Genomic DNA, 72089 nt, shown 5'->3' with positions numbered 1-72089 from the left:
GAGTCAACTCCAGAGTTTTGTTGAGCTTTTGGATCCGGAGTACAACTTTATCCAACTCTTCCTCCTTCGTCTCGAACACAAATTTAGTACTGTAGAGCGCTTGTCTGAACTTTTCTCTCCTTGCCTCAGACTCCCTGGCCCTTTTGTTGAAAATTTCAAGTTCTTTGTCCTTCTTCTGGTGACTAACTTACAAATTTCCACTCTCTACTGAGACGGCCGAGCTTAATCCTTAAGTCAGGAACCAACGGATAGATAGAAGGATCAAATAGAAAAGGGAGTTTAACCATTTGAACCCTCTCTCCCACCCAACAACTATAAGGCTCTCGAGTGATGATATTTCTCTTACCCAATTCCTTACCCTTTTTGATAATCGCTTGCCATGACCTCTTGATCTTCTTCACCATGGGGTGATCTGCTTCAGTGTTGTGCAAGACGAAGGGCTCTAAAGCTTCAGCTTTTGGAGGGCCATTCATAGGGTAACCATGTTGCCTTAAAGATAACACGGGGTTGTAGTTGATGCAACCCTTGGTTCCTATCAAAGGTACATTAGGGAAGTCTCCAATGCTGACAATGACATCCTCGATTTCCCAACCCTAATATACCACTTAACATGATTGGAGGTGAGAGAAGCTAACTTCTGAGAGGGATTGAGTTCCTTTAAGACAAAAGGGCCTTCTTCAAGCATATGAGATCTAAACCAGGCATGCAACAGTTGCGCACGATGTAACACCCTTCTAAAATACCCCAATAATTAATTAAAACAACAAAATATGAATCAGAGTAGATATGCAATTTCAGGGTGTCACACTTGTCACTTCACACCATTCACCAAAATAACTTGTCATGCTCATTTATTAATCACAATAAAACATTGCACAATTCGCAGCGGATAGAAATCTAACAACATGCAAACCATGTAACACATTTCATGTAAAATTGTTCAACAACCAAAATTGAAAACAAAGTAAAACATCCCGTCCCGATGTTACATATACCAGAGCATGACCCACTAAGGAACTACACTAGACTCCAAGCACTAGCTTCTACTCAATCACTGCTCGTTACCTGAAACATAGTTGTAAGGGTGAGTTCCTCAATCGATATAATAAGCATTATAAAATATCATGTAATGCTAAGTAAATTAACACATTCATCACCCTAATCATATCACACATTCAGCAACGGCAACATCAACTCATAATCATACTCAACACAAACACAAAACACACGTATAATATTGGAATACATCCATTCATATTATACGCCATACATACATCATGAAATGAGACTCCATGCATGCGGTACCGACTATTCGTGAACACATAGTTCAACCTCACAGATCAAACCCAGATACGGCTACCAAGCTCACTAGTCCCACTCATTTGAGACCTAGTGACTCCCTCACTAATTCCTCACCATGGGAATTAGCTACCACCATAAAGGCTATGCTATGCACGCTAAATCACCTAGCATGCAAACATCAACAACAATCCACAATGGACATATGCTCACACTCTAAGCCATAAACAGTCCATCCACAATTGCATACATAATAGATATATTCACAGCATTATGCATACCATCATACATCATCAGCATATTTATCACAGAATCATATCATGTCATGCCAAATAATAAATCACAGTATTAGCACACTCTACTAATACCTATACTGCTCAAAACAACGGGAAATGATCCCTACTATATCATACATCAGCTAAATTACATCACTCAGCTGAAACGACCAAAACTGCACAACAACAGCTCAGAAAAATCAAACTTCTGCCCATACACGTATGCCTCATGCCCATACGCGGATGGCACATTTCCTAGCCAAGCCCATACAATATGTACACATAATTCCATTCCAAACGTACACAATATTTAAATATCAATTTTTCACTTTTCAAACAGTGTTAACCTGTTAACGCAATTGGTTAACCTGTTAACGCAAGACAGAATACAAATTTTACAGTATTTCAACAGTGTTAACCGGTTAACGCTCTGGGTTAACCTGTTAACGCAAGACAGAATGCAATTCTAACAGTATTTCAATAGTGTTAACCGGTTAACGCCCTGGGTTAACCTGTTAACGCAAGACAGAATGCAATTCTAACAGTATTTCAACAGTGTTAACCGGTTAACGCCCTGGGTTAACCTGTTAACGCAAGACAGAATGCAATTCTAACAGTATTTCAACAGTGTTAACCGGTTAACGCCCTGGGTTAACCTGTTAACGCAAGACAGAATGCAGAATTACCCGCATTTTTCGCCGTTGGAGGACTTCCGGACCTCCGATTTCGATTCCGTAAAAAGCTACACGTCCAGAAAATTACGACTCATCCAAATATAGATTCATTCACAGTTTTAACGTAATTTATTCATCACAATTCAAGGGTATTTATCAAAACCTAATAATTCCAATTCAAGCCAATTAAGGATTTCAACCTAAAACATGTTCCTACCCATTGACCCAATCATACTAACCCATAATAATAAGGATTTCCCCCCTTACCTGAGTTAATCCGGCAAATCCTTTAACTTCAAGCTTTTCCCTTCCTCAACCCTTTTTCTCTTGCTCTTCCTTTTTTCCCTTTTTCCACTTTTTAGTCGCTTCTCTGTTTTCACGTGTAAAAACCTTTTTACTAAATGGGACTCTTTACTGATTCCAAAAATCGTTCCAATTCCAACTTTATTATTCCAATAATAATAATAATCCAATAATATTCCAATTATTTAATTAAATTAATAAATATACTAATAATAATATATATGAATGGTTTATCTTTTATTTTGAAAAATAATACCCTCTCATTCATATTATCATCATAATATACTATTAAACTTAAATTAAATAATTATCATATTTTATCGGGGTGTTACAACTCTCCCCCACTAAAAGAGTTTTCGTCCTCGAAAACATACCTCAAGCGAATAACTCTGGATAAGACTCCTTCATCTGACTCTCAAGTTCCCAAGTCACATTGCCACCTGCTGGTCCTCCCCAAGCTACCTTTACCAAAGCAATCTCTTTACCCCGCAACTACTTCAACTCTCGATCCTCGATCCTCATAGGTGATGTTTCAACAATCAGGTTATCTCTCACCTGTACATCATCTACTTGGACCACATGCGACGGATCAGGAATGTACCTCCTCAACTGAGACACATGAAAAACCTCATGCAAATTCGCAAGTGACGGCGGTAAAGCGATACGATAGGCTACCTCCCCTATCCTCTCCAAAATCTGATAAGGACCAATAAATCGAGGTGTCAACTTCTTCGACTTCAAAACTCGACCAACCCCAGTTATCGGAGTAACACGAAGAAACACATGATCTCCCTCTTGAAACTCAAGTGACTTCCTCCTCTTGTCGTGATAACTCTTCTGACGACTCTGAGCAATCCTCATCTTCTCCTGAATCATCTTAATCTTTTCCGTAGTTTGTTGAACAATCTCCGGTCCAACCACAGCACTCTCACCGGACTCATACCAACATAAAGGTGTCTGACATCTCCTACCATACAAAGCTTCAAACGGTGCCATACCAATGCTCGAATGAAAACTATTGTTGTAGGTAAACTCAATCAAAGGTAAATAACAATCCCAAGCACCTCCCTTTTCCAAAACACAAGCCCTCAAAAGATCCTCCAGTGACTGAATCGTCCTCTCAGTCTGACCATCAGTCTGCGGATGATATGCAGAACTCAATCTCAGCTTAGTTCCCAAAGCCCTCTGCAAACCTTCCCAGAACTTCGATGTAAATCTAGGATCTCTGTCCGAAACAATACTCGACGGAATTCCATGCAAACTTACAATTTTCTCAATATACAACTCAGCTAATCTCTCTAACGGATAATCCATTCTGATCGAAATGAAATGAGCCGATTTTGTCAATCTGTCAACAATCACCCAAATAGCTTCAAAATTCTTAATTGTCCTCGGTAAACCAGAAACAAAATCCATACTGATACTATCCCACTTCCACTCTGGAATAGCCAACGGTTGCATTAGCCCAGACGGCTTCTGATGCTCAATCTTTGACTTCTGACAAGTCAAACAAGAATAAACAAAACTCGCAATTTCTCTTTTCATTCCCGGCCACCAAAATAACTTTTTCAAATCATGATACATCTTCGTAGCCCCAGGATGAATACTCAGGCCACTACGATGTCCTTCCTCAAGAATACTCTTCTTAAGTTCGGTAACATCCGGAATACACACCCGATTACCAAATTTCAAAACACCATTCTCATCAACTCTGAATTCACCACCTTGACCTTGATTCACTAGAGTCAACTTATTAACCAAAAGCACATCGGATTTCTGACCCTCTCTAATCTCATCCAGAATACCACTCGTTAACTTCAACATTCCCAATTTAACACTATTGTGAGTACTCTCACACACCAAACTCAAGTCTTTAAACTGCTCAATTAAATCCAATTCCTTAACCATTAACATAGACATATGCAATGATTTCCGACTCAATGCATCAGCCACTACGTTTGCTTTACCCGGATGGTAATTCAAACCAAAGTCATAATCCTTCAGAAACTCTAACCATCTCCTCTTTCTCATATTCAGCTCTTTCTGATCAAACAAAGACTTTAAACTTTTATGGTCACTGAAAACCTCAAATCTTGACCCGTACAAGTAATGCCTCCATAACTTCAGAACAAATACCACAGCTGCCAACTCTAAATCGTGTGTCGGATAGTTCCTCTCATGAACCTTCAGTTGTCTCGAAGCATAAGCTACAACCTGCTTATTCTGCATCAAAACACCACCCAAACCCAACAATGAAGCATCACAGTAAACCTCAAATGGTTCCGACGGACTTGGTAATATCAGAATAGGAGCAGTAGTTAACCTTCTCTTTAACTCTTGGAAACCTTCTTCACATTTTAAGTCCCAAACAAACGCTTGCCCCTTTCTAGTCAACATCGTCAACGGTAACGCCAACTTAGAAAATCCCTCAATGAATTTCCTATAATAACCTGCAAGTCCAAGAAAACTCCTTATCTCAGAAACTGACTTCGGAGCTTCCCACTTAGATACCGCTTCTATCTTAGAAGGATCAACAGCAACACCACCTCTTGAAACCACATGACCAAGAAAACTAACCTCTTCTAACCAAAATTCACACTTGGACAGTTTAGCAAATAACTTCTTTTCTCGTAGAACTCCTAAACCCACTCTCAAATGTTCAGCATGCTCTTCTTCAGATTTCGAATACACCAAAATATCGTCAATAAACACCACAACAAACTTGTCTAGGTACGGATGGAAAATCCTATTCATATACTCCATAAATACCCCAGGCGCATTAGTCACACCAAAAGGCATTACAGAATACTCATAATGTCCATACCTTGTTCTGAAAGCAGTCTTCTGAATATCCTCAGTTTTCACACGTATCTGATGATACCCCGATCTCAAATCTATTTTGCTGAACACACTCGCACCAACCAACTGATCCATCAAATCATCAATCCTCGGCAAAGGATACCGATTCTTGATCGTCACTTTATTTAGTTGCCTGTAGTCCACACACAACCTCATAGTACCTTCTTTCTTCTTAACCAATAACACTGGTGCGCCCCACGGTGACACACTCGGACGAATAAATTTCTTATCCAACAGATCTTCCAGCTGACTCTTCAATTCAGTTAACTCAACAGCAGACATACGGTACGGAGCCATCGATATCGGCCTAGTACCAGGTACCAAATCAATCGAGAACTCAACTTCACGCTCTGGCGGTAATTCATTCACTTCTTCAGGAAACACATCAGGAAAATCACACACCACGGCTAGATCGCAAATCACCAGTTTATCTTTAGCCTCCAAAGTCGCTAACAACATAAACAACTCTGCCCCATCTGCTACTGCCTCATTCACCTGCCTTGCTGATAGAAACAAACTCTTTCCTTCCTCAATCTCAGGAAAGATCACAGTCTTATCAAAATAGTTGATATAAACTCGGTTAAACACCAACCAGTTCATACCCAGGATAACATCAATCTGCACTAGTGGAAGACACACGAGGTCCATCCCAAAGTCTTTACCAAAAATACTCAAAGGGCAATTTAAACAAACTGAAGTAGTAGTCACTGAACCCTTCGCAGGAGTATCAATCACCATACTCCCATGCATCTCAGATATCTCTAATTTAAGTTTCACAGCACAATCCAAAGATATAAAGGAATGAGTCGCACCTGTGTCAATAATAGCTACAAGAGGAAAGCCATTAATATAACAGGTACCTCGGATCAAACGATCATCTGCAGAAGTCTCAGAACCCGATAAAGCAAAGACCTTGCCTCCCGACTGGTTCTCTTTCTTCGGCTTAGGACACTTTGGACTGATATGACCCACCTCTCCACAGTTGAAACAAGTCATAGTCTTCAACCGGCACTCTGCAGCCAAGTGACCACCTTTGCCACACTTGAAACACTTCTTCTCAGTACTGGTACACTCATGGATACGATGTCCAGCCTGACCACATCTGTAACACTTAGCAGGGGCACCGGAGTCTCCCCCACTAGGTCTCTTCATCCCACTCTGTCTCTGGAAACCTTTGCCAGTTGCATACGGCTTCCCACGATCATTCTGATTCTTGCCTTTCCTATCAATCCTCTGCTGATAGCTCTCCGCTCTGGCCTTGGTATCCTGTTCAAAAATCCTGCAACAGTCAACCAAGTCAGAAAACACTCTAATCCGCTGATACCCAATAGCCTGCTTGATCTCGGGACGTAACCCGTTCTCAAACTTCACACATTTTGAAAATTCCCCAGTAGCCTCATCATAGGGAGTGTAATACTTCGACAGCTCTGTGAACTTAGCAGCATACTCAGTAACAGACCGGTTGCCCTGCTTCAATTCTAAGAACTCTATCTCTTTCTTTCCTCTGACATCCTCTGGAAAGTACTTCCTCAGGAATCTCTCTCTGAACACCGCCCAAGTGATCTCAGCACTCCCAGCAGCTTCCAACTCAGTGCGGGAAGCAACCCACCAATCATCTGCTTCCTCTGACAGCATATGCGTACCGAACCTGACCTTCTGGTTATCGGCACACTCAGTCACTCGGAAGATCCTCTCGATCTCCTTCAACCACTTCTGAGCACCATCTGGATCGTATGCTCCCTTGAACATTGGAGGATTGTTCTTCTGGAACTCACTCAGTTGACGAGCAGCTCCCAATCCCACAACATTCGGATTCCCTCCAAGTACTCCAGCTAGCATACCCAGAGCCTCAGCAATCGCAACATCGTCTCTACCTCTTCCAGCCATCTCTATTCTGAGTTAATCCAACAAGCTAAAACAATAAGTACTGATAGGGTTACACAACACCTATCACATACAGGGAAACAGAATAATTACGACTCGACTCGACCGACTATGCTCTGATACCACTAATGTAACACCCTTCTAAAATACCCCAATAATTAATTAAAACAACAAAATATGAATCAGAGTAGATATGCAATTTCAGGGTGTCACACTTGTCACTTCACACCATTCACCAAAATAACTTGTCATGCTAATTTATTAATCACAATAAAACATTGCACAATTCGCAGCGGATAGAAATCTAACAACATGCAAACCATGTAATACATTTCATGTAAAATTGTTCAACAACCAAAATTGAAAACAAAGTAAAACATCCCGTCCCGATGTTACATATACCAGAGCATGACCCACTAAGGAACTACACTAGACTCCAAGCACTAGCTTCTACTCAATCACTGCTCGTTACCTGAAACATAGTTGTAAGGGTGAGTTCCTCAATCGATATAATAAGCATTATAAAATATCATGTAATGCTAAGTAAATTAACACATTCATCACCCTAATCATATCACACATTCAGCAACGGCAACATCAACTCATAATCATACTCAACACAAACACAAAACACACGTATAATATTGGAATACATCCATTCATATTATACGCCATACATACATTATGAAATGAGACTCCATGCATGCGGTACCGACTATTCGTGAACACATAGTTCAACCTCACCGATCAAACCCAGATACGGCTACCAAGCTCACTAGTCCCACTCATTTGAGACCTAGTGACTCCCTCACTAATTCCTCACCATGGGAATTAGCTACACCATAAAGGCTATGCTATGCACGCTAAATCACCTAGCATGCAAACATCAACAACAATCCACAATGGACATATGCTCACACTCTAAGCCATAAACAGTCCATCCATAATTGCATACATAATAGATATATTCACAGCATTATGCATACCATCATACATCATCAGCATATTTATCACAGAATCATATCATGTCATGCCAAATAATAAATCACAGTATTAGCACACTCTACTAATACCTATACTGCTCAAAACAACGGGAAATGATCCCTACTATATCATACATCAGCTAAATTACATCACTCAACTGAAACGACCAAAACTGCACAACAACAGCTCAGAAAAATCAAACTTCTGCCCATACACGTATGCCTCATGCCCATACGCGGATGGCATATTTCCTAGCCAAGCCCATACAATATGTACACATAATTCCATTCCAAAACGTACACAATATTTAAATATCAATTTTTCACTTTTCAAACAGTCTTAACCTGTTAACGCAATTGGTTAACCTGTTAACGCAAGACAGAATACAAATTTTACAGTATTTCAACAGTGTTAACCGGTTAACGCCCTGGGTTAACCTGTCAACGCAAGATACAATGCAATTCTAACAGTATTTCAACAGTGTTAACCGGTTAACGCCCTGGGTTAACCTGTTAACGCAAGACAGAATGCAATTCTAACAGTATTTCAACAGTGTTAACCGGTTAACGCCCTGGGTTAACCTGTTAACGCAAGACACAATGCAATTCTAACAGTATTTCAACAGTGTTAACCGGTTAACGCCCTGGGTTAACCTGTTAACGCAAGACAGAATGCATAATTACCCGCATTATTCGCCGTTGGAGGACTTCCGGACCTCCGATTTCGATTCCGTACAAAGCTACACGTCCAGAAAATTACGACTCATCCAAATATAGATTCATTCACAGTATTCATCACAATTCAAGGGTATTTATCAAAACCTAATAATTCCAATTCAAGCCAATTAAGGATTTCAACCTAAAACATGTTCCTACCCATTGACCCAATCATACTAACCCATAATAATAAGGATTTCCCCCCTTACCTGAGTTAATCCGGCAAATCCTTTAACTTCAAGCTTTTCCCTTCTTCAACCCTTTTTCTCTTGCTCTTCCTTTTTGCCCTTTTTCCACTTTTTAGTCGCTTCTCTGTTTTCACGTGTAAAAACCTTTTTACTAAATGGGGCTCTTTACTGATTCCAAAAATCGTTCCAATTCCAACTTTATTATTCCAATAATAATAATCCAATAATATTCCAATTATTTAATTAAATTAATAAATATACTAATAATAATATATATGAATGGTTTATCTTTTATTTTGAAAAATAATACCCTCTCATTCATATTATCATCATAATATACTATTAAACTTAAATTAAATAATTATCATATTTTATCGGGGTGTTACACACGACATAAAATGGTTCCTCCTTTCTTCTCATGACGCTCATGGAGAGCATAATGAAGGTCTGCTAGGAGGAACAATACAGGGTTGCCAGAGAGAAAGATCATCACAAGAAGATGGTCCACAAAATGGTCAATATTTGGGAAGATAACTATCCCATATACCAACATAGCTAACACAACATAGAAAGCTTTCCAATCCCCCTCCTTTTCCATCTTCTTAACTTGATCTCCCAAGAACTTCCTAGAAAACCCATTGAAAGCTCCATTCACATCCCAATTGTCCACGACTTCAAAAACCTTCAAACCCAAAGCTAAAGTTATCCTTTTAGGAGGAATACCTTCATCAAACTTAGGAAATGGATTATGATCCTTCAAATTCCGGCCTACAATCCTCTCAAAATCTTCTAAGGTAGGAGCCAACTGGAAATCAGAGAATGTGAAACAACGTAGAGATGGATCATAGAACTGAGCATTAGTCACCGCAGTAATCACGTCCATCTTCTCGTTTAAGATGTCCAGAATTCTTCCCTAGTCTTGCATAAAGTTGTTGAGTTTGATCGGTGTTACTTTGGAACTCAACTTCTGCAGGCAGACAAGGTTCACTTTCTTGTATTTGAACTGAAAAGTGCTTATTCTCTCAGGATTCATTTTGCTAACAAGTCTTGAATTCCTGAAACAATGTGAAACAAACTAAGAGTTTTGATTTTTATGCGTATGCAATGAATGGATGGATGCAATGTGTTTTCTTTGGTACAGGTTCAAAGGTCTGAGGTATGGATAAATTTGATTATTTTCCAAAACGGGGTTCTTACCGGGTATGATCTAGGGTTTTGTTACAAAGGACCCCCAGAGTCACTGATTCACAAGAATGTTTGCCGCTTACGGAAAATGCTCTCCGGTCATCAACTCCATCAAGGGAATCTATTATGGGTGAGGTTCTCGTACCTACTCTTACGAAGTATACACCTCGGGAGTCCGTACTATGCAACCATCCACTTGGTTCTAGACAGGGTACTTAGAGTCATGGATTCAAAAGAATTTTTGACGCTTACAGAAAATACTTTCTGATCTTCAACTCCATCTAGAGAATCTATTATGAGTGAGGTTCTCGTACTGATTCTTACGAAGTATTCACCTCGGGAATCAATACTACACAATCATCATTCCTAGTTGGCCAAAGGTTCAATGTTCTAAAAGGTCCTTAGAGTCATGGACCCATTTGAAATATTGAAGCTTACGAAGTATTCACCTCGGGCGACAATATTTGCAAAAGGATCTACTCCAAGTGAGGTTCTCATATCGACTCTTACGAAGTATTCACCTCGGGAGTCTGTACTACTCAACCATCATCCTATCTTATGTTTTTTTACTCTAGACTCGGGTATAGAGTCTTTCCCACATGGTTTGCAATCAAAACATCCAAATACCCACATCAAAATGGAACCAATATACAACAGATATATCAATATAAAAATAAAGATAATAGAAGCAATAAATAAAGAAAAGCCACACAACTAAACAAACAAAGGCACACAAATGTCATAACTAGGTCTGACTCACTTAGGGAAATATGGTCCCCAGCAAAGTCGCCATCTGTCATACCTCGGAAAAAATTAGAGAACGACCTAGCAAAGCGCAATCGCACGCTTGCAATGATGGACTGAACAGAGTCATCACAAAACTTTATTTATCCCTAAAAGGAAAGGGTAAATATCGATAAAACCCAAGAAAGGACGACAATGATTATGGTCGTCGCAACCAAATCAGGGTTCGGGAGTCGATTACGCAAGGGGAAGGAATTAGCACCCCTCACGTCCATTGTATTCAACAGGAACCGTTAGGTTAGTTGTGCACGTTAGTGTTAGTTTGAAATGTTAGGCTCTCTCAAGTTATTAGGTGGGAAAAAAAGAGTAGGAGAGAGAAGAATGTTTTTGGATTTTTGGTGAAGGGGACTAAACCTAAGTTTTTTATTAATGGGCCTGACAAGATTTACGAATCCTGCTCCTATGTATCTCCGGGTGCAATAGAGAACTCAAGGCTTACGTAGTTCTGTGTAGAAAAATGTTTGTTAGTTGGTCGATTTTAGCGAAAGCTACTTTGTGTCAATCGATGAAAATATTGTTGGACTACCCAAAACAAGTGGAGAAGGGGAGGTTCGCATCACGACCGAATGGATTTACAAATCAACATTCGTGGGCAACGTCACAAGCTTACTCACACGTTTAAGTGAACGAAACATTGAGTTGCATCTTGTTGAAACAAAATACATTTCGTTTGAGAAAGGGTTTAAGGGTCAATCACACAGCGACGAGAAAGGAGTTTGATTGGTTTGAATGTGTTTTAAGTAATGTCAAGAACTTGGATGAGCGAGATATCCATCTCGAATCCTAGTCTCAGGAGGACATGGCATCCAACACGTTCCATTTCCATTTTATTTGCAAAAAGGTTTGATATATTTAAGTGTTTTTGAGATTTGGTTGAGAAAGGGTTTGAAGAAACCGCATTGACAAATTTGGATGATGGCGAGAGCTAAGATAGGCGAGATATCCATCTCAAATCCTAGTCTCAGGAGTGCGTGGTATCCACCATGTTCCATTTCCATTTTTATTGAAAAGTGTTAAATATAAATGAAGTACTTTTTTAGTTTTATTATGAAAATGGCTTGACGTTGGATCAAGTGTTTTGTGGACGATTGAGAAAGATTTGAATGAAGTGGTTTGAATTAAATGGAATGGAAGGAAGAAATGGGTTGATTTTGCTTATTGGGAAAATACTCGACGTTGGATCGAGTTTTTATTTTTTGATATTTTTGAAAAGAAGTTGATTTTATTCTTGTTCTAGTAACTAGCTAAACAGTCAAGCAAATAAAGAAATAAAACAGCAAAATTATTACACATCATGGGATTCGGGGTACATTTTGCCGAATGGGGATTCAAGATAATGAAATAATTAAATCGGGTACAATCAACAAATAATGCATGAGTGTAGGTGCGAGAGGACGGTCTCATTGTAAGAAAGCCCAAGAGTAAGCTATGTGAGGTTGATGGCGATGCTAGAAGCGATCGACTTATAAAGGTATTTGAAAATGGGGGGTCGACATTGAACAAAGAATTGTGTGATTTTAATGGGTTAATCATGGTTTTGGATTGATGAGATTGAAATGATTTAGTTTAAGGAGATTGAAATGGTAGTGAAATAAATTGATCAATATTTAAATAACAAAAATTAATTGATTAAAATTTGGATAAATCGTCTAATTAAGGTAATTAAAATTAATTATCAAAATTGTTTGATTAAAAATTAATATAATCAAATAATTAAGTTAATTAAAATTAGTTAAACAAATTATCTAATATAATCCAAACTTTAATTAATTAATTTAAAGAGAAATAATGACAATATTGAATATAAAATACTTGGATTGAATCGGCCACCATGTGCTCATAAACCGGTTTGTACATAGCGACAACAAAGTTGAAATGTCGTATGCAAGGAGCGAAACACGGTGAAATATTCTATTAATTTATTGAAATTTGGGTGGCAATAACGTCATAGAATGTCCGGATACACATATTAAAATAAACCTGATTACGACAACTTAACGCAATGAAATAGAATCTAACAACCTCACATAATATTATTTATGGATTACATCGAAATCAAATATCAACACATCTCAAACAAAAACTCTAACACATATGCCAAAATAAATTCTCTGCAAACAATGTAATCGAGATAATCGCAACAACAACATAATTAAAGAAAGATGCTATAATCAAAACACATTAACTCTTACAAATAGGATTTCTAAAGATGAAAAATATATACATAAATCAAGCAGTATTATTCATATGGCATTTATTTGATGATTTAATTAAGAACTACCAATCTAAAAAGGATTAAAGGCATGCTAGGAAGCTACAAATAGCAAAGAAAATGGACAAGAACCCACTTGTTATTATAAGTTAGAAACAGATTAACATTTTAAGGATAAGAAACTTTTAATTAAAATAAAACCATCGTATCTAAACAATTTCTTATCCTTTTTAGGCTTAAAGAAAAATTAATTAGAAATAGAACATTAAAACCTACCATGCGTCTGTTTTTAGCAGTGAGAAAAAACATTAACTTTGAAAAACCTGTAACATTTAATTGCCACTTATTCAACAATATATCAACAAACTCAACCTAAATTCTACAAAAAGAAAAGCAATATTAAAAAAAGAAAAGAGAGAGAGAGAGAGAGAGAGAGAGAGAGAGATTCTTCAATCCTCTACAGTAAGAATAGAGTTAATGGAAGTGGAAGCTCGAAGATGGCGGCGAGGTTGTTTTTTTTAGGGTTGAGTGAAGGAAAGAGTGAGGTAACAAATGATTTGTGATGGTGATGGTGAGTATATGGTGTGAAGATAAATGGAGCTTCCATGGCGAACGACGACTATGGTGGAAATGTGCGTACAGAAGAAAATGACAAACTTCAACATTTTTTATGCTCAAAATAAAATGCTTGCGACAGTAACCAAATGAACCAAATGAAAAGAGTCTCCTTTTTTTCCTTCACCAAAAGTATTAAATCCTTTTATTTTCAACACATCCTGCTTGTTGTCATGAGAGAGACCGTTGGGATCCTCTCTAGTGGTCCCCTATTGCGTGATGCACATCCTTTTTTGAGGGGTCATCCGATTTTGGGTGTGTCTTTAGGTGAGTGGAGGGAATATTTCTGAATATGATAATAGTTTTTCTTAACTTTTTTAAAAGCCAGTTTCCCATGTGATAACTTAATTGGCAAAAGGAATCCAATGAAAATTCAAATTAATAACTTCTCCTTTATTTATGTATTTTAGCAACAGACTTTAATAAATAAATTTAAAAAGTTTAAAAAAAAAATACTCAACAAAATTAAACTAGATATCTAAATGATCCTAATTAAATACATTCTTTATTTTACTGAAAAACAAAAATAAAATGATTAAAAATGAAATAAAATTCGGATGCAAAAATGCTAAAAAAATTAAATGAATGCACCACAATGATCAGTGCGAAATAAACTTATTGGAAAAATATAGCTTTCTTTTAATTTTGAAATAAGTTTTGACCGGTTAAACAGGCTCGAGCGGATCAATAAGTGGCCGAAACATTAGCCGAAAAATAATTCGAGCATACCATATTAAACTACGTGAAACCTAGATTAATAAAACTGATGTCTGCAAGCTTGATTTTAAAAAAAAATTGTCTATTAATTTGACGAACATTTGGTGATTAATTCAACAGGTTCGCCTGTGATTCCATCAAATTATTTGGACTGATATTCTAGGCATCATGCGGTATGAATACATGTTATGCTATATAGAGATGCAATAGTTATGATAAATGTGTTGAATCGGCGATTCAGGGTCAAAATCGGGGTGTGACAGTTGACCCTATTTAAGTATCTTCAACTAGAGAATATGAAGAAGAACAATCTTCATATGATCATAGTGGGAGATAATTAAATACTAAGAAGACCCGGATTTTGATTCTAAAATGAAAATGATATGACATGATATGATATATGACTTTTTTGTGATTTTTATCTGGTAAGAAAATGGTGAATCCTAATAGGAGACATTATGTAAGACAGCCAAATATATGGGGAATGATGGACACCAAGGGAAACAGACAAATATGGTAAAACAACTCGCTTGGGATAACAATGTTATTGGAGAGTCAGACACACACTGGGGAGTATTTAAAGTGAAAGTTAACAAATGACACTTAAAATACAAGAGATTTTGTCAGCAGGTTCAAACACGACCTCAAGACAACTTGAATATTTTCTATGAAAATTCCCACAACAGGTTCATACATGACCTGACAACACTGGAATAATCAAAGAAAAAGGTTATTCAAAGAAGATTCAAACCTGACCTGGTAATACTGGAATAAAAAGTTCAGCAACAGGTTCATACATGACCTGACAACGTTGGGGAATATCAAGAAGTTCTGACAGCAGGTTCAGACATAACCTTACAACATTGGAAAGTTCAAAAGGAGTTTATCAACGGGTTCGTACATGACCTAATGACAACTTGAACATCTTTGATAAATCTGGATATTTCTCACAAGAAAATATCTGATCAAATTTTTTGGAAAATACTGTCACTGAAAGAGCCAAAATGATAACTTTCTAGGAAGCACTTGTAGCGGGGTATTCGTTACCATTAGAGATATTGACTAAATCTAAGGTAAATCACACAAGTCGAGTCGTCACCGCACTTCTATTTATCCAAAGGAATGGTTAGAAAGCGAACAAAAACCTAAAAGTTTTAACAAAAACTAGTAAAAGAGAACAGAGATCTGGGTAAGGGGGTTGGTTATGCAATGGGAAGGTGTTAGGCACCCCAAAACATCCTAGGTACTCCTAGGGAGCCCTTTTCATACTTGTTGTGAAGGTTGTTGTTTTTTTTGGAAAATTTTGTTTGTGCAAACATGATTGAAGAGATGAGGGGAGAATATACAAGTTATTTACATTTTGTGTTTGGATGGATAAACCCATTGCCTACGTACCATCTTATAAAAAGATTAGGATCAAAACCTCGTAGTTCGGGGTAAAAATCTCAAAACAAGTTGGTGAATTGATTGGTCCAAAAGCCTTAAGGTCTTTTGTTATCAAAGGGAGAAAACTCAACCAAACCACAAATCCACCATGTGAGGATAACTTCAACATGCTAGTGAGGGGTTAACCCTATAATAAGCATGGAAGACTCATTGTCCATCACTAAGGATATAGGTGAGTAGTACATCTACCACAAAGATAACTCAAACCTAATAGCTAAAGGTTATGAAAGATTTTTGATTAAGAAAGTGGTCATTGGAACCACAAAAGGCATTTGAATGGGTTATATTTACCAATTAGGAGTATATATAAAAATGGTCAAAGTTGACTTAAAGGTTCAATTCAAAATAAGTGTTATGAAAAGAAAGTTTGAAAATCAAAAGCATAAGACTTAGGTTTCTAATGTTTGAAAACAATGGTTAAGTGTTTGCACAAATTTTTTTGGCTTGGGTTAGAGTGGGAGAAGAAGAAGAAGGGCTAAGTCCTAAGTAAAACAAAAAGAGAAGGGATGAAGAAACAAAACCATAATGGAGTCCCTCTCTTGAGATCATATTGATGATCCAAGTAGCTCCCATCCTTTGGAATAAGCAACCACAAAGCATAAGCAATCAAACAAGTCTCTTAAAAGATCCTCAATGTATCTTGTATCTTCCACTTGGATGAACATGGCAATGGTCCTCCAATTAAGCTCAAATGGAAACTCCTAGCACAAAAGCACACTCATCAACAGTTCCATGAAGTAAAACAAGAATGGACAAGAGTGAGTTTAGAGATTTAGGTCTTCTAATCGATCTTTATCATTAAGATTCTTTTACTCCAATTTTGCATAAGGAAGGTCCTAGAATCTAAGTCCAATTCTCCATATCTTTGCATAGGGAAAGTCCTAGAAACTAAGTCCATTTCTTTGCATTTGGTCTACAACAATCAAAACAAAACACAAGCACAATAATATATACACAATTATGTGCTCAAGTGAGCAAACGGGAAATGGCATTAACATAAACATGTGCTCAAGTGAGCAAAGAGAAAAGAAAATGGATAATATGTGTAAGAATAGTAAATTGCGTAAAAGTAAATTGCATAAAGTAAATGTTAATTGTCAATAGTTAGTGTTAGTAGTTAGTGTGCCATAAGGCAAATTTAGCGCTATGTTAAGCAATCGTAATTGGACTTATGTAGAAGTCACAACTATCTGAGGCCGGTCAATAATAATATAGGAAATAACACAAGTTATAAGTCTTGATTAGAGAACCGAGTTCCAACAACTTGCCATGCCAAAAAGAAAATGAGAATTGATCTTGTATTGGTTTAAGCCTTTTGCATGATTTAGAAGACAACCTATCCTTAATGCAAAGCCATTCACTTGATCAATTGATCAAGATGAATTAGATTTGAATCAAGGAAGATTAAATCTCCCTAACCAATGCTAACTTATGAACCTTCAACTCATTGATCAAGAAGAAACGAAGTAGAAGAAGAAGAAGGAGAAGATGGATAAGAGAAATGGAAATGGCAAAATTAAAGTGCATTAAATGAAATACAATGTACCAATCCTCATATGTTGACCAATAACATTGAAAGTCAAGGTCAAACAATCAAAAACAGAAGTGAGATGAAGATTGGGAGTTAAGAGATGAATAAACTATTTTTGGCATTTTTTAATATTTAAAATTAAACTTGAATTAAAATAATGGAAAGGTCAAACTTCAAAATTACTTCAAATCAACCTTGAAAGGTCCAAGTAATTTATCCCAAGTTCAACAAGGTCAAACAAAGTTTGACAAAAAATTTCAGCATTTTTAAAAGTCAGAAACTATTTTTAATCAATTAAAAATGAATAAAAATAACCTAATTGAACTAAAATCTCAAATAAATCTCAAATCAATTTGAAAATTGATGAGAATATTTTTCATAGATCCATCATCATTCAAATAGGTTAGGAAAATATTTTTGTATTTTTTGAATATCAAAAACTATTTAAAATGAATTAAAAATAACCAGAAAAGAGAAAATTCACAAAAAATATCAAATGACAAAATAAAAAATACTAAAAATCAGAAATAGAAACTAGAAATTATTTGGGGACTAATGCAAGTGGTCCCATAATTTTTTGAATTAAAATGAGAGAGATATGATTTTTTGAAATAAAATGGAATTAAGAAAATAAAATGGATTAAATCAGAAAATAGAAAAAAGCACAAGCGTCGGATTCATTTCATTAAATGACTTGGCAAATCCAAGGGCTCTCAGCGCGCGTGTATCATATGCCTTAGTCAACTGAGACACACGAGGCAATATAAAAAGTCATAACGATGGAAGGTCCAGATTAGATATGGAAAAGAGATCACACGGCCAGGAATTGATCTGGCAATGATGAAGCCACCGGAGCCACCGTCTTCTCCGGTGAGCTTGGATTTTTCGGCGAAAATTGCAGAGATGCAAACCTTAATGAAAATGCACGATCTATACATCTTTAGAAAGATGGGATGATGTACATCATCCCTGTACCATCCATTTTCACTCTAGATTTCCATTGTGTGAGAAATTAGAGATGGAAAAATCTGGTGTTCATCATGAACTTAATGGATTTCAAAAATTGAATGCATAATCATGATGCCTCTATTGAGAGGACTTCAGCCAACACAAGATCCAAGAAAATAGGTCAATGGATGATGAGATTCGAAGAAAATACCAGTTGAAGTGTAAGCTTGAATTCTGGTAACTTGAGCTCGATTCCTTGCTTGCTTTACCAAAGCAGAAGTTCAATGAGATGAATGATGGAGGTTTAGAAGCATTAGATCTAAGAATTCAACTAGATGAAGTTGAATTTTAGATCTGAAAAATTTGAGAAAAATGTAATTGCTTCTTTTGTGTGAGGTTGAGTTTTGATTTCTGCAGCAATTCAGGTTGAATCAGGTCTATCATTTGAATGGCATAGGGTCTCTATTTATAGAGGGAAAGGCAAGGGAATGATGAAATGATTTGTGTGCATGAATTTGGATACCACTTGCATGGTCTTGCATGATCATGAACAAGGCCCAAAAACAATGCCAATTGCAAGCTGAACTCCAATGCCAAAGGTTTGGACGTGTAATTTGCTCTGAATTGGCTTGTGCAACAAGATTTCATGTGCATTCCATAATTTTGACCTAAACATTCACCTCTTTGAAAATACCATTTAGAAAATCCAAACATAGGCATGTGGGTAATGGTTGGAAAGGTTTTTGTATAAGGAACAAATGTTATGTTGGACAAAAACTCATTTGAAGTGTGGAAATTTATGAAATTTGAGTTTAAAGTGTGATGTGCAAAACATGTCAATGCAAAGTTTCTAAATTTGGCCAACTTTCAAACCCTTCTGTTTTGATGATGCAAGCCTCAAATGAAACAACCTCCAACATCAAAGTTGTAGATATTTTCAAGACAATCAAAATGGACTCAAGTTTTGCATCATTTGGATTTTTGATGAAGAAGTTATGGGCACTTGAAGTTGGACTTTTTTGACTTTCAATGCATTTGGTCAAAAAGGACCTATAATGTCTTACATTATCACATGTATTTCCTTTGATATTTTGAAATTTTTCTCAACATAACATTTTAGGTAGACATCTTAAGCTTTCCAATTCATTTGATCCCACCTCAAAATCATAAAAAATGAATGAGTTATATCCTTGGGAAGTTGACCCAAAATTAGGGTTTCAGTCAAAATGACCTATAATGTATTGGAATGACAGATGGCCTTACAAGCTTCAAATAAATTTTTGATGAACATTAAATTTGTTCATATTGTTCTTAAGAACACGTTTGCTTTTGTAACCATCTCCATTTGACCAACACATAAAAAGTTATATCTCAGTGCATTTCAAAACAGTCAGATGAATTGACTGATCAACTTCTCAAGTCCATGACTCACATCTTGATGAATTGATGATTGAGGACACTCAAATAAGTTCAAATATTCATGAAATGATGAATTAAAGAACTTCCCTTGATTGTATTTGATCATGGGCTGAGGTTGCTTCAGGAGTAAGGCATTGTTGTGCATAGATGAATTAGGGTTTCCTTGAAGAACAAGACCTCAAACCCTTTGACTTTCTTTGATCAAAATGATGCATTGAGGTACTAGGGAGGCATAATTGATGTATGAGAGCTTTGGGAACCATTACCATGCTTGTTTTCATCTCCTCTTGACCATGTCTTTGTACCAATGATCTCCTAGAAGCTTTGGACCTTGTGATTGCTCAAGCTACAAACAAAAGATGTTAGTGACATATTTTTGTGCTTTTGGTTAGTAAATAAAATGAGAAAAGCAATGATATACAATTCAAGCATGCTTGGTGATCTCAAACCACTCACAAGGAGTCTCACCCAAAGGCAAGGGGAACCAAGATGCTAATGATCCTTGAGGCAATGTCAAATGCAATGTTATGATGCCATGAGGGATCTTAAGGACAAAATTGGGGTCTTACAACACTAAGGCCAAAAGGACAGAAAACTCTCTGTAGGTGCCAACAAAAATTGGACTTATACCATAAACATAGATCACAACCATCCTTAAACAGATTAGGGCCAATTACAACGGGACTTCAAGGGTGATGGTGACGACCAGACTCAAAGATACCATTTACAGATGCATTTTAAAATAACGCCAGTTACAATTATGCTTGAGATACCAATTATAATTGGACTTGAGATGAGATGCTAGTGACAACCAAATTTTAAAGAGACACCAGTTACAACTGGATTTTAACATTTGAGCGCCAGTTACAACTGGACTTGATAGGTAATGCCAATAACAATTGGACTTATAAATAAATATTGGTTGCAACTAGACTTTAAAAAGATACCACTTACAACTCGACTTCAAAATTAGAGCGATAGGTACAACTGGAATTGACAGGTAATGCCAATAACAATTGGACTTATAAACAAATACTGGTTACAACCAGACTTTAAAAAGATACCAGTTACAACTGATTTGATCAAAGACGTTGGTGACAACCATACTTAACAAACGACGCCAGTAACAATTGGTCTTAGAGGTCAAGGGATAAAAATCAACAATGAGACATGCGATTATGCAAATGAGCACGAAGCATACTTCGGGCTATGCATGATTTTGATTTTGCTTATATGCATGATATATGAATGATCATGATATGCAAATGCTAACAATATACAGACTGGAAATTTAGAGAAAGCTTTATGGAGGTACTGAATCCTCAACACCAACAACTCAACCAAATGAGTGATGATAGATGCATCAAAGGGGGATCTATCAAGATGAACGGTTACAACTAGCCCGACATTCCTTTCGGAGAATGGTGAATTGTGCTCTCTGGAGACATATGTTGATTATTCCAGGACATGTCTCGCCACTTGAGACTTGCGGGGAAAGACGCAAGATTTTCTTTTAATATTTTCCACATGTCAAAGCAAAATTTATGTTTCTCAATATGTTGGAAAAAAAATCTTTTTAAGTTCAAAATTTCAGTATTAACGAATAAATGGCATTTTGCATAACAAAGAAAATCAGAGAAAAACAGCAAATGATAGAAACTGATAGGCAAACTTATATTAAGAATGGTAGCACACCAATGGTGGCCATACTAGATCTATGGGAATTAGGGGTATGCCTGATTGGCTCTAGTGTTGGTGGGAGATTGTTGGTGTAAGCCCTAGAGGCCAATACTTTTGGTAGTTGTATCGAATTATTTATTAATAATAAAAGGCTTTTTCTTTATTATGTTTGTCTAATAAAGTCCCTAGAATAGATAGTCCATTTAATGTATCAAATGTGAATTAATCATGAGATCACATTAAATATAAGGACACTATTATTAAAGTATCCATAGTCGAGCTTTATTGTGAAGTGGGATAACATTAAAGCATTACGACTATTATGTATATAGACTGATGATCACATCTCATGGATCATGGATAAGGAGTTATCAAGTCTTAAACATAGGTATGAATATTAAGAGTAATATTTATACTGGATTGACCCGCTATGAGAATACTATATAGAATGTTATGCAAAGTGTCATAAGTTATTCTCATGGTGATAATGGCATATGCCACCCTTCGACCTGAAACCGCTATGGACCCTAGATGTAGAGTCGGGTGCCTTATTGTTGATCAAACATTGACTGTAACTGAATGACCATAAAGACAGTTGATGAGTACTCCACGAAGCATGCTAAGGGACATGAGTGACCTAGATGGAATTTTCCCATCCTGCGTAACAGGATAAATGTCTATGGGCCCAATATTGAACTGGACAAGGATGACACGGTCTATGCCTTGTGTTCAATATAGACATAAGGGAAAAAGGGTAATTGTACATATAAGTATTATCACAAAAGGATTTGTCAGATCACATGACGTTTTCGTGTCTTGGGTAGAAGTGATGTGTTGCTAGAAACCGTTCATTGTTTATTATGTTAAATACGTGATTTAATATAATTGTCAATGTCGCGAAAACCTACAGGGTCATACCCAAAAGGAAGGATTGATGAGAGATAGAGTAACTAAGGAACACCGTAAGGTACGGTGCACTTAAGTGAATTGTAGAATATCGTAAGGTACGGTGTACTTAAATAGAATACGAAATATGGTAAGGTACCACGCGCTTAAGTGATTTCGGAATATTATAAGATATGGGCCACATACACTTAAGTGGGATTTTTAGCTTATAGCTGTAAGACCCTAATTTTGACCCTAAGATCCCTCGTGGCATCATGTTATTGCACAAGTGCATTGCCTCAAGGATCATAGCATGGTTGGCTCCTTGACCTTAGGGTTGGGACTTGTTTGAGTGTTTTGAGATCACCAAGCATGCTTGTATTGTATATTATTGCTTTTCTTATTTGATTACTAACCAAAAGCACAAAAATATGTCACTAACTCTTGTTGTTTTGAAGCTCAAGTGATCATGTGCTCCACAATGCTCCTAGGATGCTCCTAAGCCCAATGAAATGGTTAGATGAAGATGAGAAAAAGCATGACAATGGTCCACAAAGTTCCTAATCATCATATATGTATACCAAGTATATCAATTTTCAAATTTTATCAAAGATTACCCAAAGGGCTTGAAGGTCCTTTCCCAAGGAAACCCTAATTCCACTATGCTTTAACTGTGCCCTGTCCATGAAGAAATCTCAACCTATGATCAAATTTAATCAAGGTAAGTTATTTAATTCATCCTTTTATGCATATGTGAGCCTCTTTGAGGATCCTCAATCATTTATTCATCAAGGTTGGAAGTTTGGCCTTGAAAAGTTGACCAGTCAAGTCATCTGACTAACCTGAGCACCATTAAGATATAACTTTTGATGTGTTTGTCAAATGAAGATGTCCCCAAGAGAAACAATGTTCTTAATATCCATATGAACAACTTTTATGTTCATCAAAAATCCATTTGAAACTTTTAAGGTCATAATTCATTTCAAAACAGTATAGATCATTTTGACTGAAACCCTAATTTTAGGTCAACTTACCAAGGGCATAAGTTCCTTAACTTTTGTGATTTTGAGGTGAGACCAAATGAATTGGAAATATTGAGATGTCTAATTAAAATGTTATGTTGGACAAAGTTTCATAATCATAAAATAAATACATGTGATAATGCAAAACATTATAGGTCATCTTGGACCTAATTCATTCAATTTGAAAATGTACCCAACTTTAAATGCCCATAACTTTGACATAGAAAATCCAAATTATGCAAACTTTGAGTATAAATTGATCATCTCTAAGTGATATAAAACTTTTATGTTGAAGGTTTTTTCATTTGAAGCTTGCATCATGAAAACAGAGGGGTTTGATTAAGCTTGCTTTTGGTGAAATCTTTCAAAGTGTTTTGAATATGTTTTGTACTTGGATTTTCACAGCCAGTTTTCATCAATTTGCACATGCCAAATGAATTTTTTTCCCAACATTACTTTTGTTCCTTATTTCAAGGGCTTTCCAACCATTACTCACATTACTCTTTTGGATCTACCATTTGTGAGTTTCGCAATTATCTTCATTTAGGTTCATTTTGGATATTTCATGTTATAACTTGGTATGCAAGCTGTTTCCATTTCATGTACACGTCCAACTCTCTTCACATGAACTCAGCAATCTCTTTCAGCCATCATTGGGCCTTCCACACGCTTGTACAGGCCCATGCACATCAAAGTTCAAATTCCATGCACACGAGAGAAGTGTGTGATCAGCCATATTTAGCAATAAATAAAGGCTGCATCTTCCTCATTTCACAACCTTTTGGAGATCTGAATTGCTGCAGAGTTAAAACCATAGCCATACCAAAGGAATTATTCAAAAATTGTTCTTACTTTCGAGCTTGAAATTCAGCATCATTAGCTGAGCTTCAAAGCCTAACTCTTAGCCTTTCACTTCCATTACACTCAAGGATCAAAGAGGAGAAAGGATCTTGAAGGATTCGTGGCCAGAAGCTCATCCATTTGAAGGTATACATTCAAAAAAATTGGATCTAGAACTCTTAATACAATGTAGTATCCTTGTATTTCTGTGGATTTCTGAAGTCCTCACACTTGAGGCAAGCCATTGGTGCTTTCAATTCATTATTTCATGAACAAACAGTTTGAACACCATGATCTTCTCCTTCACATTTATCTCAATATATGAAGAGTGAGGAAGATCCATTGGTACAGTGATGATCTCCATTACACGAGCTTCATTTCTATGGCCTTGTTTTTAATTTTCATTAAAGTTCATTTTCCTGCAACTGGTGGCCGAACTTTGTTGTCTAGCCGGAGAAGATGGTGGTTTCCACCCCCCACCACCAAGTGTGCATCCTCCTGGCCCTTGGATTTGGTTTCCACGTTTTAATCTTGTTCATTCATTGTGTTTACTTCATTTAATGCATGTTGTTACGCGTTTGACTCAAGCACGCCGTGTTCCCTATGATTTGGACCATCCCTTGATGCCACGTCAATTAGTGAGTTGCATCATGTGGCTGCACTTTTTTCCATTTATTCCATTTTCTTTTATTTTCAGTTAATTCATTTGATTTTCAAAAATACATTTGAAGTCATAAAAATATGAGACAAACTCCAAAAAAATTCTTGAAAAATCTAGTTTCATATTATGATTTTTAATTATTCTTGTGACTTCATTTGATATTTTTCATGGATTATTTGATTTTTAATAGTTTTAATTCATTATAAAATACTTTCTGACTTTTGAAAAATCCAAAAATATTTTCATAGCATTTATGGATCATGGTAAATCAATGAAAAATAGTCTCAACAATTTCTTGATTGTTTTGAGATTATTTGAGATTTTAATTCATATTATGCTATTTTTAATTGTTTTTAATTGCTTTCTGATTTCAAAAATTTGTGAGAAAATTAGTCAAAGCTTATTTGACTATGTTGAACCTATGAGAATTTAATTGGATTCACTGAAGTTTTTTTGAATTGAATTTGAGGTTTGACCTTATTTGTTTATTTTTTATTTGCATTTTATTTTAATTCAAAAAATACCAAAAAAAATACCATTGACTCTTTGACTTGTTATCTTCATTTCTCTTCTGTTGGGTATTGATTGATGATGATTTGATTAATATTTGATCAATTGGATTTGGTTGTTGTCTTCCTTTCCCCTCTCTTTCATCTTCATCCCTTTCTTTCCATCAATGGCAAATGAGTAAAAGTCTTGAAGTTCGTCTTGACAAATGAGAAGTTTAGCCTTCCTTGATCCAAACCAAACTCAACTTGATCCATGATCAAGTGAGTTGTTAACTTGTGTTCTTTGCCTATATTTTTGTTGACTGGCCTCAGATAGGTGTGACTACTACATTAGTCCACTTACGATTGCTTTACATAGCGCTACATTGTCTTATGACAAGCTAACATAACCTCACTAACTATTAACTTTAATTTGAGCATTTAATTTCTTGCCATTTATTTTTAATGTCATTTATTTATTGCTCATTATTCATATTGATTTTCACTTTGCTCATTTGAGCACATATTTTATGTTATGTCATTTTTATTTCGCTCATTTGATCCCATTATTGTATATAAATATATTGTTATCTTGTGTTTGCTTTGTGTTTGTTTTGTGTGAACCAAATGCAAAAGGAGAAAGGACTTAGAATTAGGGCTTATCTATGCTTAAAGGAGTTCAAGAGCAACTAGGCCTCATGCCTTTAGAATGCTAAAATTCAATGTTGATCTCAAAGGACTTCTCCTCCAACTTATTCTTTGTCCATTCTCCTTATTGTGTTGTGAATTTTTTTGATGTTTTGCTTTTGTGTGATAGGGATCCCACCTTGAGATTGTGAAAAGAGGACCATTGTTATGAGTAGCCAAGTTAAGAGCCAAGCCAAATGGAGATCCTAGGAGCTTGAATTCAAATTATTGATTTCTTGTTTGTGTGCTACATCCAAAGGAAAGGAGCATCTTGAGTCATCTCTATGACTTCAAGAAAAGGAACTCCAAGGGTTTTATCTTTCCCCTCTTATCTTTGTATGCCTTAGGAATAGCCCTTTCTCTTCTTCTCCCTACTCTAACCAAGCCAAAAATCATTTTCAATACTTTGACTTTGTTTCAAATTAGAAATCTAGGCCTTACGCCTTTGACTTTTCAAAACTATTTTCATAAATACTCATTGTAAATAAATCTTAATCCAACTTTGACTTCATTTTTTGTAAATAAATTTAACTTGTAAATATAACCCATTTCAAGTTGTTTTGTGGTTCCAATGGCCACTTTGTTAAAACTTTTCAAAAACATTAGTCATAGGTTTGAGTTATCATAGTGGTTGATTTAAATCTCATCTCATCCTTAGTGTTGGATTGTAAGCCTTCCATGCTTATTATAGGATTAACCCCTCACTATCATGTTGAAGCCTTCCTCACATGGTGGATTGTTGGTTTAGGTTGAGTGCTCTCCCTTTGATGACAAAAGACCTTAAGACTTTTGATCAAATCAATTCACCAATCTTTGAGATTTTTACCTCGAACTACGAGGTTTTGATCCTCCTTTGTGATGGTACGTAGGCAATGGGTTCATCCATTCAAACAACAAAATTTGTAAATATAATCTATTCTTTTCTCATCTCTCCAATCTTTTGCACAAATCTTTTCACAAATACCAACCTACAACACATATTTGCAAAAAGGGTTTCCTTAGAGTACTAAGGATGTTTTGGATGCATAAAACCTTCCCATTTCATAACCAGCCCCCTTACCTAGATCTCTGACATTTTTATTAGTTTTTTATTTGAAAAACTTCTTACTTGGCTTTTGTTCGCTTTTTACCCTTTCCTTTGGACAAATAAAAGTGCGGCGGCGACTCGAATTGTATGTTGACTTTTGGTTTAGTCAATAAACCTAAAAGTAACGAAAACCCCACTATAGAAAAGTGGCGACTCCACTGGGTATCATCTCTCTAGTGGGTTTAGCCTACTTTTTGCTTGTATGTGTTATATGTTTATATTTATTTGTGACATATTTTTGTGCAAATATTGGATGAATGTATTATTTCTAATGTATGAATTGCTTGATATATTAATTGCTTGTATGCTTGGTGGTCTCTTGTGAGATGAGTTCTATACCCGAACTCGAGTGGACTTATGATAGGAGAATGGCATAGTCTTGTTGACTTGTGTGGAGTCATTCCTTAACAAGTTAACTTGCAAGCCCATTCACTTGGTGGAGGTTTGTATTGGGATCACTAATGTCACACGAGTAGTCGTGGTTAGGCATTACTCTTTCCAATATAGACCTTAGAAGCCAAGGACCTTAGATACCTAGCCCATCTTGTCCTATTTTAGGACGTAGTGTGATGGTCGTTCAAGTGTAAGACTTGAGGCGATTGTTACGCGACACTAAACTCATAAGAGTCCCTCTTGAGAATATTTTTGGAGGACGAGTAGTCGTTTTATCCGATAATATTCGAAAGATAAGATAATAACTATGGGAACCTTTTTAGAACATGATCGTCAGGTTTAACCATAGTACATTCCTGTTGGGTGGTTCTTAACCAAGACTTCGTGCTCGTGACTTACAATAAACCCATGATTCGCGGTCGATCCGTTCTCGTATATCCTCAATATCAATGGAACTTGGGTGTTGATAAGGTGTAAACCATAATCCACCAAAATGGATTATTGATATTGACGATGACTTAAGCCATCTTGTGACCTTTGTGTGGTGTGACTTGCTTGATCCTTGAGTGTGTTTGTTGCATCCATGCATTCATGCATTCATCCCCATTCATGTCATCAACAATAAAGATTTTACAAGGAACTTAAGAGGTCTATTTGCAAATTTTTAGACATGGATAAGCAAAGAAGGAATACGAAGAAGTACAGTTTCAGACAACCCGACTTGAAAGAGTTAAGGATTTTGGCATCTTATGTATTAGAGCCTTTGGAATTCAAAGCTCTCCATGGGAAGCTTCTGTCTATTCTTTCTACTAAGGTGGATGAGTGTGTTGGTGCAACTCTATGATCCTCTGTATCGGTGCTTCACTTTTTCGGATTTCCAGCTTTTGCCTACATTGGAGGAGTATGCTTATCATGTGGGTATACCTATTCTTGACCAGTTGTCGTTCAGTGGTTTGGAGAAGATTTCGTCTTCTCAAGAGATTGCTGACATGCTTCATGTGGATGTATCTGACATTGTGGCTAATATGACTACCAAAGGTGGAATTCAAGGTCACCCATCTGAGTTTCTGGTTGCCAAAGCTACCTTGTTGTGGAAGGCCATGAGTAAGGAAGCTTTTGAAGCCTTATTTGTACTCCTCATCTATGGGCTAGTGTTATTTCCCAACATCGACAACTTTGTGGATGTGAACGCTATTAGAATTTTCTCTTCTCTTAATCCCGTTCCGACTCTGTTGGGTGACACTTATTTCTCTTTGCATATGAGGAATGCAAAGGGTGGTGGTTCCATTGTATGATGTCTGCCTCTGTTGTACAAGTAGTTTATTTCGCACTTGCCTCAGACGCTTGCCTTCAAGGAGAACAAGGGATGTCTATGGTGGTCCACGAGACTTATGTCTCTTACTAATGATGATATCTCTTGGTATAATCGTATTTATGATGGCGTTCAGATTATTGACTCTTGTGGTGAATTCTCCAATGTACCTCTTCTTGGTACATGTGGTGGAATTAACTACAACCCTGCTTTGGCTCGTCGTCAGCTTGGGTTCCCCTTAAAGGACAAACCTAACAACATTTCGTTGGAAGGATTATTCTTTCAAGAGGGTAAAGATCCCCAAAACTTGAAGGATAGGATGATCTGCGCCTGGTCCAAGGTTCATAGGAAATGGAGGAATGAGCTTGGTCCGAAGAATTGTGTTGCTTTGGAACCTTACACCTCTTGGGTAAGGAAGAGAGCTCTTGAGTACCGCATGTCGTACGAGTATCCGAGACCTACCCCTATGGTTATGGTTGGGCCTTCAACCCTCCCAAATCAAGGAGTAGAGGAGTTGAGAGACGAAGATCGTTCGCGTGCTTGGGTTCATGAGCGTGAGGAGCTTCTTCAGCAGCTCAAAGATAAGGATGTAGTGATTGAGTTTCTAGAGCATCAGGTTATTGATGAGCCCGATGATGTGGTTACTTCTCTCCTTCCTCACTCGTCTAGGTTTTGGAAGAAGAGATATGATCAGCTCGACAAGGAGAAGGTCGACATGGAAGCAGCTTATGAGAGGCTTCGTGCTACGTATCTTCCGATCTCGAAGGCTTTGGATGATTGTTTCTAAGGCTCTATAGGATGTTTATTCTCCTTTTCTCTTGTATTGTATTTGGTTACCGAGATCGTACTACTTCTTTGGTGTAAAGAGTTTCCAAATATTATATTGCTATGAGTATTCCACATATGTCTTAAAAGGTTCAATACTTTCAAAATATTTGCAGATAGATCTTTATAAAATTCCTCTGATAAAAAACAAATCATATGCACGAGCATTGGATGCATCATATGCATAAGCAGGTTTTGGTTTCGAGCTCTGATACAGTGGTCTAACTCTTTGCTCTTCATTTATTTTGAAGACAAGTTGACGCACCGGTACAACACATGAGCAAATCATCAGAAGATCATGGAACACCTTAAACAAGAAAATAGTGATCTGGAAGAGGAAATTTCCAATTTGACTGCCATGATGGAGTCAGTCCTTGCTGCGCAAAGTCAAGCTTCTCCAACTCCTGCAACTCCTCCCACGAGAATTGTCGTCTCCGAAGTGGTTACCTCAATAGTGTCTGCCTCCACCGCCCACTTCGCTCCTAATATTCCAGCTGGATTCACTTGGGGAATGCCATCTAACTTTGTACTAGAGGGTTTCGCTCCCACCTTTGCTTCTTTGCCAGCATCTAGCCCGGTCCTGTCTGTGCCACCTCCCGTTGTGCACACCTTACCTCGTGTGGAAGACACCATTTATCATTCCGAGCCATCTGAGGGCCCGGACGTATATGAGAAAATGGATGAGATGAAAGATCAATTTCTTGAGCTGCGCAAGGAGTTGAAAACTTTGAGAGGTAAGGACCTTTTTGGGAAGAGTGCTACTGAATTGTGCTTGGTGTCCAACATAAAAATACCAGTTAAATTGAAAGTGCCTGACTTTGAGAAGTACAATGGAAATACATGTCTACTCAGCCATCTTGTGATGTATGCTCGCAAGATGTCGACCCAAACAGATAATGATCAACTGCTGATTCACTACTTTCAGGATAGCCTGACAGGTGCTGCGCTCCGGTGGTATATGGGGCTGGAGAGTGCAAGCATCCGCACTTTCAATGACCTTGCAGAGGCGTTTGTGAAACAATACAAGTACAATGTGGATATGGCTCTAGACAGAGATCAGCAGAGGGCGATGTCCCAGAAGGATAAGGAGACCTTCAAGGAATATGCCCAGAGGTGGAGGGAATTGGCAGCTGAGATAGTGCTACCCTTGGAGGAGAAGGAGATGACAAAGATCTTCTTAAAGACTTTGAGCTCTTTCTATTATGAGCGCATGATTGCTAGTGCTCCCTCGGACTTTACCGAAATGGTAAATATGGGGATGAGGCTAGAAGAGGGAGTTCGTGAAGGACGATTGTCCCGTGATGACCATTCGGCAAAGAAATATGGAGGATTTGCTAGGAAGAAAAAAGGGGAGACTCATGATGTTTCTTACCATGTTAAGAGAAGGCCCTCTGTGAGGAGGAAAGAGGTACGACCCGCTGTTAATCAACACCAGGTGGCTCATATAGCACCTGCTTTTAGAGAAACTCAACAACCACAATAACAACATCGTCAATCACAACAGGCTTACCAGCCTTGTAACAATAACAACACCAACACCAGCTACTATGAGAGGAAGAGGGTGACCTTTGACCCGATTCCTATGACCTATGCTAAACTTTATCCTTCCTTAATTGATAAGAAGTTGATAACTCCTCGTGATCGTCCTGATGTGCCAGCCAATCCCCAATGGTGGTATAAGCCTGAACTTCACCGTGTGTATCATTCTGGTGAGTGCAAGACGATGTGAGGAGTGGGATACTATTCTTCGAGGATGTAGGCCCAAATGTGAAGAAGAACCCATTTCCCGAGCATGGGAAGGAAGCTATCAATATGGTTCAGGAGTGCCCTGGTAAATACAAAGTCCTTTATGTGAATGACATAAGGCAGTCCTTAGTAGAGATGCATAAGTTGTTGTGTGAGCACAACCATTATGAGCATGATCATGATAGGTGCCAGGTGTGCACTATCAATGAAAGAGGATGTCGCAAGGTGAGGAAGGACATCCAAGAGATGTTAGACCAAGGGATGATTGAGATACTTCAGAATCGTAATGAGGATGAAGTTGATGTTATCACTCTAGTGTTCAAGATTCCTGATCCTGTTGTCATCAAGTATGATGGCAGCAAAAAGAAAGCAGTGCCAACTCTTGTGACCAAGCCAGCGGGCCCTGTCCCGTATGTATCAGATAGAGCGGTTCTGTACCGTTATAATGATGTTATGCTAGAAGATGGAAAGGAGGTGCCGTTACCCTCAACCTCTGTCGTAAGCATTTCCGACGTTAGTGGAGTGACCCGTAGTGGTCGTGTTTTCTCGGCTCAGCCGAAATCCCATGAAGACGTCGTGAAGAGAGTTATTGTCAATCCTGCCAGTCCCGTAGGGACTTCTTCTTCAAATCATTCTACTCTTGTTGTGAAGGGTGTTGACCCTATTGTTGACAAATCTGTTAAAGCTCCTATCCTGGTTGGCCAGTCTGGCCTTTTGAAATAGGATGGTGATGAGATGCTGAGGCTCATCAAGAGGAGTGAGTACAATATTGTGTAGCAGTTGCTTCAAACTCCATCAAAGATATCTGTCTTATCTTTGTTGATGAATTCAGAGCCACACCGTGAAGCGTTGCAAAGGGTGTTGGACGTGGCATACGTGGATCACGATGTCACGATTGAGCAGTTTGACAGCATTGTTGCAAATATAACCGCCTGCAACAATTTGAGCTTCTGTGATGATGATCTTCTCGAGGAGGGAAAATACCACAATTTGGCTTTACATATCTCCGTGAACTGTAAAGACGATGCCCTATCGAATGTGTTGGTGGACACAGGGTCATCACTTAATGTATTGCCAAAGTCCACTCTCGCTAAACTTTCATATCAAAGGCCTCCCATGAGGCAGAGTGAAGTGGTAGTGAAAGCTTTTGATGGATCGCGTAAAACTGTGATTGGTGAATTAGACCTCCCAATCAAGATTGGACCTAGTGATTTCCATATCACTTTCCAGGTCATGGATATACATCCGTCATATAGTTGTTTGCTTGGTAGACCATGGATTCACGAGGCAGGCGCCGTGACATCCACCCTGCACCAAAAGTAGAAGTTCGTTAAGAACAAGAAGTTGGTGGTGATAGGGGGAGAGAAGGCTCTCTTGGTCAGCCATTTATCTTCCTTTTCCTACATTGATGCTGAGGATGAGGTTGGAACTCCGTTCCAAGCCTTATTTATTGTTGAGCCTTCTAGGAAAGGACTTTCTTCATTTGCCTCCTATAATGACACGAAGTTGGCCATCGAGCATGGTGCAACTACTGGTTTAGGGAAAATGATAGAGATGGAAGATAATAAATCCCGGGCTGGTGTAGGGTATTCTTCTGGTGTTTCCAATGATCTTGGGCTGTTTCAGAGTGGAGGTTTCATCCACACCGTTGAAGATTAGGAAGCTGCTGCCATCATTGAAGAAGATGAAGAGGAAGACCTTGGCAACTTTGTCATACCTGGAAGGATCTGCAATAATTGGGTCGCTGTTGATGTTCTAACAGTTATCCATAAGTCAACGTAATGTGTCCATTTTGTTTAAAAACCCTTCTCTCATGCCAAAAGGAGAAGTGAACACATTGTTGGCATAATTGATTAATATAATGATATTCATTCAATAATCGCATGTTAAATGTTTGTTTTTCAAATTACTTTTCATTTTTACTTTTCGCATGAAATCGGTGATCACCATAAAACCCTAAAAAGAGAATGAAATCAATTTTTCATCTACATAATGATTTGCCTTGTCTGAATTCTGAAATCTCTTTTATACTCAAAATCATTATGCAGGTTAATTAAACCCATTGAACATAATGATCCAACGTCATCTCCCAACTTTGAGTTCCCTGTATTTGAGGTAGAAGAAGATGATGTTGAAGAGATTTCTGATGAGATTACCCGTCTGCTTGAGCACGAGGAGAAGATCATTCAACCACATCTCGAGAATCTGGAAACAACCAACTTGGGGTCTAAAGACTGCATTCGTGAAGTAAAGATTGGGGCTCTCCTTGAAGAGTTTGCTAAGAAGGGGTTGATTGAGTTGCTACGAGAATATGTCGACGTCTTTTCCTGGTCGTATGAAGACATGTCTGGTCTAGATATTGATATCGTGCAACATTTCTTCCCGTTAAAGCCTGAGTGTGTGCCTGTGAAGTAGAAGCTCAGAAGAACTCATCCTGATATGGCAGTGAAGATTAAAGAAGAAGTTCAGAAGCAAATTAATGCGGGGTTTCTGGTGACTTCTACATATCCTCAATGGGTGGCCAATATTGTGCATGTGCCTAAGAAAGATGGAAAAGTCCGAATGTGTATGGATTACCGTGACTTGAATAAAGCTAGTCCGAAAGATGATTTTCCTCTACCACACATTGATATGTTGGTAGACAATACAGCTAAATTTAATGTCTTTTCATTTATGGACGGATTTTCCGGTTATAATCAGATTAAAATGGCACCCGAGGATATGGAGAAGACAACATTCATCACACCTTTGGGAACCGTCTGTTATCGAGTGATGCCTTTCGGTTTGAAGAACTCCGGAGCCACGTACCAACGTGTTATGACTACCTTGTTTCATGATATGATGCACAAGGAGATCGAGGTGTATGTTGATGATATGATTGCAAAGTCGAAAACGGAAATTGAACATGTAGAGCACTTGTTGAAGCTTTTCCAGCGCTTGAGGAAGTACAAACTCTGTTTGAATCCGAACAAGTGTACATTTGGAGTCCGTTCCGGCAAGTTATTGGGCTTTATTGTTAGTGAGAGAGGTATTAAAGTTGATCCTGCCAAGGTCAAAGCGATACAAGAGATGCCTGCGCCCAAAATTTAGAAGCAAGTCCGAGGTTTTCTTGGTCGCTTGAATTATATTTCGAGATTTATATCCCACATGACTGCCACATGTGCGCCTATATTCAAGCTCCTCCGGAAAGATCAGTGTCACGATTGGATCGAGGATTGCCAAAAGGCCTTTGACAGTATCAAAGAGTATCTGTCTGAGCCTCTGATTCTGTCTCCGCCTGTTGAAGGGAGACCATTGATCATGTATTTGACTGTGCTTGATGATTCCATGGGTTGTGTACTCGGTGAGCAAGATGAATCAGGAAAGAAAAAACACGCAATATTCTACTTGAGTAAGAAGTTCACCGACTATGAGTCTTGGTACTCAATGCTTGAGAAGACATGTTGTGCTTTGGCTTGGGCTGCTAAGCGTTTACGCCAGTATTGTTGAATCATACAATTTGGTTGATATCCAAAATGGATCCAATCAAGTATATCTTTGAGAAGCCTGCTTTAACTGGGAGGATTTTCCATTGGCATATGTTGTTGTCTGAGTATGATATTGAGTATAGAGCTCAAAAAGCTATTAAAGGTAGTATCTTGGCTGACCATTTAGCGCATCAACCAATTGAAGATTATCAATCCGTGCAATATAACTTCCCTGATGAGGAGATCCTGTATTTAAAGATGAAAGATTATGATTAGCCTACGCTCGATGAAGGGCCAGAGCCTGGTTCCCGATGGGGTATGGTGTTCGATGGCACTGTCAATCAGTATGGAAATGGTATTAGGGCAGTGATTATTACCCCTCAAGGCACACATTTTCGTTTTACAGCAAGGCTAATGTTCAAGTGCACGAATAATATGGCGGAGTATGAGGCTTGTATTATGGATTTGGAAGAATGTATTGATCTTAGGATCAAACATCTTGATGTTTATGGCGATTCGGCCCTTGTTGTTAATCAAATTAAGGGTGAATGGGAGACGAATCAGCCCGGCCTCATCCCATATAGAGGTTATGCGAGGAGGATTTCAACTTTCTTTACTAAAGTCGACTTCCATCATATTCCTCGAGATGAGAATCGGATGGCGGATGCTCTCGCTATGCTTGCTTCAATGATTGCTGTCAGTTATTGGAATGAAGTCCCAAATATTATCGTGATGAGCTTGGATAGACCAACTCACGTGTTTGCATTTGAGGAAGTGAAAGATGATAAGCCGTGGTATTATGATATCAAGTGTTTTCTCCAAAGTCAGACTTACCTGCCTGGGGCATCTGTTAAAGATAAGAAGACTTTGAGGAGATTATCTGGCAGTTTCTACATTAATGGCGATGTGCTTTACAAGAGGAATTTTGACATGGTTCTGCTCAGATGCGTGGATAGACACGAAGTAGAGTTGTTGATGACTGAAGTCCATGAGGGTTCATTTGGTACTCATTCCAATGGACATGCTATGGCTAAGAAGATGTTGAGAGCAGGCTACTATTGGCTGACAATGGAGTCTGACTGCTGCAAGTTTGTGAAGAAATGCCACAACTGTAAGATTTATGCGGATAAGATTCATATTCCACCGACACTTCTGAATGTTATTTCCTCACCATGGCCTTTCTCCATGTGGGGAATTGACATGATTGGTATGATTGAACCTAAGGCGTCGAACGGTCACCGTTTTATTCTCGTGGCCATTGATTACTTCACCAAGTGGGTTGAAGCGGCATCGTATGCAAATGTGACCAGGCAGGTGGTTGTGAAGTTTATCAAGAGCAAACTCATATGCCGATATGGTGTGCCAGATAAGATCATTATTGATAATGGATCCAACTTGAACAATAAGATGATGAAATAGCTGTGTAGCGAGTTCAAGATTGCACATCATATTTCTTCTCCCTATAGACCCAAGATGAATGGGGCTGTTGAAGCTGCTAACAAGAACATCAAGAAGATTATTCAGAAGATTGTTGTTACGTACAAAGATTGGCATGAGATGTTGCCATTTGCTTTGCATGGCTATCGTACATCTGTCCGCACTTCAACAGGGGAAACCCCTTTCTCTCTTGTATATGGCATAGAGGCTATGCTCCCCGTAGAGGTCGATATCCCATCAATGAGAGTCTTGATGGAAGCCAAGTTGACTGAGGCTGAATGGGCTCAGAGTCGTTACGACCAGTTGAATTTGATTAAAGAGAAGAGATTAACTGCCATGTGCCATGGTCAGTTGTATAAACAAATGATGAAGAAAGCTTTTGATAAGAAGGTCAAGCCTCATGTGTTCCGAGAAGGTGACCTCGTGCTAAAGAAAGTCTTGTCTTTCGCGCCCGATTCCAGGGGCAAGTGGACTCCAAACTACGAAGGTTCATACGTTGTTAAGAGAGCCTTTTCAGGCGGTGCTCTGTTGCTCACAACTATGGATGGGGAGGATTTCACTCGTCCTGTGAATTCAGATGCAGTCAAGAAATACTTCGCCTAAAATAAAAACAGAATAGCTCGCTAAGTTGAAAACCCGAAAGGGCGGCTTAGGGAAAAATGAGTGTCTCGGTGGATTGAAAACCTGAAAGGGCAGTCCAGGAAAAAGTTAGAGACATAAAATAATGATGAATATATATCCCGCTAGATTGAGTACCTCACCCTGGGGCAATCTAGGCAAAAATTAGGGATTTGGCAAGTAACTGCATCCTGACAAGACTTTGTTCTACAACTTTTGTCTGTCAAAGATTCTCGCTCAGTCATCATCAACTGAAGTTTCGAATACAATGGATTTAGAGTTGGTGGAGAAACGGTCATTATGTTCAGTGTAGCCCTTTTTCCATGTATATCACCAATTTCAAAATTTGTAAAGATCCATGGAGTCTCGCCATTTGCGGACTACCATTTTCTTAAATAAATTTGAGCTTTTATCCAACTCTTGGCACTCTTATTCGTTTCTGTTTAACAAATGTTTGCATGTTTTAATTGATAAATATCATTGTTTTAAACAAATAAAGTTTTCATAAATAAACTGTTTTAAACAAAATGAACATTCGCAATGACTGAAAAGATAAGTGGAATGTCCTCAGTGCTTTCCCAAGGATAGTATGATTACCAAAAGGTAAGACATCTGTTCATATTCTGGCATTCTTATATCCTTTTCATCAGCTTTCAAGTTGTCTCCCCAGCGAGCGCAAAAAGAATGATACATCATCAGCTTCCCAGAGAGTCTGATATGAGAAGTTCTCTTTGATGGCAGTGGATTGATCTTTCTTATTGGATTGCTTTCCCCTAGCAGGATTTGTGGATGTTCATCCAACGGATTCTCGATTAGTTTGTTTGTGCATACATGCTCGTTTCCCCCGTGGAGTCTTAGCAATCCATGATTTGTTGTATGGTTGATCTGTGGATGATCCCTTCTGTTCCAGTTCTTGCCTTGATCTTTTAGAGACATGTATCCCTCTATATCAGGCACTTGCATTTGTGTTTTATCAATTATATGGTTGTCATTCCTTTAGTGGATTGACCTAAAATCCCTTATAGATTGATAAAAGTTGGTATGCTTTGAGTTGAGAATTTTCCTTGCCTCACTGTTTACTCATGAGGAAGGTTGTCTTTCCCCAGCCTGAGTAGGAATCTCTAGGAGAGTGAGCATGTGATAATCATTTCCTCGGTGTGTCGCTTGTTGATGAAGGATTCGTTTCCAATTTCCCCAGCCAGGGTAGTTCCCTCGAGAGCATTTACAGCTTCTCCCCGGTAGGGTTGCCATATTAGAGTTTGATGTTTGTATCTCCTCTGAGTCTGAAGATTTCTTCTAGCATTGAGAGCTGGTGTAGCAGATGTTTATTTCCTTCCCTAGTAAAGCAAAATGCTATTTTTCCCCTTTGTAGAGTTTCCTTTCCAGCAGTTAGAAGGGAGTGTTTTAATTGATGTACATCTGTTTGGTGGTTGTTCCCCACAGAGTTTCACATTGTTCCTTGATAAGCCTCCCCAATAGAGTTTCTTCTCCGACAGATCTTATTGTTTTAACCACCTATCTCCGAGAGAGTTGATGGAAACTCCCCGACAGGTTCTTTTGCATCTTCCTTTTGCCAGAATTGTTTGCTCCTGGAAGATTTCTCCTGTGCAGAATGTTATTTCTTGCTGTTGGAAGCTTTTTACTTTGCCTATCCCCAGCTATGGTTAAAGTCTTCCCATGTTCATTCTTGTCCCAGAGTTGATCCTCCATCAGAGTTGAGTCCTTTGTTTGATTCTCTTCTTTCGTTGCTCTTGAATACATTTTCCTTGTATCCTAACCGAGTGTAGCTCTGGGATAGGTTTGATATCCTCGATGATTTATTTTCATCATTCTCGGGTTGTTCCCAAGCTTGAGTTCTCCAGTAGGCTTTGCCCTTCTTGTTGAGATGTTTACCGAGTGTTTGCTCGTGATTCTTGGACTTGTTTGTGTTAGATATGTTTGTTTGTCAGCATTAATCATACACAAATGATGCATATACATGTATAATCATAGCATTCAGATATTCATGCCGCATTCTTTGCCATATATCTTTGCTTGTTATATCCTGCTATTGGTGAAAAATTATTCCCCAAGCAGATGTTTGTGTCTGATCTCTCCATATAGAGTCAGCCCCATAGGCAGAAAGTGTCTATCTTTCCTTCTTTATTCCCCACTGAGTTATGTCCTCGTGGATGATTATTGTTTCAGTTTCCTCCCCAGTTGTGTACCGGGATGGAGTTACTCCCCTGAGTTATATCCTCATCGGGTTGAGTCTTGTTTGATTGCGTCTTTCTAGTTTGTTCCTAGATTGACTTCCTTTTTGTTATCCCCTGCAGTTCCCTGTGGTCCAGTTGTTCAATTTCTCAGTAACCAGTAATTGTTCATCCTTTCCCATCGGACTTTATGGCCTTCTACCCAACAACCGATAGTTATAACTCCTATTTCTGTGGTTTTCTACCCAGTAACCGGTAGATGTGATCCCCTCTTTGTTGGTTAACTTTACCCAGTAACCGGTATTGATATTCCTTTGTTTTTGAGTATACCACCTAGTAACCGATGATATATCTCATGGATAATTGCTTTTGTCAGGCAATTTGTCCCTAGCGAGTCATCTTTCATTCACCCTTGTTTGGTAATGATTGTTTCTCCTTCAGATTGGTCGTCATTGTATACCCAGTAACCGGTATCTCGATGTCCTTTCTTTTCGGTTGATTTATCCTTTATTAACCCAGTAACTGGTTGTGGATAATCTTCCATGCGAGTATGTTACCTACTGTAGTAGATAATATATCTCATGCGCTCTTTAATCGAAGTCTTTTTCTTCCCCAGTCGAGTAAGATTCGTATTTCCTTGTGGAATCGAATGTTCATCCTGTAAGTCGAGTTTGCTTTTTCAGCCCTCCTTTCGGTTGATGAGTGTCTTGGATATGCTCCCAATTCACGCCTGGTTGGTCACCTATTATATACCCAGTAACCGGTATCCCTGGTGTTCCTTCCTTCTGCTCCCTGTATGACTTTTTGTCCCCTGTGGAGTCAGATTTTCCTGAGTTGAGATGTGCCTTTTGGGTCTTCCTCATATGTTTTAGACGATTGATATCTTTCACCCTTATACCGGTCTTAGATATTCTTTCTCCCTAAGTGTGTTGTTCTCTTACCCAGTAACCGGTGTTTTGACAACATGTCTCTCTTTGAGTTTATTACCCAGTAACTGGTAATATCTCGTTGTTTCTTCCTCAGATGAGTCCTTTGTGGACGTCCCCGTCTGAGTCTGGATTTTTTTATCCGATGTATCCTTTGTGGATAGTTGTGTTGTATTGGCATATTCCCTAACACATGCATCTTTGCGTCAGCTCGAGTCTTCCCATCGATTTATTTTCGTGGAATCCCTTCGTGTCTCCCAGCAAGTCTTCAAGTCGTGACCTGCTCACGCATTTTTACCTTATTTCCCCCCATAGTCTATGTCTCCCTAGTGAGTGTGTTACTCCTATCGATTTTTCAGTCTCTTCTGATTCCTTTTCCTTTGTGGCAATTATTCACCATGAAGATTTTATTTTGCATGCATACATTTGCATCATGAGGTCTCTTAGGGACCAAAATTCGTCTCTTTGCTATTATTTAAGTTCATTCTATCTCGTCGAGACGAAGATTTTAACCTTCATATCTCCGGCTAGAATGACCTTAAATAGAGGCATCTGTCAGACCCTAAGGGTTGGGACTTGTTTGAGTGTTTTGAGATCACCAAGCATGCTTGTATTGTATATTATTTCTTTTCTTATTTGATTACTAACCAAAAGCACAAAAATATGTCACTAATTCTTGTTGTTTTGAAGAGCAAGTGATCATGTGCTCCACAATGCTCCTAGGATGCTCCTAAGCCCAATGAAATGGTTAGATGAAGATGAGAAAAAGAATGGCAGTGGCCCACAAAGTTCCTAATCATCATATATGTCTCCCAAGTATCTCAATTTGCCAATTTGATTAAATATTACCCAAAGGGCTTGAAGGTTGTTTCCCAAGGAAACCCTAATTCCACTGTGCTTTGATTGTGCCTTGTCCATGAAGCAATCTCAACCTCTGATCAAATTTAATTAAGGGAAGTTCTTTCATTCATAATTTTATGCATATGTGAGCCTCTTTGAGGATCCTCAATTACTTATTCATCAAGGTTGGAAGTTTGGCCTTGAAAAGTTGACCAGTCAAGTCATCTGACTAAGCTGAGCACCATTGAGATATACCTTTTGATGAGTTTGTCAAATGAAGATGACCCAAATATAACAAATGTTCTTAAGCTCCATATGAACAACTTTTATGTTCATCAGAAATCCAGTTGAAACTTGGAAGGTCATCATTCATTTCAAAACATTATAGGTCATTTTGACTGAAACCCTAATTTTGGGTCAACTTACCAAGGGCATAAGTTCCTTAATTTTTGTGATTATAAGGTGAGACCAAATTAATTAGAAAGCTTGCTATGTCTACTTAAAATTTTATGTTGGATAAAATTTCATAATCATAAAAGAAATACATGTGATAATGCAAAACATTAAAGGTCATCTTGGACCTAATTCATCGAATTTGAAAAAGTACCCAACTTCAAATGCCCATACCTTTGTCATAGACAATCCAAATGATGCAAATTTTGAGTCTAAATTGATCATCTTGAGAATATCTACAACTTTGATTTTGAAGGTTTTTCATTTGAAGCTTGCATCATGAAAACAGAGTGGTTTGATTAAGCTTGCTTTTGGTGAAATTTTTCAAAGTGTTTTGAATATGTTTTGTACTTGGATTTTCACATCCAGTTTTCATCAATTTGCAAAGGCCAAATTAATTTTTTCCCAACATAACTTTTGTCCCTTATTTCAAGGGCTTTCTAACCATTACTCACTTTATTCTTTTGCATCTACCATTTGTGAGTTTCCAAATTATCTTCATTTAGGTGCATTTTGGATATTTCATGTTATAACTTGGTATGCAAGTTGTTTCCATTTCATGTACACATCCAGCTGCTCTTCACATGAACTCAGCAATCTCTTTCAGCCATCATTGGGCCTTCCATACGCCTGTACAGGCCCATGCACATCAAAGTTCAAATTCCATGCACATGAGAGAAGTGTGTGATCAGCCACATTTAGCTATAAATAGAGGCTGGATCTCCCTCATTTCTCAACCTTTTGAAGATCTGAATTGCTGCCGAGTTGAAACCATAGCCATACCAAAGGAATTATTAAAAAATTGTTCTTACTTTCGAGCTTGAAATTCAGCATCATTAGTTGAGCTTCAAAGCCTAATTCCTTAGCCTTTCACTTCCATTACACTCAAGGATCAAAGAGGAGCAAGGATCTTGAAGGATTTGTGGCCTGAAGTTCATCCATTTGAAGGTATACATTCAAACATTTTGGATCTAGAACTCTTAATACAATGTAGTATCCTTGTGTTTCTGTGGATTTTTGAAGTCCTCAACTTGAGGCAAGCCATTGGTGCTTTCAATTCATCATTTCATAAACAAACAGTTTGAACACCATGATCTTCTCCTTCATATTTCTCTCAATATAGGAAGAGTGAGGAAGATCCATTGGTACAGTGATGATCTCCACCACACGAGCTTCATTTCCATGGCCTTGTTTTTAATTTTCATTAAAGTTCATTTTCCTGCAACTGGTGGCCGAAATTTGTTGTCTGGCCGGAGAAGATGGTGGTTTCCACCCCCACCACCACGTGTGCATCCTCCTGGCCCTTGGATTTGGTTTCCACGTTTTAATCTTGTTCATTCATTGTGTTTACTTCATTCAATGCATGTTGTTGCGCGTTTGACACAACCACACTGTGTTCCCTATGATCTGGACCATCCCTTGATGTCATGTCAACTAATGAGTTGCATCATGTGGCTGCGCTTTTTTCCATTTATTCCATTTTCTTTTATTTTCAGTTAATTCATTTGATTTTCAAAAATTCATTAAAAATTCGTTTGAGGTCATAAAAATATGAGACCAACTCCAAAAAAATTCTTGAAAAATCTAGTATCATATTATGATTTTTAATTATTTTTGTGTCTTCATTTGATATTTTTCATGGATTATTTGATTTTTAATAGTTTTAATTCATTTTAAAATACTTTCTGACTTTTGAAAATTCCAAAAATATTTTCATAGCATTTATGGATCATGATAAATCAATGAAAAATAGTCTCAACAATTTCTGGATTGTTTTGAGATTATTTGATATTTTAATTCATATTATGCTATTTTTAATTGTTTTTAATTGTTTTCTGATTTCAAAAATATGTGAGAAAATTAGTCAAAACTTGTTTGACTATGTTGAACCTATGAGAATTTGATTGGACTCATTGAAGTTGTTTTAAATTGAATTTGAGGTTTGACCTTATTTTTTTATTTTTTATTTGCATTTTATTTTAATTCAAAAAATACCAAAAAAAATACCATTGACTCTTTGACTTGCTATCTTCATTTCTCTTCTGTTTGGTGTTGATTGATGATGATTTGATTCATATTTGATCAATTGGATTTGGTTGTTGTCTTCCTTTCCCTTCCCTTTCATCTTCATCCCTTTATTTCCATCAATGGCCAATGAGTTAAAGTCTTGTAGTTGGTCTTGACAAATGAGAAGTTCAACCTTCTTTGATCCAAACCAAACTCAACTTGATCCATGATCAAGTGAGTTGTTTTGTGTCCAAGATAGGTTGCTTCTTGGTCAAGCAAATAACTAAAAGTCAATACAATGCCTTTCCCCTTTAGTTTGGCATGGCAAGTTTATGGAGCTTGGCTTACTAGTCATGTTCTCTAACTTGTGTTCTTTGCCTATATTTTTATTGACCGGCCTCAGATAGGTGTGACTACTACATTAGTCCACTTACGATTGCTTAACATAGCGCTACATTGTCTTATGACAAGCTAACATAACCTCACTAACTACTAACTTTAATTTGAGCATTTAATTTTATGCCATTTATTTTTAGTGTCATTTATTTCTTGCTCATTATTCATATTGATTTTCACTTTGCTCGTTTGAGCACATATTTTATGTTATGTCATTTTTCTTTTGCTCATTTGAGCCCATTATTGTATATAAATATATTGATATCTTGTGTTTGCTTTGTGTTTGTTTTGTGTGAGCCAAATGCAAAAGGAGAAAGGACTTATAATTAGGACTTACCTATGCTTAAAGGAGTTCAAGAGCAACTAGGCCTCACGCCTTTAGAATGCAAAATTTGTTGATGAGCAACTAGGCCTCATGCCTTTAGAATGCTAAAATTCAAAGTTGATCTCAAAGGACTTCTCCTCCAACTTATTCTTTGTCCATTCCCCTTATTGTGTTGTGAATTTTTTTGATGTTTTGCTTTTGTGTGATAGGGATCCCACCTTGAGATTGTGAAAAGAGGACCATTGTCATGAGTAGCCAAGTTAAGAGCCAAGATAAATGGAGATCCTAGGAGCTTGAATTCAAATTATTGATTGCTTGTTTGTATGCTACATTCAAAGGAAATGAGCATCTTGAGTCATCTCTATGACTTCAAGAAAAGGAACTCCAAGGGTTTTATCTTTCCCCTCTTATCTTTGTATGCCTTAGAAATAGCCCTTTCTCTTCTTCTCCCTACTCTAACCAAGCCAAAAATCATTTTCAATACTTTGACTTTGTTTCAAATTAGAAACCTAGGCCTTATGCCTTTGACTTTTCAAAACTATTTTCATAAATACTCATTGTAAATAAATCTTAATCCAACTTTGACTTTATTTTTTGTAAATAAATTTAACTTGTAAATATAACCCATTTCAAGTTGTTTTGTGGTTCCAATGGCCACTTTGTTAAAACTTTTCAAAAACATTAGTCATAGGTTTGAGTTATCATAGTGGTTGATGTAAATCTCATCTCATCCTTAGTGTTGGATTGTAAGCCTTCCATGCTTATTATAGGGTTAACCCCTCACTAGCATGTTGAATCCTTCTTCACATGGTGGATTGTTGGTTTAGGTTAAGTGCTCTCCCTCTGATAACAAAAGACCTTAAGACTTTTGATCAAATCAATTCACCAATCTTTGAGATTTTTACCCCGAACTACGAGGTTTTGATCCTCCTTTGTGATGATACGTAGGCAATGGGTTCATCCATTCAAACAACAAAATTTGTAAATATAGTCTATTCTTTTCTCATCTCTCCAATCTTTTGCACAAATCTTTTCACAAATAGCAACATACAGCACATATTTGGAAAAAGGGTTCCCTTAGAGTACTAAGGATGTTTTAGGTGCGTAAAACCTTCCCGTTTCATAACCAACCCCATTACCTAGATCTCTAACATTTTTATTAGTTTTTGATTTGAAAAACTTCTTACTTGGCTTTTGTTCGCTTTTTAGCCTTTCCTTTGGACAAATAAAAGTGCGGTGGTGACTCGAATTATATGTTGACTTTTGGTTTCGTCAATAAACCTAAAAGTAACGAAAACCCCGCTTCAATAGCCCACACAAGTAGTTCTATAAATAGAACCCTTGTGCAGAAGCATTTGTGTAGTTGCAATTTCGTTTCTCTCTCTCTCTCTGTCACTCAATGCCTTCATTCGTAGCAGCTAGCACTGGGATTGAAGGAATCCGTTCGTGTGGACTGAGTAGAGGCGTTGTCATTGTTCAACGTTCGTGATCGCTCCGTAGATCTGCATCAAAGGTTACAATCGCCACAAGAGGTAATGATTCTATTACTGATCATGCCCATTCGTAAGGATCATTAAAGGAGAAATTTTAAATTTCGCTGCATTTTGGATCAATCATCTCCTTCAGTAGCTCCATGGAATGTTAAAAATTTGAAAATGGCAATGGGGAAAGGTTTACATTGAATCACAATGACTACTACTATCCCTAATAACAAGGACTCCACGAGACTTCGCTTCTGAAGGGAGCAACTGGATTGATCTTCCATCTTTGGCTCTTCTGTGTTGATCAGTGACAACTGATGCAGTCTATGCATTTTGTCCCTAATTTTTCCTGGATCGTCCTTTCGGGTTTTCAATCCACCGGGACGCTCTTTTTTTCCTAAGTCACCCTTTAGGGTTTTCAACTTAGCGAGCTACCATTTTTTTATTATCCCTAACTGTTGCCTAACCGTCCTTTCGGGTTTTCAGTCCACCGGGATGCCCATTTTTGACTAAGTCGCCCTTCCAGGTTTTCGACTTAACGGGTTTTTGTTAGGCATAGTATCTTTTGACTGCATCAGAGTTCACAAGGTGAATGAGCTCTTCGCCATCCATAGTTGTGAGAAACAAAGCTATTTTTCGTCTATTAATTTGACGCACATCTGGTGATTAATTCAACTGGTTCGCTTGTGATTCCAAAAAATTATTTCGACTGATATTCTAGGCATTATGCGGTATGGAATGCATGTTATGCTACGTAGAGATGCAATAGCTATGATGAATGTGTTGAATCGGTGATTCATGGTCAAAATCGGGGTGTGATAGTTAGGAATCAATTAGAAACTCTGTAGAGCTAAGTGAACCTATTGGATTGGTGAACTCATTGAGAGTGTTATCTCACCTGATATTATTTTTGTTTTCCAGGTGTTGTTTACAAGTATATGCAAGAGAAGTTGTCTGATGATGTTTCAAAGGATTGTGACTATCGTGAACTTCTGTTGTGGATTGTGTGCAATGAAGATATTATACATAGATCTTAGTTTTTATTTAGGCACTATTGTATTTCATATGTCATATTTTATAATTTATTTTATGGACATGTATATAATGATGTTGCTAGGCACTTGTGTTGTATCAAAATCAAATTAATATCTCATATAATGAAGCTTTCACTCGGCTGAATACGACTTGCATAATCTTGTCTAAAACCTTCAAATGATCAATTGATCATGAAGGAAAACCCCAACTTGGTTTTCTTATTTGAAACCCCCAAAGATTCTCAACCCAATTTACAATTCAACAACCTAAGTTGGATGTTATCAAATTTGATTCTAGATCGTGCCCAAACAAAAAAAGATTATGTATAATTTGTATGCATATCACATAGGTTGAAGATGAAGAGAACACATTGTATATTCCTGGTTTTTTTTATAAATGATGCATGTATGAGGTGTGTGTGTGTGTGTGTGTGTGTGTGTGTGTGTGTGTGTGTGTGTGTGTGTGTGTGTGTGTGTGTGTGTATGTGTGTGTGTGTGTGTGTGTGTGTGTGTGGAAGTTGGAGGCAAAAGGAATGCAAAAGATTTGAAAAAATATGATTTTTTAGAAAAATGCATCGTATGTGTCGACCAATGTAAGTCATGTGTCAAAACTTTTGAAGCATGTGTCGACCTCTATAGGTCATGTGTCGATTCATAGAAGAAATTTTTTATCTATGTGTCGACCTGAAACCCCTCAACAATTGGCACATCAAACAGACGCTACAGGCTTTAAAATTCATCAACATGTGTCGACTTATACCTTGCATGTGTCGGCTTATAGAAGAAATTTTTATTCTATGTGTCAACATGTATGCTATATGTCTCAACACATTGATAAACAGAAGCTACTGACTTAAAAACTTAATAACATGTGTTGACTTATACAACGTATGTGTCAATACATAAGCATGTATCTTGCATAAAAACACATTTTTGCCAAGTAGAATCATTTCTAACCTTTTCTAAATCATTTCCAAAATGTTTTATGCTTCCTAATGCTAAGATGCACATTAAGATTTAGAGGATATCGTCCAATATACATAAACGCTAAAGTATCCTAGTTTTGACATCATACAAAATACAACTAACGGGAAGTTACACTCACAATATGCTAATGTGGAAATTCCTTCGCCCCACAATTGCTTAGGTAGATTCTTCTCCTTCAGAATGCCCCTTGTCATGTCAAGCAGAGTTCTATTTCTCATTTTAGCAAGACCATTATGTTGTGGAGTGTATGGAGTAGTCACCCCATACTCAATACCATTTTTCTCAAAAAACTTCTTGAACTCTGTTAAGTTGAATTAACCTTTACCATCAATTCTGAAGTAACCTTTGTCACAAGAATATTAAACCATTGTATCATGGACGAGTAGTCGCTATAATTTTAGCCTAATCACGAACTAATATGCTTTGTATGGAACATGAGTTGATGCTGTGAGAATTTGTGAATATGATCATCTAGTGATTGATGAGAGCAATCACAATGATGTGGAAACCTAATCACATATTCAGATTTTCCCATGACCATGCACATCCCATTTGAGATGCTTATGCCTAGTAGAAACTGGGTTGTGACACCAATGATTCGTGCCTTAAATGAGTTAGAGACCCAACCATGGAGGAGTATTGGGGAAAGGTAGACACCTATGTGGGTTCGAGTCTCATACGGTGAAAGATACTTAAAGTTGGTCCGAGTCACATATGGTGAAAGATACTCAAAGTGGGTTCGAGTCTCATACGAGTGACGGTTCTTGAAATGGGTTCGAGTTCTATAAAGAACTTGATATCTATACGAATGTTGAATCATACGAGCATGTGTGAATCGAGCCTTGCCCTAAACGTAGGACCGATCGGGGATCGATGTTTCGTGAATCTAAATAGTGATTTATTGATTTATGTGAACTCAAGTGACATGTTGCCATATATTGCAAATATTTCTTAAATGCTTATGTATTAGTTACGTTGTGTGAGTGATACACAAGTAACAAAATACGACGACTTGAGTTAGGAATCAATTAGAAACTCTGTAGAGCTAAGTGAACCTATAGGATTGGGGAACTCATCGAGATTGTTATCTCATCTGATATTATTTTTGTTTTCCAGGTGTTGTTTGCCAGAAGTTGTCTAAAGATGTTTCAAAGGATTGTGACTATCATAATCTTCTGTTGTGGATTGTGTGCAATGAAGATATTATAGATCTTAGTTTTTATTTAGGCACTATTGTATATCATATGCCATATTTTATATTTTATTTTATGGACATGTATATAATGATGTCGCTGGGCACTTGTGTTGTATCAATATCAAATTATTATCTCATATAATGAAGCTTTCACTCGGTTGAATCCAACTTGCGTAATCTTGTCTAAAACCTTCAAATGGTCAATTGATCTCAAAGGAAAACCTCAACTTGGTTTTCTTATTTGAAACCCCCAAAGATTCTCAACCCAATTTACAGTTCAATAACCTAAGTTTGATGTTATCAAATTTGATTCTAGATGGATCCTAAACAAAAAAAGATTATGTATAATTTGTTTATGTGTATGCATATCACATAGGTTGAAGATGAAGAGAACTCTTTGTATATTCCTGGTTTTTTTTTTAAATGATGCATGTATGAGGTATGTGTGTGTGTGTGTGTGTGTGTCTATATATATATATATATATATATATATATATATATATATATATATATATATATATATATATATATATATATATATATATATATATATATATATATATATATATATATATATATATATATATATATATATATATATATATATATATATATATATATATATATATATAGATATGTGTGTGTGTGTGTGTGTGTGTTGGAGGGAAAAGGAATGAAAAAGATTTGAAAAAATATGATTTTTTAGAAAAATGCATCGTATGTGTCGACCAATGTAAGTCATGTGTCAAAACTTTTGAAGCATGTGTCGACTTCTATAGGTCATGTGTCGATTCATAGAAGAAATTTTTTATCTATGTGTCGACCTGAAACCCCTCCACAATTGACACATCAAACAGACGCTACATGTGTCAACTTATACCTTGCATGTGTCGGTTCATAGAAGAAATTTGTATTCTATGTGTCAACATGTATGCTATTTGTGTAAACACATTGATAAACAGAAGCTAATGACTTAAAAACTTAATAACATGTGCCGACTTATTCAACATATTTGTCGATACATAAGCATGTATCTTGCATAAAAACACATTTTATCCAAGTAGAATCATTTCTACCCTTTTCTAAATTATTTTCAAAATGTTTTATGCTTCCTAATACTAAGATGCACATTAAGACTCAGAGGATACCGTCCAATATACATAAACGCTAAAGTATCCTAGTTTTGCCATCATACAAAATACACCTAAAGGAAGTTACACTCACAATATGCTGATTTGGCAACTCCTTCACCCCACAATTGCTTAGGTAGATTCTTCTCCTTCATAATGCCCCTTGTCATGTCAAGCAGAGTTCTATTTCTCCTTTCAGCAAGACCATTATGTTGTGGAGTGTATGGAGCAGTCACCTCATGCTCAATACCATTTTTCTTACAAGACTTCTTGAACTCTGTTGAGTTGAATTACCTTTACCATGAATTCTGAATTAACCTTTGTCACAAAATAATTAAACCATTGTATCGTGGAAGAAACTCAAAGTGGGTTCAAGTCTCATACGAATGTTGAATCATACGAGCATGTGTGAATTGAGCCTTGCCCTAAATGTAGGACCGCTCGGGGATCGATGTTCCGTGAATCTAAATAGTGATTTATTGAGTTATGTGAACTCAAGTGACTTGTTTTCGTACATTGTAAATATCCCTTAAATACTTATGTCTTAGTTACGTTATGTTAGTGATATACAAGTACCGAAAGATGAAGACTTGAGTTAAGAATCAATTAGAAACTCTGCAGAGCTAAGTGAACCTATAGGATTGGGGAACTCATTGAGATTGTTATCTCACCCAATATTATGTTTTGTTTCCAGGTGTTGTTTGCAAGTTATATGCAAGAGAAGTTGTCTGATGATGTTTCAAAGGATTGTGACTATCGTGATCTTCTACTGTGGATTGTGTGCAATGAAGATATTATACATAGATCTTAATTTTTATTTAGGCACTATTGTATTTCATGTGTCATATTTTATATTTTATTTTATGGACTTGTATATAATGATGTCGCTAGGCACTTGCGTTGTATCAAAATCAAATTAATATCTCATATAATGTATTTTTTTAATGTATATTATACAGAATCTTATATTTTTTCTCTCTCTTCTTTTATATTTTAGATATTTATTAAATCTTTTTAACAACTAATATAAAAATGATAAATATTTTATTTTATTGTAAAAAATAGATGAAATAAGAAACGAATACAATAAAAAACAAAAGACAAATAGAATAAATTAAATAAAAAAAATAGAATAAATTAAATAAATAAATAGAATTATGTATATTCCTACTTTAGATAATATTATGATATTCATTATCACATGTCTTTGGTGAATTATATTATTACATTAAAAATGAAGTGCATATATAATGGAAATTGTTTCAATCAATTTCCTCTTAATTGCGTTGGTAACTATATGTCATATTAAATCTATAAAATATATTATTTCACAACGAAAATTGTTGATATCATGTGAAATAAAAATAAAGTTACATATGAATCAAAAATTAAAGTGAGACAATTCCTTTCCATATGTAATTGTATTGGAGACATAGTTGACAACTTTATTGTCAATGGAATGTATTATTTCAAATGTTATATTCATGAGAATAAAATATATGATTTGTCTAATATTAAATATTAATGTTAAATTATTTTTATTAAAATTTGATTTAAATTTTTGTTTCTTTTTATTATGTTTATTTTTAAAGTTTTAAAAAAGTTATTAATTAAAGGTTAATTTAAATAGATTTTCACAAAGTTATTATTAAAAAATAATTTTTAAAAAATATGTGATTGAGTCATTCTTATTTGCAGCCTAACTTATCCACTAAAAAAACCATACCATACATAGTAAAAGATCTCTTAAAACAAACATTGGCATAGGTTAGAGAAATTCAAACAGTTCGGAATTAGCTACACTATGAACATTAGAATAATACAGATTATTATTAGGACAATTGATAAGTGATAATACAACACATAAAATTGATTATAAATTTTTATTTTGAAATAGATTTTTGGAAAATTATTTTATGTAATTAAGGAAAAGATTCTAGTAAAAACTAAATAATTTTATATTTTAATGTAATTAATTAAAACTGTTATTTTTTACATTAAATATAATAATTTATATTATTATTAGAATATAATTTTAAAATATATATATATATAAGAATGAACAATACATCAAATTTTAAAATAGAGTGAGCAAAATTAAATAAAAAATCAAAGAGTCAAACCTAAATTAAATCAAATTATTATAACTGATAATCCTTCTCCACCTCTTTTTTCTCTCTCTTTTCTCATAATTCATTTAGATTTCAACTAAATCTCTTATATTTTTATTGTATAAAGAAGAAAATGACACAATAAATAGATAAAATAAGAAACAAATATAATAAATAGAAACAAGAAAAAAACACATAAAATAGATGAAATAAAACACAAAGAGAGTCATTTTTGTATTCCTTCTTCACATAATATTCATTCCCACATGCTTTGTATGACTTATTTAGTTAGTTGCCAGTGTTATTATTGTGAATGAAATGTATAAAATTTAATGCAATAATGATATTTTTATCTCATATGTTACACCCAATACTTACATCATACACTATTCATCATAATTATACGGTAAACAATATTCATTTTTTTTAATAAATAAAAAATATATTTATAAAAAAAACATTTATATTTTTAAAATTATTTTTATAACATAAATATAAAAAAAAATTATTAATCAATTTTATTATTGAATTAACCACAAAAAATATAGGTTATTAACCACATATTTGACTTATAATTCATTAATCAAGTTTACTATTTCATTAACCAATAAAATACATAATATTAACTAAATTCTGACATTAAAATATGAAATACAGGCTTTGGTTAAAAATTAATGATTATATTTTATATTTTAATATCCGAATTTGGTTAATATCATGTATTTTATTGGTTAATTAAGTAGTAAACTTTGTTAATGAATTATAAGTAAAATATGTGATTAATCACCTATATTTTTGTGGTTAATACAATAATAAAGTTGATTAATGAAAAAATTTATATTTTTATTATAAAAATATTTTTTTATAAATATTTTTTTTATTTATTAAAAAAATAAAAATATTGTTCACCGTAGAAATACGGTGAACAATGCTTGGTGTAAGTATTAGGTGTAATATTTAGTGTAGGAATAACAATGCTCAATTTAATATGCAATTTTTGACTCAGTGAATATGCATTTTTGACTCATGTATAGTGTCACGTGATGTATTCTACACGTCAATAAAATCTAGTTAAAATTTGTCTGAAACAAAATCACAACAAACTTAGAAGTCAAAATTGCAAAATAAAAAAGAGTCAAAATCACACATTTGAAAAAGTTATGGGTCAATATGCATTTAAACCTATATAAACTAAATCTTATTTTACTTTTGTGTTTTTGATAACTATTTGGTTGCAGAATAAAAAATAATGGTGATTGTAGAAATTACAGTGGAATGAAGGTTTCGATGTTCTTCGCAGATGTGGTATCGTGGATCAAAGATTACGATCACCATGCTTTTTGAACCAGATGTATCTATGTTGATACGACGTTGATAATCGGTGTTGCTATCTTCGATACGAAGATAGTAAATTTAGAAATTAGAGATTGCTTGTCTACCTAAGAATCATTTAATATGGTATTTATACCTAGGGCCTGGCGGAGTATGCTAGATAACGGACCTCGTGCCATTGGGCCTTTCGCTGGTGATGAGTAGTGGAACTTGGATCTTCGATCACCAAGGAACAGAGGGTCCCGGATCTTAGTCGGCACAGACTGGTACATTTTGGGTCTTTGGCTGACATATAAAAATTTCCCCTAAGACTCGTTGGGCATGTTTGATGTCGATGGAGTATTTTAGGATTAGTGATTGGCCTCAAAGGAGTCTATCCAGGCATTGGCTAGTATACGCCGTATTGGTTTTGCCAAAGCGTGACGAGAATGTGAACATTGAACGCAACCCCATCATTGAAGTGTTTCACCATTTTTATGTGACGTGTGACCTGAAAAGGTATAGGGTAACGTGACACAACTTTTTTTGTACTTAACTACAATCGAGTGCGGTTGTCTTCTTCAGATAAAATTTGATCGTCGATCTATCCTTATTTCCTGCTTTCGATCTAATTTGTTGCCTTCACATATATAAAGATAGAGAGAGGACGTGGGAATTTTTTAGTTCTTCCATAGATTGAGTTTCCATTGTCTCTTCGATTATTTTCCTCTTATTTGAGAGCATTTACTTCCCATAGTAATCGTTGTCACACATTCATAAATTTGAAGTGCTAAATCTTATATTTTTCAGCTTCCTTTATCATTTCAGAGTCTTTGCCTTTCTATTTCAAGGTACCTTCTCTTCTCATCAACTTTTACTCAAGTCCTTATTGCATTTTTATTACGATGAGTGGTAACCCTATTATCTTCAAGAGTGACTTAGAGGGTAGTGTTTCTTTATCTTTGAGAGGGACAATGAAGTTTAAGTCTCATTCCTTCCCTTCTATCAGTGGGGGTTCTGAATCAGGAATCATTGTATTGAGTGATGGTTTGTAGGTAGAGAATTTGTCTCGAGAATCTCTGTCAGATGAAACTTCATCCATGAACACTTTAGAATATCCTTTCCCTTTGGAATCCGGTGAGTGGGGAAACCTTTCCGAGAGACTTATGCCTCCTCATGTCTTGATCGAGGTAGAAATAGAGGTTGCTCATTAAAGGAGGGAATGTGTTAGTCATTTTGTTCAAACATATCGGGAGTCGATTGTTCATGATCCTAGTGATGAAGAGATCATTCATCACTTAGAGTGTGAAGGGCAGCATGAGGCTATGTCTTGGGTCAATCCTAGTGATCATCATAGACTTGATGTATTGGCTTGTAAAGATATTCAATTAATAGAGTCGACCAATGCAAGTAGGTATCATTGAGTGCCCGTTGAAATAGTTGGGACTCCTTTTATGTTAGACACCGCCAAAGTCGTAACTCGGGCCAACATCATAATAGGTAATACGTTGAATTTGACGATTCCGTTAGTAGGCAGTGTGAGAGGGTGTGTGGCTCTATCGAGGATTTCATGGTTCCCCTATACGAGTGTCTATTCACTATGTTAGGGATGCGTCTACCCTTCTCTGATTTTTAGGTCGTTGTTATGAACAATCTAAAAGTCTCTCCCTTACAACTTCATCCTGAATTTGGGCCTTCATATCGGTGTTCCATCTTTGTGCCAGGTATAAGTATTTGAAGCCTTCGTTTGGGCTTTTCTTTGAACTCTTCTTTGTGGCTCGTACTTTGTTGGATAATGCTCTGGATCAATGATTGATCTCTCTCTGTCTCCAAGTACCTTGGTGCAACCCTTTCACTTTTGTCTGGGGAAGTTTTTTGGGGTGATTCGTATTGGTGAGACCCATAATTCCTAAGGCGCATATGGACTTCTACTCATATTCAGATCTGGTGGGAGATGCCCACTCTTGCAGAAGGTGTTTTCGGAAATATTGGTTCAAGGCTCATTTTTACTGATCAAATCCCTTTTTATCATTCCAATTCAACTTCTCTATCTTTCGAGGAAGTAAAAATGAAAGAAGATTTGCATGCCTGGTACCAAGGGCTCGAATATGAAGAAGGGTTTGGTCCCAATCATGTTCTTTCCTTTTAGTATAAGAAGCTGCTTATAGATGCTCATCCTATCCTTAGGGCTTTTGTACACTTCACCCTTGGTGAGGATGGGGATCCGAGCCCCCCATTTTTTAATCAAGCGATTTTTTCTTGTGTAGATAACATGAATCAGTTGAGTCAGTTATTGAAAACTCTGGAGCTTCCAAATGACCAGGGTATGATTGTTGGCTTGTCTATCATGGATCCGGTGGCACCTATTGTTGATTCTGTTTCTATCTCAGATGTTTGAATTCATGCTATTCTGACTACTTAGAGACCTCCCAATTCTGAATCTTGAATTGGGTGAGTCGGATGTTGATGTAATTGATTCATTGGCTCGGGACCCTTCACTTTCTCCTTCCACTGCCAAAAGGGGTCAGGGTGATAGTCTGTTCACTCCTCCTGGATGAGTTTTACCTAAACGGGCTCATTTGGAGGAGGATGGTGAACGAGATGTTTTGACTCTTTTTTTTGGTTTCATGTTATTCTTCCTTCTCAGAAACCTAACACCCCCGATGAAATAACATATATATATATATATATATATATATATATATATATATATATATATATATATATATATATATATATATATATATATGAGAAAACTTTTTCTAGCATGTTGTTATTGAAAAAATAAGAAGGGTATTTTTGGTATTATAAAAATTTAAAGAGTCTCATACACCAATTTTTTCCCTCACGGCATTTGCATCATTAGCATATCATTACATAAATTTATTTAAGTATAATTAAAAAAAAAGGCCAACATATGCATATGCATTTTGAGCAAATCATACTCCACACGTCTCAAAATATAAGAGAGAAAAAATAAAAATCGCACTTATTAAGAAAAGTAAAAACATAATCATTTGACTTGTGGTTTTGTTGAAATAAACTCCTAAGGAATATTTTAAAACATTTTTAATTGGTTATTGATTATAGAAAATATGAGATAGAGGGTAAATTAAATACAAATTGAATTTAATTTTATCTTGATAAAGATTAAAGTTTATTTTTTCTCTTATATTTTGGGACAACAAAAATGCTTTTTTTTCTTATATTTTGCGACGGAGGGAGTACTTTGTCCCAAACATATGCATTTTGATAATTAATCATCATACTTCCACTTATCAAAAGAATCAAAGAAGATGAATTTGAATAATTTGCACAAATGTGCATTGCTTTGGTTTCTAACTTTGGCTTTTGTCCTTTACAATAGATTGAACTACATGTTCACATAGTTTCCTCATATGCAAGTTAACATCACCAATAAAGTATCTTAAACTCACCATCACCATGTAATTCATCTTTGCACAATTGCTTTGGATTAGTTTTGCTTTGCTCACCATCTTTCATAATGTTTATCATGTCATTACCATAATCCAAATTCAAGTGTTTATTCAGTTTCAAAAACCTTGGAATCATCATCATCCAAGTTCCTTTCCATTCAAAATTCAGGCCAAAGTCATCTTGCTTTGTTACCATTAAATTCATGCATTCGTACACAATTTATAATTTGTTTTCTTCATTGATAATAGAAAAAAATTAAATTGCATAAAAAAGTATCAAAACTATTTAATTCCATTAATAAATAATACTACATGTTACATTGAGAATTTAAATCAAGTTATATTGAGAATTAAATTTAGAAGTTTTCAATGGACCTTTACACAACCTCCCACGGGTCACTCTCCACTCTTCATAAAATTCCCACAAAACCAACAACAAACTTTTACAAACATCTTAATTTATAACTTGCAAATTCATCACACACTCCTCACTCTCAAGGATCCCACGAAGTCAACAATACTTCACACGAGTAACAAAGTTACAATCCCACCTCTGAGTAAAGAGAATCTGTAACCCTGCAATACTCTGACATAAACCATTCACTAAAACCCATCTCTTATAAGCCATTAGAGATTCACATTGAAGCTCTAATAAGGTTGAGCTCAACCTTCATCCCTTTCCATCACGACAACATACACATAATATAATAGAGTTGAGAAAGAGAAGGAGTTAGAGGGAGAAACGAGGAAAGGAAACATAAAAAAAAGAAGATAAAGGTACCTAAGGTCTCTTAGTTCGTCGAAAAATTGTAAAGGTTTGCCGGAAGCTCTTGCCGAAATCTTGAAAATCCAGATTCCTCAAGATTTCAGCGAGCATATTTCTTCTCTTTTCCTTGCTTTTTTTGTTGATTCATGATCGTTGTATGTTGTTGATGTTTCCCCCCATAATTATCATGCTTAATTCTTGGTGTATGTGCTTTAATTTTTGGATCTAGGGTTTGTAGTAATCACGAGGCTTGGTCCAATTCGGTATGTTTCTATTTTAATTGTTGTTTTTTATCCCAGGTTCGAGTTTAGAATCTCATTTTAGGTAGGTTTCATGTTCACTATTTGGTAATCTGGGTAGGTTTGGTTGATTTCTGGAAAAGGGGACAAAGAACATTCATGTGTGTTCTTTGTTTGTTCTTGTTTTGTTTGGCGTTTGATCCATTTTGGTGGTGTGATTTTTTAGTTTGCGTGTTTAAGAGAGGAGAGAGGCAGAGAGAAGAAAAGATGAAGAAAGAGTAATCTTTTTCTAAATGAAGAGAGTCAGCTTGACTCTTAACTTAAATACCCTCTCCCTCACTCTCTCATTATCGGTCACGTTAGTCTCAGTCAGCCCTGAGATCTTCTGACTTTTGCATTGACTCTGGGGCCCTGTACAGGGAGCCCTATTCTAGTTATCATGCATCTTTAAATCTCACCCTTGTGATTGTGTTGACATGCATAGGTAATTACATCCAATGCCTCCGATTGAGTCAACTATTTCCTTTGGGTTTAGTCAACTTGGACCTTTCTATTGGCCTTATCTTCTGAGCCCATGCCTATTTTGAGGGCCACACTCCCCATTTAAATTCTACACCCCTTCATGTCTTTTCTTAAAATAAAACAAATATATCATTTTGTGTTGGGCCAAACCCATGTTTTTTGCTTCCATCTCCTTATTTTCTATGTATGCACACCCTTTATTTTATTTTATTGTTACGATTATTTGTCTTTTTAAATTAATTAGTTTAACTAATTAAATTAATTAGTCATCTAATATGTGTAAATAAAATCAAACTTTTTCAAAATCTCAAACACTTGATCAACATCAAAGTGATTTTCAAAACATTTCACCAACCTTTAAATCATTCCTTCATCAAAAACCTTTTCAAATCAATTTCATAAAATGAAAATCAAACAGTTGATCAACATCAAGTCCTTTTTTAAGTCGAACTAAATCCATTTAACTTAATTAACTTCAAACCTTTTTCATAAAAAAAATTTGATTAAAGAGGACTAGTTGGATGTAATATTTAATCCTAGTCTCAAATACTTGGGTACAAGTCGTAATTAGGTTTCCCGCTCGAGTGTCTGACTTCCGCTTAAAATTCATAAAACGCATTTCAAATCTTTTTCACTATAATTAACTTGGATTAAAAATGACTAGTTGGACGTAGTATCCAATCCTAGTTTAAAATACTCGGGTTCAAGCCATAATTATCTTGCCCAATCGAGTATTTGTCTTCTGCTTAAACTTAATCAAAAGAGTTTCAAACCTTTCGTAATCAAATAAGTTAAAAAGAATTATTTGGGCATAATATCCAATCTTAGTCTCAAATATTTTGGTACAAGTTGTAATTAGCTTACTTACTCGAGTGATTGTCTTCCACCTAAAAACAATCCAACCAATCAAACTCACTTTTTCGCCTTATCGCGGCACAAGTCTTTTATCATAAAATGAATGATGTTTTATCCATTCCGACGTGAAGCACTGACTAATGCTTCATTCCTTCATGTGCGAGGAGTAAGCAATGATGTCTGCTCGAATGCGATTAAACATAATCTGTGAGAATCTGTATTATGTTTTATTCATTCTGACGCGGTGGACACAAAACGTTCCCTACTTCCATGTTTGGGTAGCTAGCATTGTTTTCCTCTTGAATGCGATTTAAACATATTTTTCTAAAATTGACCAACAAATAAAACATTTTCTACCCAGAACTACGTAGCTTTGAATTCCTCATCGCACTAGAGGATATGTAGGAGTGAGATTTAACGTCTCGTTGAGCACCCAAATAAATAATCCCAAATTTAGCCTTTATTTCCTTTAAGATAAGAAAATTAATAAGTCAGAAGGAATTCAAACATTTTAAAGCTTACATCGAACACAAAACTAACTAGATGGTTCCCATTGACTACAACAGATGTGAGCGGTGTTAATACCTTCCCCTCGCATAACCGACTCCCGGATATGATTTGGTTGCGATGACCATTTCTTTTCTTCTTAAATGTTGTATCACTATTTTTCCTTTCCTTTGGGAATAAATAAACTTTGGTGGCGACTATGTTATATTTCGGGTGTTCATTACGCCTGAGTATTTTTCACGTCGAGATAGATGGTGACTCTGTTGGGGATTACTTCCTCTAGTGAGTGAAGCCTAGTCTAGTTTGATTTGTGATAAGTGTTTGCTTTATTTGTTTGGATTTCCTCTATCATATTCTTTTGTTTATCTCATATGTGTTATATGTGATGTTATCACATATCTGTTATATGGTTATCATGTGTTGTAGTGGATATTCTGGTTTCTTGAACGCATTGTGAGAAAGTCTCTACACCCGAGTCTTGATAAAAACACAAGATATGACAATGGTCGCGTAGTGTTAGTCTACGAGATGTATGTCTCCTGATGTAAAACCCTGAACATCGCATACAATTTTTACGCATAATTATAATAAAATTATGATCACATAGGGTGTCATGCATATCATAACCACCTCCTGCTCCATAACACAAGTTACAAAATATCATATAACACATGTCATTGCATGGTCACCTTCACTTAGGTATCATCACAATGGAATCATTATGAAATCAATTAAAACGAATAATAGTTGAAACTCCGGATGTTAAATCTCATAACTTCAAACTTCATAACACAATAACAAGAGTCATAATATTCAACTCATCACCATGTTGAGATCTCATCCAACATAAATAACAATTTGAACAAAACAAAATAAATTATAGCAAACATTCCCAACCCGATGTTACAATAACTTGAGAAAAACCCTACTAAAATAAACGACAAACTATAGGAAGCCACTCCAAGACCTATCTTCCACCTACTGCAAAAAGGATACTCCTGAGTATCTGCACGATATCCATGTAAAGGCAACATTTAAACTGAAGGGGTGAGAAACAACAAACCAATATAAACAATTTAAGGAATGCTACGGTAGAGAACACACATCATGTACACATTCATTACACAGATATCAACGATATAATCTCAAACCTAATTCATAACATTAATCATATATTCACCTTTCAACATAACAACGTGAAAACCAACAACATGTGCAGTCATATATGTAATGTACTCTATAATTGACTCATTATGCATGTGGTACCATTCATGAACACTCAGGTGCATCTTAATCCCGATCCTTACCATAGGACCGAAGCACACAAATTGTTATAATCACCATAGGTAATGCTTCACCGATTCCCACCTGGAATCGGCTACTCACTCCAGATCCCCACCATAGGACCATAACACCTAAATTTGGCCGAAGCTCGTACACCATGATGAATCTCTCTCAAATAACATGCATTATCATAACAAGGTTCACCAAAAGGATTCACATATACATCTCATCATTTATGCATCATATCATTCATCATGCAACCATCAATTCATGTTACAATGTCAATAACATCAACAAATAACATCAACTCATCATACATGGTTCCACGAAATTCATTCATATCACTTCACCCAAAAACATCAACACATCATCGTATTCGATGTAATGATTCACTAACTAATCAAATAAGTCATCACAAATATCTCTACAGTAGACAATTGGTCACTATGAGTACAACTTAGCAACCTATGTGCCGACACATACGATTCATAGGTCGACACATAGAAGAAAAGTTTGCCTATGTGTTGAAACATACGAGTTACAAGTCGGCTCATGTACTTCAATTTTAAAGCATGTAACATCCTGTTAGATGTGTCAACTGCATGTGTTGACACATGACCTTCATATGATGACATATGATCTTCATAGGTCGACTCATACTACAAAAGTTTCCCAAAAATCAGTTTTTAAACCATCCAAACACTACCTCGTGTGCCAAAAACTTATGCTACAAAAATCCATCAAATAAATCAAATTTCTCATGGTTATAGCTTCCTAATTCATCATTTACTCCGTAGTTTTCATAAATCAACATCATATTACAATGCATCATCATCTCTAAGTAACCAACAACACAATCAAGGTCAAACCTTCAAACATCAATCCATGGCATAACATCATCAACAACATCGAAAAAAACATATGCATACATAAGGTACACCAATTTCACACCAATTTTACCATACAATCAATAATTATAACATAAGAATCAGAATTGAGATTTAGAACACCCAATCCTAAGGAGGTTAAGGGCTCCTTCATCCCACGTGCTTTACACCTAATTGGTAGCCTTTTCTCCCCCCTTATCTGATTTCCAGCAAAATTCCTTTGATCCTTAGAGTTCTTCTTCAACCGTAAGCCTTTGCTCTCCCTCTTGGCCTCTTTTGTTCCAACTTTCCATAATACACACTGACTCTCTCGGGGTTCTCAAATTCCCTATTTTATTCCAAGACTTATTTCCTTCCAAATAGACTCTTCCCCTTTTACCCTCCAACTTGTGCTGGCATCTCATTCCTATCCTCTATATTTTCCTTAATTCCAACCTTGCCCTCAATTTCTCTACACATCTTATTTCCTCATTATTTAATTAATTAATTCAAATAATAATATTATTCTAAAATATTATTTATTCTAATAATCAAATAAAATTCTCAATAATTTATAAACAAATATGCCAAGCTCTTACTTTCTTTATACCTCTACTTCAAGGACACTTACCCCCACAATCACACCATAAACAATTTAAAATGGCAATCAATTCAAATAAGATCCAAAATAATTCAATTAAATTGATTAATTAAATTCAGGGTGTTACAACTCTCCCCCACTTGGAATAATTTTCTCCATAAAAAATTACCGGAAGGAAAGAGTCAAATACGACTCTCTCATTTGACTCTCCAACTCCTAAGTTATACTCCCACTAGCTGGTCCTCCCCTCACTACCTTCACCAAGACATTTTCCTTACCTCGCAACTAATTCAGTTCCCGATCCTCTATCAGTCTGGGTCTCTCTCATTTGTATATCGTCCACTTGGATCATATGAGACAAATCCAAAATGTATCTCCTCAATTGAGACACATGAAACACATCATGAAGATTAGCAAGTGACAGTGGCAAGGTAATCCAATAGGCCACCTCTCCTATCTTCTGCAAGATCTGGTATGGACCAACAAAATATGGCGTGACCTTTCGATACTTCAAGGCTTGACCAACACCGGTTACCGAGGTAACCCTAAAAAACACATGGTCCCCATCTTGGAACTCAAGTGCCTTTCTCCTCTTATCGTGGTAACTCTTTTGGACAATCTACGAAGCTTTCATCTTCTCTTGAATCATCTTCATATTCTCATAAGTCTGTTGCACAATATCAAGTCCCATTGTTGCACTTTCACCAGATTTATACCAACACATAGGTGTCATACACCTCCTACCATACAACACCTCAAACAAGGACATCCCAATACTTGAATGGAAATTGTTATTGTAAGTGAACTCAATCAATGGAAAGTAGCTATTCCAAGCACTTCCTTGTTCTAGCACACAAGCTCTCAACAGATCCTCCGAGGATTGGATAGTCCTCTCTGTTTTCCCATTGGTCTGCGGGTGGTAAGTGGAACTCAACTTCAGTTTAGCACCTAAGGCTTCTTACAAACCCTTCCAAAACCTTGATGTGAACCTCTGATCTCTATCTGACAAAATGCTTGAGATAATACCTTGTAGACTAACAATATTTTCAATATACAACTCAACTAACTTTTGCAAGTTATAGTTGATCCTAATCGGTATGAAATGAGTTGATTTAGTCAATCTATCAACAACGACCCAAATAGAATCACATCCCTTCTTCGTCTTAGGTATATTGGTCATAAAATCCATGGTAATGCTATCCCACTTCCACTCTGGAATACGCAAAGTTTGCATCATACCTGACGGTCTTTGATGTTCAATTTTCAACTTATGACAAGTTAAATAAGCATATATAAATCTAGCTACTTCCTTTTTCATTCCTGGCCCCCAAAATAATTTCATTAAGTCCTGATACATCTTAGTGGCACTGAGATGAATTCTCAAACCACTCATGTGACCCTCCTCAAGAATACTCTTTTTAAGCTCGAGTACATCTGGGACAAAAACCCTATCTCTGAACCTCATCACGCCATTCTCATTAATTCTAAAATCGCCACCCTTATTTTGATTGATTAACAGAAGTCGGTCAACCAATCCTACATCGGTCTTCTAAACCTCTTTGATCTCTTCAAGAATTCCACTCGTCAGCTTCAATATACCTTAACTTCACACTATTAGAGGTTTCTTCACATACTAGACTCATGTCTTTGAATTTCTCTATCAATTCTAGCTCTCGAACCATCAACATTGACATATGCAAGGATTTCCTGCTCAAAGCGTCAACTACAACATTAGCCTTACTCGGATGGTAACTCAAGTCAAAATCATAATATTTCAGAAACTCGAGCCATCTTCTCTGCCTCATATTCAATTCCTTCTGATCAAATAAATATTTCAAACTCTTGTGATCACTAAACACTTCAAATCTAGAGGCAAACAAGTAGTGCCTCTAATCTTCAACATGAAAACCACTGCTGCCAACTTAAGATCATGTGTAGGATAATTCCTTTCATGAACTCTCAACTTCCTCGAAGCATAAGTCATAACCTGGCCATTCTGCATAAACACAACCCCCCGACACCGATAAGCATCATAATATACAACAAGGATTCACTTGGATTTGGAAAAATCAAAACTGGAGCAGACGTCAAATTCTTCTTGAGTTCTTGGAAACTCTTTTCACAGTGAACATCCCAAATATAGGCTTGACCCTTTCGAGTCAACTGAGACAACGCCAGTGCTAACTTCGAAAAACCTTCAATGGACTTCCTGTAGTAACCAACCAATCCAAGAAAACTTCTAATCTCAATGACTAACTTCAGTGTCTCCCATTGTAACATAACATCTATCTTCGATGGATCCATAACTATACCACCACTAGAAATCATATGACCAAGGAAACTCACTTCTCTTAATCAGAACTCACACTTGGAAAACTTTGCGTACAACTGGTTCTCTTTCAATGTTTGTAATACAATTTTTATATGTTTTAGATGCTCTTCATTGGACTTCAAATATATCAATATGTCATTGATAAACACAACCATGAACTGGTCTAAATACATATGGAATATTTGATTCATCCAGTTGCTTCTTCAATTACACCAACTTTGAAGCAAACATCCTATAAGGAGTCATTGACACTGAACTAGTACCAAGTATTAAATCTATAGAAAACTCCATCTCAAGCTCTGGCAGAAAATCACTAATATCATCTGGAAAATCACTCACCACAGGTAGCTCGTCCAACACGAATTTAGTCTTCGTCTTCATAAAAGCTAATATCATAAACACTATAACACCGTCCTTCACGAACTCATTCACTTGCTTATATGAGATGAACAACTCATCACTAATATCAAACTCTGGAAATGAAACTGTCTTGAAAAAATAGTTGATATGAACATGATTGAACTCTAACCAGTTCATTCCAAGGATAACATCAAGATTCCTCAAAGGTAGACACATTAAATCCATACCAAAACTCTTACCATAGATAGTAAGCCGATAATTCAAACAAACCCACAAAGTGAGTATTCCCATCCCTAAAGGACAATTTCAAACCCAACTTCTCAGCACAATCAAGCGAAACAAACAAATGTATTGCACCCGTGTCAATAATATAAATTAAAGGGATACCATTATAAAACACATACCTCGAATCAAATGGTCAACAATAGTAGTCTCTATCCCAGACAAGAATAAGACTTTCCCTCCTGACTGTTCTTTCTTCGACTTCTGATAATTGGTACTGATATGACCCCTTTCACCGCAGTTATAACAAATCGGCTTATCACTCCTATAATCCAAAACACAATGAATTGTCTTACCACACTCAAAGCACCTCAAAACATTATTCTTGCACTCATTAGCACGGTGGACCGACTCGTCACACTTGAAACACTTAACATAAGCGGGATTCACTCCTCCACTTGATTTTTTCTCATCTAAAGTCCTCTGCTTCTCTTTGTCAACTAGAGAACTATATGGTTTTCCCCTAAACTTATTATCTCCCTTCCTCTCACTAACACTCTTGTATTGAGTGGAACGTGCCCTGCAATCATCAATCATAAATCCTACACTTGTTCACTAGAGCAAGAAACCTGTGAATCTCCTGGTAGACAATACCCTTCTTAATCTCAGGTTTTAGTTCATTCTCAAACTTAATACATTTGGATCCCTCCACAACTACACCATTGTAATGAGGACTTAACTTCATTAGCTCTTCAAACTTGGTGGAATACTTAGCTACTATCATGTTTCCTTCCTTAAGCTCAAGAAATTCAATCTCCTTCTTGCTACGCACATCTTCAGGGAAGTATTTCTCAAGGAATTTCACCCTGAACACAGCCCAAGTGATCTTAGCACCAATAACTTCTAGTCTCTAGCGAGTTTTATTCCGACAGTCTTCAGCTTCCTCAAACAACATATGAGTACCAAACAATATCTTTTGCTCTTCAATACAGGCCATTACTCAGAAGATCTTCTCGATCTATTTAAGTGAAACTTGAGCACCCTCTGAATCATATCTTCCCTTGAACATCAAGGGATTATTCCTCTGAAATTTTCCGAACCCACAGAACTCATCACTTGCCTGATTCTGCTATCTGTGTAGTGTCTGAGACACTGACTCCAAAGCATCAGCAATAGCGTGATCATTTCTTCCATCCGTTATGCCCATCATCAAATAAGCATTAGAAGAAATAATGCATCGATATTGTACATACACATGTCGCATGCTAGGTGTGAGTGCACCTTCCATTAGATGTATTTTGGATGATGTCAAAACCAGGATACTTTAGCGTTAACATATTTTGGACGGTATCCTCTGATTCTCTATGTGCATCTTAGCATTAGAAAGCATAAAAGTATTTGGAAACAATTTAGAAAATATTTCATGTATTAAAAATGATTTAGAAAATTTTTCATACATTAAAAATAGGTTTTCATGTGAAAAATAAGTATATAGATTGGCCTATACAAGTTCCAGGTTGACATATGTAACTCATTTTAAAGCATGTTTTACGTGTAGATTTCATAGGTCGACACATGACCTTTACGGGCCAGCCTATACTATTTTCAGGTCCACCCACAGAAGCAAAATTCTTCTACGGGTCGACACATAAGATCTATAGGTCGACACATGTGATGCAATATTAAAGAATGTAGCTTTTGTTTCATGTGTCGCCTTTCATGTCAACACATAGGGAGCATATGACATTCATAGGTCAACACATGACCTTATACAGGTCGACCAATGCAGCAAACAGGTCGACACATGACTTTCATATGTAGAACTATGCAACAATTTTTTTCAAAACTTCATATTTTGTCAAAGTTCTTTGCATTCCTTTTTGCCTTCAATCACCCATGCATATAAATACTTCATACATGCATCATTTTCTAGTAAGGTTTCTAGAGTGAGTAAAACCTACATGAATCACGGATTTCAAAGCATTCTCATCATCTTCAACTTCATTTATGTATACACACAATCAAACTACACATAATCATTTTTCGATTGGGTGTCATCTAGACTAGGGCTGATAACGTCCAATTAGGTTTGTTGTACCGAGAATATAGGATTGAGAACTTTGAAGGATTCAAGTTAGAAAACCGAGTTGGGGTTTTCCTTTAAGATCTCTTAGGGTTTGAAGGTTTTGGACAAGATTGTGCAATTCAGATCCAATTGAGTGAAAGCCTTGGGACAAAGGGTGCCTTGGAAAGGAGTAGTGTGAGACGGTGGATCGTGTTGGAAAATCTTGGGTTTCAACAAGTGTGCACTTGAGATTAATTCAACCGGGTTAAATCCTTAGGAAAAGGAGTGCCTTTCAAGGAAATAGTAAGAACAAGTGAATTGAAGCGGCATTGTTGGTTACTTGATCAGTCTTTGATCAAGGTTTTTTTATGTGGTAGAGTCAACATCAAACTTAGGGCTTGTATAGTTCAATTTCTTCATCTCTTGTATACACATATTTTGCAAAGATTTATTATAATATCTTAATTCGAATTTGAATTAAGGGAAGACGTACCCATAACGAGGTTGATTGATAAAGGCATCATCGTACCAAAACTGGAAGTTCAATGGAATGATAATGATATGAAGTTGTGGTCACATGATTGGAAGGCACAAATATTCTCATATCCACTTTAGGTGTTGATAAGTATTATCGTGTTTTCCATTGTGAAACTGCTAAAGCTATGTGGATGCATTAGAAGTTTCCCATGAGGGAATTAATATTCCTTTTCCCTAATTGAGTTAAGACTTTGGGAATTTGTTCCTTGCCTTTGTATTAGTTCAGAGTGTAGCATTCATCTATCTTGACCGATGGAGTTTAGACTCTAGCTATATCCCATACTTCCTTGTGGGGTACAGACCCTGGAAATATCCTTTCCTACCCCAGGGAGCCTCAGACTCTAGTAGAACTTCTGGTTCAGATTGCGTCTTCATTTGTTCTTGTGGTTGATCACCATTATTGGTCAGTGCCACACTCTAGCTTGTTAAGTAACCTATCTTGCCTATAAGCAATCCTATTAAACACCTTCCTTTATTTTTAGCCGTAGTAGGCTGAACTACGATTACTCTGATTTTCTCATTGCACAATGAGAATACGTAGGCACAAGGGTTTGAATCCTCCGCGAGCATACTTATTTATTCCTTCTTCCGCCTTAGGGTATCATTCATATCTTTCATGTCCATGATCTACCTTCAATCATAAACCGTTCACCCTAGTGACATATTGTCTCTTTGAAACCGAAATACAGTTTTCTTTGGAATTCCATATACACCCTTTTAGGACCATATAATGGCAATCCGCATTTGTACCTAGAGTTGTTTCGCTTGTACCTAGACATTTTATTCCTTCTTTTTCGACCGATAAGCTTGTTTCCCTCTATGGTACAAATTCCACTTCTCCTACGGATTCCAATGTATATCCTAACCTTTGGTTTCAAATTATACCTCTTCAGTCATTGTTACCAAACCCTTCACTTTTGTGACTTTGGTCATTCATTCCATTCATTTCCATGATGCATCCATAATTCTACCTTCATTCACTTCTTGTGATATACCTGTTATATTTGAGCCAAATACACTATTTCTTTGAGCTCCATCTTGCGTTACCTTGTGAACCAAGAGCTATTTGGCTTGTACCCAAACATTCAATTCTCCTTGTTTTTGGCTATACCATATAGTGGCAGATGCTTCCATCTAGTCCACATATTGGTCAACGTCAGTTTTACTCTTGGGTTCATATTTCACCCCTTTTCGAGTTCAAATAATACTATCCTTTGGTTCATACCATATTGTTATCACAATTCTTTTCATCTCCCACTATTAGTTCTTTGAACTACGGAGCTCTTAATTTCTCAAAGCACTATGAGGATACATAGGCATGAGGGCGCCAATCCTCACTAAGCACTTTAACTACTTCTTTTCCTTTTCCCTTATTCTTTTGCGAGTAATCTTCGGTTATCATTTACAAGACATCTGCATTTTTATACTTATCACGACATGCATTTCGTTTCGTGTAATGCTTAAAATATCGCCAGATAAATCTTTCGGATCTACAGACAGACTAGTAGAATCATTTCTCAACTCTACGTCAAATTAACAGGTGAAAAATTTCAAAATCGAGTTCGCAAATGTCAGTTTTGTTAATCTACGTTCCACATAGTTTAACGTGGTGTGCTCGTTTTAATATTTTGACTATTTTTTCGGTTGCATTTTTGTCTGCCTGAGCCTTTTAACCAGTCATTTTTTATTTCAAAAATTTATTAAAATTTGTATGTTTCCAAGAAGTTTATTTCACGCTCATCATTTTGAGGCATTCCGTTTATCTTTTCGGACGCATTTGTGTTTGATTTTTTATTTATTTTTAACCTATTTATTTTTATCTTTTAACCGAAATAAATCTTTAGAATTTATTGTTTATAGTTTTTAAGATGTGTCATTTTATTTTTATTTTTTTATTACTAAGTTTTTTTTTAAAAATCAATCAAAGAAAATGATTTTTAAGGAAATAAAAAAATGAGAAAAGAGAGAATTACTCTTTTGATTTCTACCAGAAGTGTACATTATCTGAAGTGATGTTACTATATTGATTATATGTGTGTATTTATGCATGATAAATGTGTATTGTTTATATAGAGATCAAACTATATATTATATGTGTGTGTAAACTTAATGATAATGTTATATATCTTATGTGAATGTGAGTATAATAAAATAATGTAGTAATAAATCCATGTTGTATGTGTTGTAAGTGTGAACAAAGTGGTAATAATGTGTGATAGTAAATTGTTTATTATGTGTTCTAATAATTGTAAATATAATTTAAGGATGATAGATAGAAATATAATATTCTTTTTGTCAGAATTCACTCTTTTTCTTTAACTCTCTTTCTCACACCACACAAAAAACACATAACTCTCGTCCCTCTCTCATGTGCCATGATATAGCATAAAATACGATTTTATTTTTCCTCTTCTTTTTCCACACAAACAACTCTATAAACAATCTTCTTTCTCTTCATTTTTTTCATCATTATCCATACAAAAAATATCTCATCTCTAAAACATCACTTCCTCTCATATCTCAAACATCACTTCCTCTCATCTCTCAAACATCACTGTCACTTAAAAAAATAAAAAAAAATATAAAAGTTTTATCATTTTCTTCTTCTAGACACCAAAACCGCCTAAACTTCATCTCACATAACACCAACCTTCAAGTTTCTTAATCACCATCATCATCTCATTTCACTCCCTTCAAACACCAACCTTCAAATTTCTTAATCATCACCATCATTAACCATTATTCTACTCATCACAACTCACTTAACTCTCTCATCAAACAACAACATAAACCATCATCATCTTCTCAAACAACCATATAAAGTCAAACACGAAAACCGTCGAATTTTTTTAAAGAGAATATTAAAGAGTTTAAAACAAGTTATATTGATGCTACTATATTGTTCTAAAATAAAGAAGAAAATGTTGGTCATTTTTAACTTCACCCACTGCCACGTGTCAACATCTGTGTGAGTGGTTGTTATTTTTTTATTTTTTTATATTTGAGGTAGCAGACCTTTTGTTTTATTTTTATTTATTTTGTTTTTTTTATAGAAAACCTCATCATATTCCACTATTTTATTTTGAAAGTTAAGACACATTGGAACTAAATAAGCATAACCACCAAAATATACAGTAAAAGAATTCATAACATTTCACTAGTTAGTGATTTTTTCACTTAGACAGTAGCAAGTTCATAGAATTTTTAGATGCATCGTATTCTACTATTTTTTATTATTATTCCAAATTATTATAACTATTTAAATATTATTAATATTATAACTATTATTATTTACTATAATAATTACTATTATTTAATTATTACTATATTATTATCATCAATTATTAATTTTATTAATTCATTACTATTATTGATGTTATTGTCATTATTATTCATTTTTGAGCAATATTGTTCATTATCATCAGTAATTATTATGGCTTATTAATTATTATTTGCTTTATTTATTTGTTATTATTCTTGATTTATTATTGTTATTTATAACTATTATTGTTATTATAATTATTTATAATCATTCTTATTTGTCAATATTTTTATTTTTATTATTTCTTTTGTTATAATTATTGTTATTTTTATTATTATTATTATTGTCATATTTAGTTATTGATTAAATTATTTATTTTAAATTATTAAAGAAAATTGTGATATATTTTTGCTCCGTTGGGTTTTTCACATATGCGTAGAATTTTGAAGTTAAAAATTCAATTTAACTTCAAAAATTGCTTACATGCACAGAGTCTTGTCTACCGGTCTCAGATGGGATGATTCATACATGAATCACTTTATGATTGCTTAACATAGCACTAAATTTATTTTAGTTTAATTTCTTTATTTTTACCTCGAGTCCCTTGGCTTTCTCTTGGGCCTTCTTACAACGAGATTC

The 72089-nt window shown here is 36.2% G+C and overlaps 1 protein-coding gene and 1 long non-coding RNA gene across 2 annotated transcripts; both read right to left on the bottom strand.

Moving 5' to 3' along the window:
- Window positions 1-57306: 57306 nt before the first annotated feature.
- Window positions 57307-58636, bottom strand: LOC127085120 (uncharacterized). The gene is made up of 2 exons (XR_007788946.1): window positions 57814-58636; window positions 57307-57708 (listed from the first exon to the last, which is right to left on the bottom strand). It is a non-coding gene; the product is annotated as an uncharacterized LOC127085120 (long non-coding RNA).
- Window positions 58637-65211: 6575 nt separating this feature from the next.
- On the bottom strand, window positions 65212-66874 carry LOC127081044 (uncharacterized). The gene is made up of 5 exons (XM_051021334.1): window positions 66744-66874; window positions 66216-66452; window positions 66008-66166; window positions 65769-65911; window positions 65212-65657 (listed from the first exon to the last, which is right to left on the bottom strand). Exons 1-5 carry the CDS (start codon window positions 66872-66874, stop codon window positions 65212-65214), a joined length of 1116 nt encoding a protein of 371 aa, XP_050877291.1.
- Between the last annotated feature and the right edge of the window lie 5215 nt (window positions 66875-72089).

The sequence above is a fragment of the Lathyrus oleraceus genome, chromosome 5 (genome assembly GCF_024323335.1).
Source record: "Lathyrus oleraceus cultivar Zhongwan6 chromosome 5, CAAS_Psat_ZW6_1.0, whole genome shotgun sequence".
Lineage (NCBI taxonomy): Eukaryota > Viridiplantae > Streptophyta > Magnoliopsida > Fabales > Fabaceae > Lathyrus > Lathyrus oleraceus.
The sequence above is the reverse complement of the archived record's forward strand: the minus strand, read 5'-3'. Positions and strand labels throughout refer to the sequence as shown.

Coding starts and splice junctions, on each gene's coding strand:
- LOC127081044 (XM_051021334.1), bottom strand. CDS start 66,874: ATGGAAGGTGCACTCACACCTAGCATGCGACATGTGTATGTACAATAT. Junction 65,912..66,007: donor GCTTATGTTAAGTGTTTCAA/GTGTGACGAGTC, acceptor TTTGGATTATAG/GAGTGATAAGCCGATTTGTT. Junction 65,658..65,768: donor TGTTGACCATTTGATTCGAG/GTATGTGTTTTA, acceptor ATTGTCCTTTAG/GGATGGGAATACTCACTTTG.